The 60,967-nt window shown below is 41.1% G+C and overlaps 2 protein-coding genes and 1 pseudogene across 3 annotated transcripts; 2 read left to right on the top strand and 1 right to left on the bottom strand.

Moving 5' to 3' along the window:
- The first annotated feature begins 444 nt into the window (after positions 1-444).
- LOC146385699 (caspase-6-like) lies at positions 445-5,318 on the top strand (annotated as a pseudogene).
- A 2,038-nt stretch (positions 5,319-7,356) lies between these two features.
- LOC146385698 (caspase-6-like) lies at positions 7,357-13,566 on the top strand. Its single transcript, XM_084931544.1, has 8 exons — positions 7,357-7,445; positions 7,721-7,765; positions 9,335-9,377; positions 9,474-9,617; positions 10,231-10,307; positions 10,491-10,666; positions 10,756-10,897; positions 11,372-13,566. Exons 1-8 carry the CDS (start codon positions 7,367-7,369, stop codon positions 11,605-11,607), a joined length of 942 nt encoding a protein of 313 aa, XP_084787670.1. The 5' UTR covers positions 7,357-7,366; the 3' UTR covers positions 11,608-13,566.
- Positions 13,567-13,661: 95 nt separating this feature from the next.
- Positions 13,662-32,638, bottom strand: LOC146385697 (calcium uniporter protein, mitochondrial-like). 2 transcript variants are annotated; one of them, XM_084931543.1, is made up of 8 exons: positions 32,293-32,638; positions 18,860-18,929; positions 16,693-16,860; positions 15,631-15,735; positions 15,320-15,480; positions 14,969-15,172; positions 14,299-14,415; positions 13,662-14,072 (listed from the first exon to the last, which is right to left on the bottom strand). In XM_084931543.1, the coding sequence occupies exons 1-8, from the start codon at positions 32,398-32,400 to the stop codon at positions 13,995-13,997; spliced, it is 1,011 nt and encodes a 336-aa protein (XP_084787669.1). In that variant the 5' UTR covers positions 32,401-32,638; the 3' UTR covers positions 13,662-13,994. The 2 variants fall into 2 exon arrangements, with proteins under 2 accessions (XP_084787669.1, XP_084787667.1); XM_084931541.1 differs by having other exon boundaries at positions 16,693-16,863; positions 32,293-32,636.
- Between the last annotated feature and the right edge of the window lie 28,329 nt (positions 32,639-60,967).

Raw genomic sequence — 60,967 nt, 5'->3', positions numbered from 1 at the left:
CCGTTTTTCTCTCGAGCAGCTGAAACTGTGAACACTTCTCCGTTATTGTAGTTCACAGTCAGTAGCCTATGTTGATCAAACATAGGAAGAAAATAAATAAAAAATATTTCAGTAGTAGGAAATCGTAAGCACTGAGCTACTAAACTGCTTAACTGATTTTGCTCAGTATAAACTTATACTTTCACAATCATCTCTGTAGCAAAATTATCACCAAACACAGACATCTGTGGTAAAGTGATACCACTGCAACCTTTCATCATCTGCATACATGAATGAATGACCGTGGGTGGAGATTTCTGACAACTCAGATCCTTGACGGAAGGCAATACTTCAGATTCAACAAGACAGCTGGGGGCAGGGTTACAAAATGCCTCTTTAGGGTGATTTGACCAGATAAATGTGTTTTTCTCTCTGCGTCAGTCGAAGGCAAGGTGACCTGTGGCCATGTCTAACAGGGACGAAGACGAATGTGGAGGTAACAAATTACAATTTTTGTCTTTATTTAAAAAAAAGACACCTGACCTGTTTAAGTGCTGTCACACCTTTAATATGAATTTTTAATTTCCTTAAGCCAATCACTATGTTACTACAACAGGTGCCAGGTTCTCTATGACCTTCCCCATTAAGTTTTGCTACAGACACAGTAGAAACTGAGAATAAGGCAGGTGAGTATTTCAGACTGTGATTTATATAAACTGAAAACTTATTTTGAAATATGGAAGAGAGAATACTTGTTCATACCAAAGCACAAGTGAAACAAAGTGCAAAGTTACAAAATTTAAAAAGTTTTATTTTATTATGGCAAAGTCAACATTGAATTCAAATTAAATAGGGTGACATTGATCTAATTACCTGTGCTGGATTTTTAAGGTGGATCTCAACAAATGTTGATGTCCACAGTATTCTGTCCACCATCCTGTCATTTTGTACTAAAATATGTATGAGTGTGGAGTAAATATGAAACACACAGTTCAAAGTAGAGCCTATGACCATGATAATGTGCTGTCAGGGGCTGGGCCTGTGACCCAGCATGTTGAGTTCATTTTGTATTTTTGATTTCTTATATCATACTGAAAATATGTTAAGTCTTGTGTTGGTATTATCTGTTAGGATTTAGTTGAATGTTATTCTAGTTTAAGTTTTCATCTATGTCCCCTTGTGTGAGTCTGTTCTTGTCCTCTGTGTCAGTATGACTTGTATTTCGTGTCTGTGTTTCATGTTGTCAAGCCTGTGTTGTCATGTCTACGTCTCTCCGTGTTTCCTGATTTATTTATTTTTTATTCTTGTGTTTCTTTGTTCAGTGTGTTTAGTTTTACTCTTTCCCTGTGATGTTGTTATGTTCATTTGTGTCAGCTGTTTCCCCAGTTGTGTATTTAGTCTCTGTGTTTCATTCAGTCAATGTCATCTGTGTTCCTTCCCTTCACTTCACATCAGGTTAGACGTTTTTCATGTGTTTGCTCAGGTCATGTTCATGTTCTTGGTTTTTCATCATAGTTATTTGCATGTTCCTGCTCAGGATCATGTTCCTGTCAGTAGTTATCATAGTTTAATGATAGTAACCACAGTTTAGTTTGCCCAGTTTAGATTTTAGTTTAGTTTTTGCCCCTGTTCGCCTTTTGCCTTATTCTGTGTATTTATGTCATCAGCCACAATAAAAGGCTCGCTTTTTGTTTACAGCTCAGTTCCATCTCCTTCGGTGTCTGCATTTGGGTTCGTTTCCTTAAACACACCGGCTGCTCAGCCATGGCAGGAACTTTAGAAACAGAAACAAAAACTGAACCAAATGAAATTCCTTCTGTCAAATACACCCATGCCACCCAAAGTCTACCCTATACAGTATATTATCTGTAGAGTAAAGCTGTCCCTCTCTGTCTCTATTCTTTTAGCAGCCTTTGCCATCTTTCACCATGCATCACCCAGCTGTTAACAGCTGTCAGGACTCTGAATGGATGGAACAATAACTGCATGACCATATTTGACGACAGAAGTAGAATAATTTTTGTGCATTTTTGGCCATTTTTTTTGTTGATACTGTAATGAGAACTGTCACAACAAGCTCAATTATTTTAATGTGTGTGTGTGTTTGTGTGTAGGTGGTTGTTTGGTGATACACAAATATGTCCATACCGTCCTATGTTCTTTTCAATACAATGGTTATCATTGGTAATCATAAGCATCGATATTTAGATAAGTTGTAAAGCAGGACTTGGCTCTGTATTATTATTATTTTGTAATTATTGCGCTGGTTATTTATGAATATGAATTCGTTTTTCAATAGTATGCAAAGAGAAACAAACAGAGAACAACTCCTTCATCAGAAGGTAAATTCTTACTTCCACCTTTTTTGTCTATTAGCTGGAAATTATCGCTTTAATCTGGTACCAAACACTCAGACACACTGCATTCATTACTCTTTTTTTTCTAAAATCAGCTCCTCGGATCCTGCAGAGGAGTACAAGATGTGTAACAAACAACGAGGTCTTGCTCTCGTTTTTAATCAGGAGAAGTTCTTCGGGCGCCTGGGCTTGAATGACAGAGTTGGAACCAGTGTTGATCGTTACAACTTGAAGGAAAGGTACAATTTCCAGCTATCTACTGAAGAAAGGGAAACACTGTATTTGACACAGCTTTGTGATAAAGAACATGCCAGCACTTGTTTAGCAGATGTAGCTCCTTTCTGTGGTAAAACTGTGTGAGAATTTCCACAGATTTTTCCTGATAATGAAATGTTATTTTCTCTCCTCAAGCCCCTTGGTGCTGATTTCACCTTTGTGCTCCAGTTAGTGCCAAAACCAATATTTGATGTGCTATATTTTCACAAATTCCCACTGTAGAGAATAATGTTGGTCCTGTAGTGAAGAGGTGATTCTAAATAGACTGATGGATGACCTGTTAAACTAATTAACTCATTTTCACTTTCTGTTCAGACTGAAGGATCTAAACTTTGAAGTGAGGTGTTATGATAACTACAAGCAGGTGGATGTCCTAGATGAAATCGCTAAAGGTACCCACACAATCACTTGTAACTCTCAAATGGAATCCAGGATGTACATGAAGTTTGATTTCTCCCATAACTCTTTGCTCTGCTGCAAAGATATATGTGTCAAATCCAACAATTCGCTGCAAGTTTAATAAGTACTTGTTGTCCCACCAGCTGCGGAGGAAGATCACTCAGATGCTGATTGCTTTTTGCTTGCCTTCTTGAGTCACGGAGAGGATAACCATGTTTATTGCTACGATAGAAAAATTAGTATCCAGGACATGATGTCCATGTTCAAAGGAGACAACTGCCGGGACCTTGTTGGAAAGCCAAAGATCTTTATAATACAGGTGCAAAATACACAACCCAGTCAAGTCCATCAGATTATGTAAACCTGCTGTTATTGTCATCCCAAAAAATGATGATGCATGAGAATCACTAAGTAATGAGGTACTGGTGAAACAGCACTGCAAAAACAAGCAAAACTCAGTAACACAATGAAAAAAATACAATTTAAAGAGCAGTGAGTGTAAGAATGCAAGAAAGTGAAATGTGAGTACAAATATGAACATTAATGAACATAAGATAGAAACCATAATGTGTAATGTGGTGTGTGGGTACACACGTGAAAAGTCTCTGATGTGTGGCTGAATTTATACATCTGAACTGATGTTGATGTCTTCAGTTGATAAGAGAGAGGCTGCTGCTGAGTTTCTGCACACACTTGTAGAATCTTCCCATCAGCAGCAGAGCAGGTTCCACGACTCACAGGTGTGAGGATGCTCTCCACTGAACTGGACTGTGGAGAGCATCAGTAGTTACAAGTGGGGCTTCTTTATTAGCCTGCTGAAGTTGGTGTTCAGGTGAGGCCGTTGTTGATGTTTATACCCAGGTACTTGAAGCTGGAGATCGCCATAAGGGGCAAGAGAGCTCTCAGCAGCTTTTTTTAAAAGTTCATTAATGCCACTTTCATTTTCTTAACATTAATGGAGAGGCACTAATCCTCCAGATGTTCTTCCTGCAACCTGTACTTTGTCTCATAGTTGCTGGAAATGAGTTCCACCACAAACTTGACAACATGGGTGCTTGGGAATGTGACTGAGCAGTTACAAGGGAGTAGAGAGTACAGCAGGAGGCTCAAAACACATCCCCGAGGGGAGCCCGTGTTGAGGATAATGGGGGAGGATGTAACGGAGGAAGTGAGGTCGTCAGTCTGTCTTATGTTTATTATCAAGTCCAGCACCCAGTTAATGCCAATGTCCATCTTTAATCTCCAGGCATGTTGTGGAAAACTGTTTGATGAAGGTGTTACAGTGACCCCTGCTGATGCGGTGGATGGCAAAGTGGAGGTGTTTGCAGATGCCTGTGCCATACGCACCCTCCCCGCCGGGGCTGATTTTATAATATGCTCTTCTGTAGCTGAAGGTGAGTCTTCTGGGATTTGACTGAACCTTCAGCTTAGAGGAGAAGTGAAAAAATTGCTGGACAGATTTTTTTTAACCATATGAGTGACCCTTTATGAACCCTGTGTAAAGTATTTGATATTTCATAACCACACTAGACCACCTGCCATGTTTTGCTGTTTTTGTCATTTGATAGGTTACTACTCCTTCCGGGAGACTAAGAAAGGCTCCTGGTACATTCAGGCTCTGTGTGAGATGCTCCGAAAATATGGCAACTCCCTTGAATTCACAGAATTACTCACACTAGTCAACAGAAAAGTGTCGATGAGGAACGTTCCAAAATCCTGTGACCCACAGCTTGTTGGGAAAAAGCAAATGCCTTGTTTTGCTTCAATGCTCACTAAGAAACTTTACTTCCGAACAAAAAATTAACAATGTCTCACCTCAGAAAACAAAAGATCTTTTATAACGCTAATTATTATTTCTAGTGACAGAGTTCTTATAAAATCATGGGAACATCCTTTAGACTATGTACTATCTATGTATTATAGAGGTACATCTATGCTATTTTACTTAATGGTTACAACTATAGCTGTCTCCTGAGTAACTAAGCAGACACTTAAAGTACTGATTTTATACAGTTGTGTGTAATTCAGGTTTGGGCTCCTTTTTACCCTACTTGATTGCTTTGCTGTTAGTTACACAGTTTGGTGATATCAGCTGTTGAAATGTTTCACTACTTGAATTTAACAGAACTAAATGAAATGTAAAACCCAGTAGCAATGTCTTTTTCCAGAAATGATGTTCTAAATACTGAAACGGTTTAATTTTGGAACTGTTTTCTCTTTAACTGTTTGTAGAAGCAAGAATGTATCAACATGTGGCAGGATGGTGGGATGTTCAAGTTAAAGGTGTCCCAGCCAGCTGAGCTGTAGTGAAACTAACCGCATCTTTCTCTTGGTTGTCCGATTCAATTCCATAGAATTAAAATAGTTTTTAAATGTAATTCTTCATATTACTATTTAGGCATCACAAACTGGCATTTAGTTCCATTATGTCAAAGAGGAGGCACACATTTCTACAGATGGTGTCTGAGAAACTGATCAACTAGCATCAAAACAATGGAGATAAATGCCACAAGAGGAAAATGACATTCATGTGATTTGGGGGTGAACTGTTCCTTTAACTTTCTTAATCAAGCTGTTTGTTTTGTATGAAGGAAACAAGTTTGTCAAAATAGGCAACATTAAAACTTCTGTCATTTTTTAAATACTGTAAAGCTGTTGTTTTTGTCTATACGTACTTGAGTTACATTAAAGCAGAATACAGAATGATTATGGACCACAGTCTTTGCTGGCTACTTTGTAAAATTACTAAAATTACTCTAGCAGCACAGAATGATGCCTTACTACACAGAAATGCATTCACGTGGCCTTATTTTATATCAGGTTCAAAACACATAGTCAGCAGCCTTGCACAGAAAAGTTTTCACCGGAAAGTCAGGGAGTCTGGTTTGCTTGGTGTCAACAGCCAGTTGTTTCCCAACTTATCATGAGAGGCAGATGACGTGATAGCTTAGCAAACAGAAAATTGGATTTTGTACTCATCAGTTTCATTCTTACTTTTCTCACTCTAAGCCTCAGGGTGCCAGTAACACTTACAACTTGTCCAAGCACTTCACAATCAGAGTGTTTCCTCAAGCTTACTACTTGAGGAATGGAATTAATGACCTGTCAGCAGTTTATGGTACATGTACTAATGTGTATTTGCACCTCAGTGATCACACTAGCGTGAAAAGTAAGAGGCTGTGTTTTTTTAAAGTTCTACTCTAGTCAAAAACACTTGTAGTCATGATCCGTGTGAAGAAAAAGGAAATACACCAAATTACACACAGACTTTGATCATACTTTGTGAACCAATGAGATTTTAGTTGTGGCTTTGCCATCGTTAATTTTGTTTTAAATAAAAATCTCCATTGTTTTTGTGACAGAAAGTGTGTGCGCATCCTTTATTTGTCCAGAAACAGTTTGAAAACAAATTCATTCAAAATGCAACCAATTCAAACAGACTTGGGGAAACATTCATTTCATGCCATTAGTAATGCCTGTACTTGTCATAGTGTAGTAATTTGCCCATTGTTCCTCTTCCTTGTTTCCCCAGTGTTCGAGCTGAGTTTATATTTTTTTCAATTAATGTTTTAATTAATTGTAATTAGTAATATTAAAGGTGTTACTGAAACTTACATCACAGTAAATGATGCAATCTTCATATTATTACTGTACGAATAAAGATATAGAACTTTGCTGTAGTCTAAAGATAATATCGGAAATTGTAATGTGTGTTTGTGTATTGACGTGAAAGTGATTATGTGTTGTTATGCATACCGTTTCCAACAGAGGGAAACAGAGATTCATTTAACATATTTCCAATATAATTTCCCCATATCTCCTAAAACTGCCAAACAGGACATTATTACAAAACTGTGTAAAATAAGGCGGTCAGTATCCAGTTCCTTATACCATGAGAAAAACGGAACATATGATGAGTTGGCAGTGTTTGCACATCCCCCCTGCCCTTCCACTGAATGTAGCTGAATGCGATGGTAAAGCTGTGACTTGCAGAAGCATCTTTTTAATTTGTTACCTGTCATTCGTTTATAAATATGTGGACCTTTAAATGTCTCAAGAACAATGAAGTGTAGGCTTTATGTTTTTAGTCATGTATGAGATGAGGCTCGTAACATAAATCTGGATTAGGCTTTTAGCCCACTTAATCTTTTACTTTCTTCTCGTGCTCTTGTCGTTGTTCGTGATTTGGTAGTTGCCTGAACTTGTTCTATTACAATGTTGCAAACACGGAAATACTAGTCTTTAAATCTTTGAATGACAGATGCGAGAGCCAATAGGTGAAAATCTGAGCCAATGAGATTACGGTGGGCGGAACCACACCCTAAACTCTTTTTAGGGTGGGCTTTACGACGGGGATGTTTTCTTCTCACGGCGTTAGTCCGAAAAAAAGACGAACCGTGAACATGTCTGACAAGCAAAAAGACGACTGCGGAGGTAATAAATTTGCATTTTAAAAAAATATTAGAAACAGACAGGTGACCTGTTAATTTGAAAGCCGAACAATACGTGCAACGCTACTAAGTTTCGATCTACGCTGAGCTCAATGTATTTTAAACTGTTTGGTATGCTCTATTATAAATGCTGTCACACATTTACTATAAGCGTTTCTTTAAGTCAGTCACCACGTTAGTACAAAGTGTGTCAGGTTTTCTTAATGTAATAGCAATGAAGTCGGGACTTCACTGCTCCTCCTTCTCTGACTTTCCTAGGAAGTGTTGCCACAGACAGCAAACCAACAGGTGAAAGCAAGCAAGGTGAGTATTTCCTACCGTGAAGTATATAAAAAGTCTAAAATCTTTTTTAAAACATGAACGACAAAGTACTTGCTCATACTAAAAACAAAAAGTGAAACACTAAAAGCTGTAAAGTTGTACAGACAATGTAATAAAAGTAATGTTTTGTTGCTGGTGAAACAAACAGGGCATGTAAAACAGCGTGTAATTAATCATCAGCTCAAAGATTTTTACTATCGCTTTGATAGCTGTACCCCTCAGTCCAGGTCAGGAAACTGCTTTATGGCTGCTTTATACCCAACATTATTTCTCCTAATTATCAGTGTTGGACTTCCAGGTGTACTTCCAGAGTTTTTGTTGCTTGCTTGTTTTGTATTCAGCTGTGAGTTTATTTATATATGTGAGTAACTAATAACAAAAGCAAAACATCTAAAGTGATGGTAAAGATTGCCTCAGAGTCAGGTTATGGAAATAAAAATGAGCAAATTGCCCTCACGGATTCACTTTAACAAAGGTTTATTTATATAGAACCAACAACAGTCACCTCAAATAACCTTTTACCTTCAAATACACCCATTCTACCTCATTTGCACAAATACTCTGCCCTATGTATCTGTAGGGTGGAGAATAGAGCTGTTCCTCTTGGGCTTTGTTCTTTTAGCAGCTTTTGCTATGTTTCTCCACCCGTCACTCAGCCATTGACAGCTGTCAGGACTTTGAGCGGATGGAACAATGGCTGCTTGACCCCCACACTAGCAGCACTTGTAGCTGTACTCTTAAACAAAAACAAAAGTCTGAAAAGCTAAATCCTGCTATGGATAAGTCCTCTGCTGTGTTTTCTTTTTCCTTTTCCCGCATGGTTGGAGGATGAGGGTGGCTCCTCCCTGTGCCTGTTTCTGCTGGAGGTTTCTTTCTGTTACAAGGGAGTTCTTCCTTCCCACCACTCAAAAGTGCTTCCTCATAAAAGATAATTTGATTGTTGGTGCTTTCTCCTGAATACCGTAGGGTCTTCACAGTAAAAAAAACACATTAAGGCAACTGTTGTTGTTATTTAGCTCTGTATAAATAAATATATAAATGTATAAATATATTTATAAGTATTTATAATATTTATAAGTATTTATAAATATAAATTGACTTGAATTGAATTGATTTTCACTACACAAAAGGTTTCTCAATTACAATATTAAGAAACCTAATTTCCTGTATTGACAGGATATTAGAAATATGTTAATGGTCAAATTTATCTTAATTATTTTAAGACGTTTGCGTGTGGAGTTAGTGAGGACAGCCTGAAGAAAAGGAACAATTACACAACTATGATATTGTCAAGTGCATTATTGATGCAATACTGAGATTTTAAAATATCACGGTTGTCGTCTGTGCTCGGTTTATTCTAACACTCTTACTGGCGCATTAAGCAGGTAGTTACTGGCACAGTACAATCTAGGATATTGTCATACATGTGTTACTACTTTCTTTCCAATATCATGTTTATCATTAACACTGGCATGTTGCAAGCAAGACTTGCTACAGCATTATTATTTTGTAGTTATTGCACTGGTTATTTATGCATGTTCTTTTCAATAGTATGCACGGAAAACCAAACAGAGACCGACTCCTTCATCAGAAGGTAAATTCTTACTTCCACGTTTTGTGGCTGTTACTTGAAATTCTCACTTAGATTATTGCGCTGTATTCATGTGCCCAATTTTCACTCGATATTCAGCTACCTGGATCCTGCAGAGGAGTACAAGATGGGCAACAAACGACGAGGTCTTGCACTCATCTTTAATCAGGAGCGCTTCTTCTGGCGCCTGGGCTTGAATGACAGAAATGGAACCAATGCTGATCGTTACAATTTGGAGAAAAGGTACAACTTCTAGCTACCTGCTTAAGAAAAGGAAATTGCATTAGGCTGCGCTTTCATGGCAGGTTTAGATCTATTCTGTGGTAATATCGTGTAAGAATTTCAAATGTTTTTTTCCTGGTTATTAAATGTTATTCTTTTCTCTGTTGGATTGCCCTGAGGCTGAGTTCTTTCACCGCGGTGCACCAGCGAGTGCCAAGGACAATATGTGCGCTATATTTTTAAGTTCACAGAGAACTCTGTGATTGTTTCTCTCCTGAATAGTGATGACCCTGATCACAATCCCCACTACAGACTGTGATCGTGGCCCTATAGAGGTTGATTTCACAGTTGTCCAAGTTGTTCCTACTGCATCAACAACTGAAGAGATGCTTGTGGATTTTAGAAAGAATCCTATGACCGTCTCTCCTGTGGTGGTAATAGCTGATGCTGTAGAGTGTCTGCAGACGCAGAAATATTGAGGCATTGAAATTTATAGGACTCTGAAAAAGGTCCAATCAATCCTGATCCAAACAAACCCTTGTCTAAAGAATTTATATTGCTCATAAAGAACAATAAAAATATTTTTGGTCCTTGATCTGTTAAAATAATTGACTCATTTTCACTTTCTGTTCAGATTGAAGGACCTAAACTTTGAAGTGAGGTGTTATGATAACTACAAGCAGGAGGCAGTCCTAGATGAAATCGCCAAAGGTACCCACATAATCACTTGTAACTCTCAAATAACTAGCATGCATCCAAGATGGACATAAAAATCATCAAGAAAATCATCACCGTAGTTTGATTTCTCCCATAACTCTTTGCTCTCCTGCAAACATATCTGCGTCAAATCCAACATACAGCTGCAAGTATAACAAGTACTTTTTGTCCCACTAGCTGCGGAGGAAGATCACTCAGATGCTGATTGCTTTTTCCTCGCCTTCCTGAGCCACGGAGAGGATAACCATGTTTATTGCTACGATGGAAAAATCAGTATCCAGGAGATCACGTCCATGTTCAAAGGAGACAAGTGCCAGGACCTTGTTGGAAAGCCAAAGATCTTCGTAATACAGGTACACACTAGCCGAAATCAGTCAAGTCTATTAGAGCATGTTAACTTGCTGCATTACCTTAGTTTAATGCTCCATCCATCCATCTCCAGGCATGTCGAGGAGAAAAACATGACGATCCAGTTACCCCTGCTGATGCAGTGGATAGCAAAGTAGAGGTGTTTGTGGATGCCAGTGCCATACACACGCTCCCTGCTGGGGCTGATTTCATTATGTGCTATTCTGTGGCTGAAGGTGAGTCTTCTGGGATTTGACTCAACCTTTTGCTTTTTATTTGGGCTCAGAGGAAATATCAAAGACACTGAACTGAGTGTTTTTTTAATCATAGGGTAGATATGTGATGTTAGAATAATAGTATCCTCAAATATATCTAATAGTTTCTTCTGTTTAATATAATTAATAATAATATAAAGCTAAAATGTCTCCACTTGGCTACCAGTGACACATGATTACAGTGTCACAAACTGTCCAGCTAGTGTTATACACTGTTTGTGTATTTGTATTTATATGTCTAAGCTCATTTATCGGTGATCAAGAGCTGGACCAGTGCCTAAATAGGTTTATTTTTCTTGATAAAACAGTACAATTGAGCCACTATAAATCCTGGTGTAAAGCATTTAACATTTCATAGCTTTCTAAAAATCCATACTTCTTCCGTTTGCGTTTTCTTCACCTTCCATATTAACTTTTCTTTTCAATATTTTTTAGGTTATTACTCACACCGGGAGACTATCAATGGCTCCTGGTATATCCAAGATCTGTGTGAATTGCTCCAAAAGCATGGTGATACCCTGGAATTCACAGAGTTACTCACGCTGGTCAATAGAAAAGTGTCCATGAGGAGTGTTCTGAGAGCTCGTGACCTACACGCTATCGGGAAGAAGCAAGTACCTTGTTTTGCTTCAATGCTCACCAAGAAACTTTACTTCCGACCAAAAAAGTAACACTGTCACACCTCAGTCTTTCAATAAGCGGGTTTATGTGGGTTTTTTTTTTTTAACTAGATAGGGCTTCTAAACAGGAATTTACACTTGGCACTAGATTAGGACTAAATGTATATAATTTTCTGCATCACCATCTGAATATGAACACATGCAAAGTGACCATCTAATGCAGTTTATTGCTTCATTCAGCGCCTGTTAGGCTCTATGGGGGTCATATGTAAAACATGTTTCTTTGGCAAAGAATTAGTGTTGTTCTTATGGCAAAATTTAAATAACTAAACAGTGAAAACGTGGTTTCCAGAAGATTAAAACAAACAAACAAATGAACTCTTTAATCTTGGTCAGACTTTCCCAGTTATCTCTGAATGCAAACCAATAGTTGGGATTATAATGGAATCCAACCCAACAACCCCTACAGTAACTGATATTTGAACTGTTGTTGGAAATAGAGATGCTGTTTTACTTAGCGAGCACAACTGTGGCTGTCTTCTGACTAAATTGAATATCCATCCATCTATCCATCTTCTCCTGCTTATCCAATTCAGGGTTGTCAGGGCCAGCTGCCATAGGTCGAGAGGCAGGGTACACTAAGCTGCTTATGACACAAAATATAACAAGATCTAATGAGTTTATAGAGAACATTCAATTGAAAATCAGTTGTATTTACCTCAGGCCTGTAGTTGTCTCTATCCATCTTGACTGCATTAGTAATGAATTAATTACAGAGTTTGGTGATATCAGCTGTTGAAACGACCACTCTGCTTGAATTTAACACAACTAAATGGCACTTATCTCGTAAGACATAAGGACCCAGAAATATATTTGTAAAACTCAGTAGCAATGTCCACTTTCAGGAATTATTTCCTGAGTATTAAAAAGAGTTCATGTGGGAATGCCAGGATGTTCAAGTTAATGGCTGAGCTTCACGTTTCTTTTGATGATCAGATTTAGTTCCAAACAAGGAAAATAGTTCTTAAATGTGATTTGTTGTTTTAGTCCTTTAAGCATAATGAGACAACTGACATTTAATTTTATTATATAAAAGAGAAGGCAGACATGCCTGGAGCTGGAAATGAAGAAAAGGCACTACAGGCCAGAGGAAAACTAGCAGAGATGTTTTGTTCTGGGGGACAGGGGTGTGTCCCCAAAACAGGCAACCTTAAAACTACTGTCATCGTTTAAATACTGCCATTGATGGCGTAGCTGTGTTAAATTTGGCATTCCTGTTAGTTTTTCTATCCCCGTCGATGTGGATTACAACCCATCTGTATTTAAATTATGATGGTTATGAATCAGTCTTTTTTGGCTGCTTCGTAAAACTACTGAAATTACTTTAGTAGTACAGAACGATGCCTTACTGCATGGCAGTACGTTCAGGTTGCCTTCTTTTATAACAAGTTCAAAGCACATAGTTTACAGCGGCCTTGTACACAGAGCTGTTCACCGGCTCAGCGCTGTCTGTGGAAGCTGGAAAACTCAGGGAGTCTGTTTCACGGGTTTTTGAGGATTTTTTTTTTTTCAGCCAGACAAATATTTTCCAGTTCATCTTCAGAAATAGGCGACATGCAGTGCATTCCACTTAAAACAGGAATTTCTTAGTTCTTAGCTGGAATTTTCCGGTGGAATGCTCCTACTCATCAGTTTCATTATTATCTCACTATAAGCCTCAAGTAGCCAACACTTTAACAAACTGTCCAAGCACGACATAAACACTGTGTTTCCTTAAGCCTTACTGCTTTACAAAGGGATTTCATGTTCTTTATGTGTCAGTAATTTATAGTACATTTACTCCTGCATATTTGCACCTAGATGACAATACCAGTGTGAAAAGTACCTCAGGGAGGAGGGTGTGTTCTTTAAAGTTGTACTTTGGACCTAAAACTGTGTCACGTAGGTGTGGGTGTGGGTTTGTGTGGCGTGGGCGGGGTGAATATGCCAGAATACACAACAATGCTGTATTTGTGGTCATACTGTTGTGATCTTGTAGGCCAATAAGACTTTAGTTACTTTACTTGCCCTCAATAAAAAGGTGTTTTATAAAAATCTTCATTGCATTTGTGTTAGAAAGTGCGTTTGCATTCTTTATTTAATAATCCTGTAACGGCCGCGATGCAGATTTAATCAAAGTGCTTCACAATCACACAATCAGACCAGGAAGACACCAGATTCAAATGGGGTTTGGGAAACATTTCATTTCATTAGCAATCAATCTTTGTTCTATTTTTTTTTTCTTTTGATGATATAATTGGCATCATTATTAATACTTAAAGAAAACAATTTCATGGATTTGAGATAAAAAGATGCTATTATCAAAATAAAGCAGGAAAATTAGTTTTGTTTTTCCTCTGTTAAAGTTTGAGGGACCATCATTCATGGCTTGGCTTCATTTATGGCTTTGGCTGGATTTGTTCAATTGGTAGCTGGAGTTGGGTTGGAGATCTCAGACGCCTCAGGTCTTCCTCCACCTGAAACGCAGAAAACAGAAAATCAAAGACTGTAAAAGCAGTTGTTCATACCTTTTGCAGGTTTCTGAAATAAATTTATCAGAGCTTTTATTTTTGGCTGATATTTCCTTTAATTAAAAAAACAAAACAGTTCCTTGTAGATTTGTTTAAGAAAAAAACAAACACATTCAGTAACAGAGATTCTGACTATTTAGTCATTTATTGTAAAACAAAACAGTCAGCCAACCTGGGCCAGCTTGTCTTTGAGTTCATTGTATTTTTCCACGTTGAATCTCTTTTTCCTGGCCCCCTTATAAAAATAACGCAGGAACTGCCTGTCCTGGGCGTCTGGGTATACATAATCCTGTAGGAGAGAACAAAGTAGGTTAATTATTTAAAAATATATCTGCACACATGACAATTTTACACAAATGATCACTAGGTGTAACTATATTTTGTTTTTTAACATCTAAAGTGTAAGATCAGCCTTCTAAAGGAGGTTATTATCATTTCTTGGGTCTAGAGAGTTGGGGTAGATTTTATGGCTTTTTCCAGACTATTAACTGGGCAGAGAAAATAGATGTATTTCCCAAAAGAATATTTAAAAGGAAAAGCATTTTGAAAGTCAGTGAAAGTTCTGGTACGTGACTTGCTGAGTAATAGGTTCTAACTGCTAGTTGTCAGTTACCCTGATAAGAAGTCAAGTTGAGCCATATTACTTATTTACACTACAAACAGCCTTCACCCCTTCAGAGCAATACAAGACATCTTTATTGTAGCTTCCATGTTGTTTTCACAGTCCACAATATATCGCACGCCCAAGTCTGAAGGTGCAACTTGTGAAATGGCCTTAGGAGCACCTGTCATCTACACCTAGAGGAAAACGGTGAAGTCAGTCAGGTGTCTCTGAGTCTTACCTGTTTGGTGAGGATATAGTAGGCGAAAGCTGCCATGCTGGTCGAGTAGGTGATGAAATACGTGACGGGCTCCATGACGTCCCACGAATAGACCCACCAGGTGAGCCAGGCCAGAGCGCCGCCCTGCACGGACAGCAGTGCCAGGCCAACATACAGAGCCCTGGACGTCTGGAAGTCTGCTTTACCGGACAGGTCTGCCTTCATCTGTCACCAATAAAATGCAGAGAAAAATGGGTTACCAAGTCTTTAAGGCTGAAATGTCATCATTACCTTTAAATGAAGCTTTCAAGAAAGTATAACAAGGTACAAAGTAATTTCATGGGTGAGTGGTTGTTGCAACACATCGATTACCTTCTCCAGAGGAGAAAGCTCCTGTTTGAGGTTGTCCAGTTTCTCCAGGAGCTCCCTCTCCTTCAGCAGCTGGTGTTCGGGCTGGTGAAGCGCCGTGTGCAGCAAGTGCACGACATGTTTCATGTCCTCCAGCTCCATAGCGTGCTCAGCAGATGCACACACTGCAACGGAGGCGCAACAGGGCAGACAACGAGGAGAAAGTAAAAGTGAAATATGAGAAGAATAGAAGATAATAACCACATTTTATCACCAGGATCAAGTGTAATTGGAAAACTGCCAAATGGAGAATTTATGAATGGAGATAAATGTACCCCTTTCAGGAGCGCTGATATTATAAACTGCATTGTTGATGACAAGCTGAAAGTCCTTGTCCAGCAGGGCATCGATCAGCGTGCTGTTGGCAATGCGCTCCCCATCTGTCAAAGCAAGTGCTGAACTGAATTAACTTTATCTTTTATACCGTGAAAAAAAAGGTTTGCTGGCAGAGGGACAAAACAAATTCAATAAAACATGATAGCAACAAAAGGTTTATCAAATAAACCCCACGGTGATGGACAAAGTCAGTAATTTACAGCTTAAAGAATGTAGTTCAGCACTGCATAACTACAGTTCATGTATGGGAACGAGATCTGTGTGGGAAAAAGCTCATCTGCTAATCTCTGCTGCTCTGGTCTAACATGTCCCGTCTTCTAAAGTGATAAAAATCTTTGCCACAACCTGCCTCACCTGTCTCCTTCATGGAAAAATACACTTTTCACAAGTTACCCTTAAGGTAACTTAAGGAGGACTGCATCAGATACCCTTCCTAACCCCTCTGGTTCCCATACCAACTCAGATGTGAGTGGCTACAAAATGATTAGAAGTTTGAAAAGGAAGCGTGGAGTACTGTTACAGAAAATTGCCCTATTTTTTCCACTGTGTCAAAACATGGCACGCTCAAGGCAACACATAACTTTGGTGAGAGACACAGGTGTGTGAAGATCGTGTAGACCAGTGTAACCTTGTGCCACTCCCTCCTGCTCACTGAGGAGCCACAGAGGTTTGCAAGACTATCTGCATGTAAAATACGCTGCAGTATTCCCCAAAATTGCACGGTTTATGAATTTCTTTTAAAAGCAATGATCTGTGCTGCAAGATCATAAAACAGACACCGCCCTGTTTTAAAGGGCAGGGAACAGTGACCTATTGTACTACAAACAGCCACAGTTACTCGCAGTGGAAGGTGATTAACTGATAACTGCTCAGTGTAAATGTGAAAATGAGTAAATGATTATTGTGGAGGCATCTTGCTTGACTGGCTATCGTTCATCCTTTTTGTGCACAACCCGGCGAACCAGACCGACTGCACCTGTTGCATACTGAGCATGTCTTACCTTTAGAGAGAACTGAGGCGGTAGCTCCTGGGTCCTCTTTCTGCAGATCGCCGATCAAGTTGCCCACGCTCATCAACATGGGCCTTAAAAAAAACAGACACTTCTCATTCCTGGATGGCAAGGGGACTTCCAGAACCAAACGCCCATGTTTGTACTTCAAAGATGCATCTGCTGCACAGTGAAGGGGGTGGGGGTGGGGGGGGGGTATGGACAGTTTGAGTGTTAAGTTTTGCATTTATTATTCCAAATATGTGCACAGATAAGGCCAGTCTGACCACCCACAAGTAAAGTGATAAAAATCTTTGCCACAACCTACCTCACCTGTCTCCTTCATGGAAAAATACACTTTTCACAAGTTACCCTTAAGGTAACTTAAGGAGGACTGCATCAGATACCCTTCCTAACCCCTCTGGTTCCCATACCAACTCAGATGTGAGTGGCTACAAAATGATTAGAAGTTTGAAAAGGAAGTAAAACAAGACATAGTTTTAATAATTATAGACCAGTATCATTGCTATCACAGTTTTCTAAAGTGCTTGAAAAACTCTTTGCACAAAGATTTGATAGTTTCATTGAAAAACATCAACTGCTAAGCGAAAGTCAGTACGGATTTCGACGGAACAGATCAACAGCAATAGCATTAATGAATACTATTGAAGACATTTCATCAGCAACACATCATAATAAATATACTATAGGGGTATTCATTGATTTAAGAAAAGCTTTTGACACTCTGCAACACTCCATCTTGATTTCTAAGTTAAGAACTTATGGTGTGAGAGGAATAGTATTGAACTGGTTAAGCAGCTATTTAGATAATAGGTTTCAGTATGTGCAGTGTTTAGGCAATTCATCTGATAGAATGAAAATAGAATGTGGGGTCCCTCAAGGTTCTGTTTTAGGACCAAAACTTTTTAATTTATATATAAATGACATTTGTGATGTGTCAAAAATGTTGAATTTTGTTTTGTTTGCAGACGATACAAATTTTTATTGTTCCGGAGAGAACTTGAAAGAATTGGCTAAAATTATGGTTATTGAAATGGAAAAAATTAAAAAATGGTTTGATGTAAATGAGTTATCACTGAATTTGGAAAAAACAAAGTTTATGATATTCGGAAACCGTGTAAAGGAGGAAGAGATAGTATTATCTATAGAGGGAGTATTAATTGAAAGAGTGACAGAATTCCGTTTTCTGGGTGTAATAGTGGATGACAAGTTAACATGGAAATCACATATTGAACATGTTAAAAAAAAGTTGGCTAAAAGTATTTATATCCTGGGTAATGTTAGATATATATTAGATTACAAGACAATGAGAATATTATATTTTTCATTGTTTCTACCCTATCTGAGCTATTGTGTTGAAGTATGGGGGAATACATACGTGACTAATATGAAACCATTATATTTATTACAGAAGAGAGCGCTTCGAATTATGCATAATGTTAAATATAGAGAACACACCAATAATTTGTTTATAAAATCGAAATTGTTAAAACTAGAAGACATAGTGAAATTACAGACTTTAACTATTATGTTTAGGGCGAAAAATAAAACACTACCTCTTAAGTTACAAAGTTTATTTGTATTGTGTTCAGAAAATGGGGACGGCAGAAGGAAGTTTTATTTTAAGCACCGGTTTGCTCGAACCACACAAAGGCAAATGTGTCCAACAGTCATAGGCATAAGAAACTGGAATTCTCTCAGTGATCATCTTAAGTGTTGTATAAATGTTTCTCAATTTAAAATCTGCTATAAGAATAAAATGATAAACCAATATGAAGAAGTTGAAAAGAATAGAATTTAATTGTAGAAAAATGATCCTTTTAGTTTGATATTTAGTGGTATTGCTCATTGTTGAGTATATTGTTCTGTTTGCTTTGTTTTGTTTTGTTATGTGCAGAAAATTGTCATAGTGTAATTTTGGTTGCCTACTTGTATTATCACAGATAGGGGGCAGGTATCAATAAGAATTTATTCTTCTTCCTGCTCCTTTTCATGCATGGAAACAGTGTTACTTTAATTGAAAGGAAGGTTGTGTATGGGAATGCATTACTGCTGTACCATGTGTGAAACAAAAAAAAAAAAAAAAAAAGTCACAAACCAGGTGCAGACGTGTGACATAAAAGTTCAATATTATGTGGATGTAATAACATCATATTACCACTAGAGGGAGCATTTGTAGCGTAGAAAAGAGCTGGATAACTTCCAAGCGGAGGCCTTCTGTGCTGAACCTGTAAAGAAGGATATGAAGGGAGAATGAATGAAAGGAAAGAAATGACTCAGTTTTTTTCTTTGTGTTCTCACGTACACACAGACACACACACACAGACACACAAACCCCGCCCTCGGCAAACTGTCATGTCAGCAGATGTTGGAGACTAAACAGATCCACGGAATACTAAAAGGAAGCATCCGAACAACCAAAAAGAAGCACTTGGAAACCTTCTGCCACAAGCCAGTTCACAGTGGTGCTTAATTACACCGTGGCTTCCTAATATGCTTTTATGTCACAAGGAACAAACTGATGCATGACTTTAATTATTTTTGTGACAATGGTATTAAATGCTTAAATGAAAAACAAGTGCATTTGTAAATATGAGACGTACTGTCACACAGTGAGACCTCAGGTTTCTCCCAGACTCCTGAGTATGGAGAACACATCCACTGAGAAGTTCATTATTCTAATCAGCAGGAGTACTTCTTTGTCCTACTCTTGGCATTCACTGGGCGTAGTCCTTCTGCCGTCTTTTTAATGCACGCTTGTATGCCTACACAGTGCAGGTATTTAAGTTGCAAGCATAATTTAACACACTAAATACTAAAGCGCACTAAATCTGACCACAATCTGCACACTCAGAAAGTCAGAAGGGTTCCCGCTTGGATACATCTTCATCCCACTAATGCCCAGTGATGCTGCAGACACTCTCCCATCCCTTGGCCTTCAAGCTGGGAGTTTGGTCAATCAATATTACATTAAAGAAGAACAAGGGAGCTGTCCGTTTTCATGAGAGGAAGGGGGCAGGCAAGTCTCCTATCACAGGAACATAGACACGAAGAGACCAGTTGTGCCGTTTCTCACGCAGCTTTGGAGTGAGCGCTTTAAGAGGGAAAACGTTTTAAACGAGCAATAAGTAACACGCACTTTAAGCTGAAGCTTAACCTAAAACTTTTAGTACCGCAGTGGTTCAAGCAAACTGTGAAAGTGCTTTAAAAAGTTACTGACGGTTTCCGGTAATGGCGGCTGGCTGAAAGGACGTGCCCACTTCTGCTCCGCTATCTTTCTGTAAAATCCTGAATAATACTCGTTTGTTAGACATTGAACGACACCTAGGACAGCTGTGATGCCTCTCTCGCAAAGGAAACCCGGGAAAACCATTGGTAGACCGACTCAATCGAAATTATCTGACTTCACTTCTAAGTTGAACTCTGAGGCTAGCGGTGAAGCTAGCGTTAGCCGTGAAGATGGCGAGACTAATATCACCGCTAGCCAGGCGGTGGAGGAGGGAAATGATGAGCCGACTGAGAGGGAAGAGACGGCCGAAGGCTCAGACGTAATACTGGCGGCTATTGCAAGCTTGAAATCCGATTTTTCCTCCAAACTTGATGGTATTTTGTCAGCAATAGAGACCGTGAGGAAGGATGTTAATGAGTGTGCCACGCGGGTCAGCGAGGCGGAGGCCCGGATATCTGTAGCAGAAGATAGCATTACCACCTTGGAAGCAAAGGTACGGACTCTTGAAAATAACAACAAAAACCTCGAGGACAAAGTGCTGGATCTGGAGACCAGATCGCGACGATCTAACTTGAGACTTGTTAACCTGCCCGAGGACGCAGAAGGAGAAGACGCGTGCGCTTTCTTGGAAAACTGGCTACCGGAGGCTCTGAACTTGGCGCCGCTACGAACCGCTCTGACGCTGGAGAGAGCGCATCGGGTCGGACAGAAGAATATGTCAAATACCGCTGCACCAAGGACTATGATCATGAAGTTTCTAAATTACAAGGATAAAATGACCGTGATAAGAGCTGCCAGGGCAAAGGGACAGATTCTTTTCAAGAATCGCCCGGTGAGATTTTATGAGGACTTAGCGACCGGAGTGCACAAAAAACAGAAAGAGTTTGACGCCGTGAGACAACAGCTTCGCTCCATGGGTATCCGGTACGGCATGATTCCTCCTGCGCGACTGATAGTGACACACAACGGACAGTCCCGCATCTTTAACCTGCCAGGTGAAGCGGAGAACTTTGTGAAGGCTCTGAGGTCAGAAAGTGGACCGGGGTGAGATGATGTAATCATGGTCATACTACAGTGTGTTGGCATGGAGGGATGATTACTGAGCTTTAAGTTTAAAAAGAAGTGAGAGGGAGAGAGAGAAAGGCCAGTTTGTTATACTTATTTGTTTATTGGTCCAGAGGCTCACAGCCACTATTAGTACCCTGATTTTCTTATCGTATTCAATAACGAGTTTTTTGTTTGCATAGCGGGGTGGGGTAAGGGAAAAGTGTTCAGGCACAGTCGGTTGATCCTCACTTTTGGGTGGAACAACCTTTAGCTGTTAGACAGGTGCCAATATGTATAGGGGGAGGGAAATGGGTGCCCAAGTTCAAGTTAAAGGGGCATATTCAGTATTCATTGTTATGGATGTAGTTTTTGACATTCAGGTATTATTTGTTTCTCTGTCCTTTAATATTTCAAATGTGTTGGGAAGCTCATTCAGTGTTGTATGTTATGTCTGGTGGGATAAGAATTAAAATTTCTTCTTGGAACTGCAGAGGGCTACAAAAACTGGAGAAGGTAAAACAAGTAATGTCTAGGCTGAACTCTATGCACTCTGATATCATGCTGCTGCAGGAAACGCACCTGTTGTCTAGTCAAGAGGCGAAGATTAGGAGGAGGTGGCAAGGCAGTATATATTCTGCGCCCTTCACTTCTCAGGCAAGAGGTGTTATGATCTTGATCCACAAATCTATACCATTTCAGGTGACAAGGGTTATTAAAGACAAGGCTGCGAGATATGTTATTTTACAGGGCACACTTATTACGGAAAAAATAATCCTGATAAATATCTATGCTCCAAACATTGACGACCCAAAGTTTTTTCATAATCTTTTTCTTACAGTATCATGTCTGTCTGGTAGCCTTATTATAGCAGGGGATTTTAATTGTACGTTGAACCCAGAATTGGATAGGAGCTCAGGTATTGATCTCTCTCATCCTAAAAGTAGGCAAACTATTCAACATTTTATGAAAGAACTTGATCTGAGGGATATTTGGAGGGATATGAACCCTAAGGTCTTAAAATACTCCTGCTATTCACATACACATAAATCATACTCACGTATTGATTACTTTTTAGTTTCTGCCAATTTGAGTTATAAAATAAAGGACTGTCACTATGATAATATTTTAATATCTGACCATTCGCCAAACTCGTTAATATATGAAGATTTGAGACTGAAGAGAGATCCCCCTAGGTGGAGATTTAAACAAAAGTGGCTCCTAGACTCAGAATTTATATCTTTCATAGATAACCAAATAAACATTTTTTTTGATACTAATAGGGATGAAACATCACCCTGCTCAAGATGGGAAGCTTTTAAGGCCTACATAAGGGGTCAGATTATTAGCTTCACAAGTTATAGAGCAAAGCAAACTTATCAGAAAACAAAAAAGTTGGAGGCAGAGATTGAGATGCTTGAGGGAGAATATTTTCAAAGTTTTTGTCCAAGAGTCCATCAAAAGCTTCTGTTACTAAGAACACAGTATAATGAACTTTCTGCTTCTAAGGCAGCCTCACATCTCTTGCGTCTTAAGCAGACATTCTATGATCAAGGGGAAAAGCCCGGGAAATTAAAATGTTGGTGGTCCTCTGCAGTTTCCTAAATTAATCTCTTTTATACTTGATCTTTAATGCTGTGTGAATTGTACATTTGAGTTTGTGACTTTGAACCATGCACAATAGTGTAACCGAGTTGATGTTGAGCAACCCTTGGAAATAGAGAAGCTTATTATTATTATTATGTTTGTTTTTTTTTTTGGGGGGGGGGTTTGTGTTTTCCTTTGTTTGACTAAGTTATTATTTACAGGTCATATAGTTTGTACTTCCACTTAAATGTTGCTCTCTAACATCTTATAAGTGTCTGATTTGCAAGGGAGGGCGATTGACTGTTATACAATGATTTAGCTGCCCTGGATGTTTCCTTTGCTGTGGAAGTACTCCAATTTCTGTATGTAATTTTGAAACGCAATAAAGATATTGTTGGAAAAAAAAAGTTACTGACAATTACCTAAAACCTCAGGATACAAGGGCTTGTGTATCGGTTATGTATCACACAATGAAGAAAAATGTGGACAGCAAGAGTGAAGCAAATTGATCCCATGAGTCAAATTCGAGTTGCTGCAGATAGAGATAGAGAGCAATTAAGGGCTGCCCACACTTGCGGTGAAACCAATATGAAGGAGCCTTCTGTTTGATAGCACACACTGAAAAATGTCTAAAAGCTGCAGTGCACCGGGTAAGGAAACTCGAATAAGCTGTAGTGTCAAATTCTCAGCTTTCTTATCAGGACTGTAAAAGACGTCGAATTAGTAGAATGAACAGGAACATCGTCAGATCCTGACACTCCCTCACTATAATTTGCCCGTAACAAGTTAAATATCCATTTACAGCGCGCCTTCCCTCCATCCCTTATAGAGACCATCTACAACATATCCTCTACAACATATCCACTACCCCTCCTCTGCACACGTCCGAACCACCTCATCCTTGCCTCTCTTACTGTGTCTCCACCCTGCACAACCTGACTTTCATTCCTCCTCTCTCCAGCGTATACTTGCTCCCTACTCTCACTACAGATCATAATGTTGGCTGTGAAAATCTTAGTCCACGGAGACTCCTGCCTGACCTTACCTGTAAACCTGTCCTCCACCAATGCAGACAAGGAGTCCCACCCCTGCTGCACACCTCAGCGCTGTCTCACTGTCCTCATATATGTCACGCATGACCCTTTCTGCCACTCTTGACTTTCCTCAGACAATACCACACTTATTTAGCCTTTAAATGTTCAAATATACAACATTTGAGAGGCTAAAAACATACTTTTGCTTCCCTGCTAACAACTCGCCCAGAAAACACTGTGGGTAGACCCACACAGCATGCTGTAGGGCAGTCCACATTAAACCACAGGTAACCATTTGGGCCTGTATGGGTATGTCCACAATAAGACCATAACCTATAGTGAGGGACAGAGCTTCGTTTTAAGGGCTCACAAGCGAAAATAGATCAACAAGTGGCCCAACACACCCAGAGAGATTTAATATTGATAAGTGCTTTGTGTGCTGTTTTCAGGCGCTGCCAAATTTGACTTTTCTCCCAGTCACATTAATCCCAGAAAACATAACCACGCTATCCAAAGTGGCCAGAAATAATCTAGTTATTCTGTCACTACAGAGTTAACCTCTGACACCAAACACCTTCCCAGCATATTTAACAACAGACTAGGAAAACCTTTTACTTCCCACCTCTGCTCCAACAGTCATTGTGCTTCATTAAACTGAGAGTTGCAGGCATTCACTGCCAACACACACGATAGGTGCTTGAAATAAAATGCATTCAACACTAGACTCGCATTAGTAAACAGTTCAGGCCAGAAGTGGTTTAACGGCCGGTGTGAGCGCAGCGAAGGTTTTTGCACTCTTTGCGCATCGGTGATCTGCTAATGTGAAAACAGCAGAGCTGAAGTTAAGCATTAAGGATGAGGACTGACTGTTTGCTGAATGGGTGTGTGTGTGTGTGAGAGAGATCACTGACCGGAGACAATTCAACAGCTGAGTGCCTACAGGCATTTTATATTCTGTGTACACACGTTACCAATCCCATTTTTAAATCAACACAACGTGGCTACCATGGCAGATAATACAGCTTCAGGGCTATGTGATGAATAATAGTCCACTTCCAAAGCCATGCTCTCAGCCCTCTGTTATTATAGGCTCTAACACACTGCATGATGAATACTGACCTTCGTTTGTCTCTTACCTTCCTGTGGCAGCTACAAAGAAAAAAAACATTAAAGAACAATTTGGGAAAACCGAGCAACATTTACAGGGTGACAGATGACCTCCAAAGTAGATTGTAGGGTTTGAAACTGAAAACTGAGGCCCAAATCAAATGTTTTTATTTACATTTTCAATTTTCACGTTGAAATAGGCAGTGTTTGAACATGAATATCTCAAAAACTATTACAGTCAAAAGCCTGAAATAACACATGGCCTTTCTTACCATAAAGAAAATGGATCAGAGCTGTAATCTGGGACAGAATGCCTGTTAGTGTCATTCTAATTTAACCTGAGTTTTCCAGCTCTTCCAGGACATTGTGCATGCCTACAAAGATTGTCTGGGAAATGAAAAACGTGCACATATGTAATACAATTACTTCTTAATTATAATTACAGTTCTATCTGGAAACCTTTCTCTTTGGGTTAGACTATCTACTGATATTCTGTTTCTGTGGAACAACTTGACATATTTGCTCAATCCAGCATGAAAACTGAATGAAGATTTTCTTTATTTTTGTATATAAGAATTTAATTTAAATTTTTTTTCATTTTGCATTAGTGTTCAATTACAGGTCCTGGTTCATGTTTATGCTATCTTTAATAGTTTTTGAGACATTTATGTTCAAACATAACCTCAGATTATTATTAATTATATAGATCCAAATATCTCTGGACCGTAAAGTTGTTAAGTAAATTGTAAGCGGCTGAGCAGAAGGTCCCACGATGATTTGTAGCTGTCAGGGGGTCAGTGACTGGTCTCTATGGCTGTGTGACTGAGGCTTTAGCGATCAATTTCACAGTGGCTGCTCACAAATTCCGGCAAACACTCGCCAACCAATCAACAAATACACATTTCTCAGTTCCACTGACCCAAATTAATGGAGTTTAAAATTGGCAAACAGTTATCAGCTACAGCTGCCTGTGCTGGCATCCACCTCCACAGCATCCACAGCATGCTTATTTCTCCTGCACAGTTTGACATGTTAACATGGTGGCATATGAGGATTGAAACTCCCACTTTGGCTTCATTTTCACTGAGCTCAAGTTTTACTTGAGCTACTCTAGTGCAAACGGCCGGACCCGCCCATAGCTTATGCAGCACACATACATGACTGGTTATCCCATCCTGCAAGTTGAAGACTGTAGTGCCTGAACAAGCCCACACATGACAAACACATGAGTAACAGCTAACCGAATGCCTCTCATGGCACAAAACACGCCTGACTCGGAGAAACGATTGGGCTCTCTGCTTTGGCAGAAATTGCCATTGCCTAAATTTGTCTTCTTATCAAAACAAAACACACTTCCCTGATACGCAGCGCATCAATATTCAGAGCGCAGAGTGGTCGTTGTCTATCTATTGTCCTTCACACATTCCTGGAGCTGCAGGGAACATCACTGCACATCTGCCCCTCATCACCGAATCGTTTCATCCAACTGTTCTTTCACAGAACAATCAGCTGAAGGTGTATTTACGCCGTGAGCTAAGCATTTTTTATTTATGTCACGCAAACAGGGAAGGAGGAGAGAGAAGCCGGGCGGTGAAAACTTGGGAATGTGGTGACAATCTGCCAGCCTCTCTCCTTCCTCACGCAGAGGCTGTGGCTTGCTGCTCCAGTAATGATCGCCGTCTATCGCCAGCCTCATTTTCCCTGCAGTCTTCCATCAGTTCCCTCCATTATCAATCCTGTCACAACTGAGCTATGGCCTCCTAAAGGAATCGGCTCCCACTCTGGCCACAGATTTGATATTGCCAAGCAAAGGGGAAAGAGATTTTTGCCGTCGCATAAGGAATCATAAGAGAATAACTTACAGTGTCTACCCAGCATGACCCGAGGCATAAAGAAAAATGAGCGAGCGTGATAAACTACGGCTGCCAGGAGGAGAAATTGAATTACTCTGTGTTGCCATTATGATTGAGAACAGCCAGCACTCTGGCATGAAAACGATTTGCATTGAACCATTTATCTTCTCCTACTCAGTTAATGATCCGGATCGCTTAAGAGAACAAAGAGAAGGTGGGAAGCGGGAAGAAGATGACTGCGGGGTTGGTGTGCTGTACGAACATGAGGCTGAGGTTGTGTTTCATGCAAATACAATGAATGAAACGTTTTGTAACACTATTAAACAAATAGCAGCACACACACACAAAAACAATTTCTCCAAATCAAAAATGGCTTCTGGGAATACAAAGTGAGCTTTAAAAGGAAGGCGCAACAAGCAGAGCGTTCCCATCTGCGACCACTGTACAACTACACTAAAAAGGGCGGAGCACGCACTCACATTTAGCCCATTTAATCTTACAGTTAGTCATCTCTCAGTCCAAACGTCCACATTTATAACCAACTCATCATTCCCCAAGCTTATCTCAGCAAAGAGTGGTACAACTTTCAACCCTGAATGCCACAGAGAAGGAGCTGAATACTGAAAAACATGGAGGAGGAGGAAAAAACAGGAGGGCAGAAATTAAGGAATTCATGTGGTCCTCGCAAAGGTCCAGAACAGACGGATCTAAAAAAGTTGATTAAAAAGGAGCAGAAAAACAAACGCAAAGCCGATACAAAAAACCCTCTGCGTGATTCACATTACCACTTTAGTGACACATGGCTTAGCAATGCTTCATCACAAGGTCACAACAGGACAAGAACAGCCCATATAGATGAGTATCTTGTTGGATTAAAAGCTATACTGAGTTTACTTATTAAACCCTCAGTGAGAAAAATGCCCTCATTTACACGAGGATTGAAGAGGAGTTTACTTGTGACTATAAACACCAGAGCAACTTTCACTACGTATCACACACAGTGCAGTGCTCTGATGGGCTGTTATCACAAGACAATAACAATGCAGGGTCAACACCGTCACACCCACTGTGCACATGCTTCTGTAAAGACAGCGGCACCATTACCATGGTATTAAGCGAGCTACTGGAATGTTCCTTTGACTGGATGTGCTTTAAATCTGTTCTAAGTTTATCAGCAACTGTTGTGGCACAGATTAGGAATAATATGTTTTTTTAGCTTTATGTGTATTAATGCTACTGTAAAAATATTGATTGAACTGAGAACTATTATTATCTAATTTTAGATACGCCTGTAGATGTGGTCAAGCTGAGCTGCTGAAGTTCAAACCCAGAATCAGAACAGAGAAGAAAGGTGGTTTAAATGACTTTGAACGTGGCATTGTTGTTGGTGCCAGGTGGGCTGGTCTGAGTAGTTCTGAAAATGCTGATGAGCCATCTCTAATGTTTACAGAGAATGGTCTGAAAGAGTAAATATACAGTGAGCTGCAGTTCTCTGAGAGAAAAAGCCCTGCTGATGCCAGAGGTCAGAGGAGAATGGCCAGAGTGCCGATTGCTGACAGGAAGGCAACATTAACTCAAATAACCACTCGTTACAACGAAGGTATGCAGAAGAGCATCTCTGAATTAATACAACGTGGAACCTTGAAGCAGATGAGCTGCTGCAGCAGAAGACCATGCCGAGTGCAACTCATGCCGGCTAAGAACAGGAAACTGGCTGCAGATTGGAATAACGTTGCCTGCTGCAGCATTTGGATGGTAGGGTCAGAATATGGCATAAAGATGGTAAATGTTTGTATAGCGCTTTACTAGTCCCTAAGGACCCCAAAGCGCTTTACATATCCAGTCATCCACCCATCCACACACACATTCACACACAGGTGATGGCAAGCTACATTATAGCCACAGCCACCCTGGGGCGCATTGACAGAGGCGAGGCTGCCGGACACTGGCGCCACCGGGCCCTCTGACCACCACCAGTAGGCAACAGGTGAAGTGTCTTGCCCAAGGACACAACGACCGAGACTGTCCAAGTTGGGGCTCGAACCGGCAACCTTCCGAATACAAGGCGAACTCCCAACTCTTGAGCCACGATCGCCCCCGATAAAGATGATGAAAGCATGGATCCATCCTGCCCTCTTTCAATGGTTCAGGATGATGGAGGTGGTGGTGTTATGGTGTGGTGACATTTTCTTTACACACTTTGAGGCTATGGCCTTCCTGTGTACTGTTGCTGACCATGTGCACACCTTTATGACTGCAGTCAATTTGATTTATTTAAAACATTTGATTATATGTAAAGTCAATGTGTTTACTATATAAACATAAAAAACTATGTAGGTCTACAGACAACAAAAAGTACAAAATGTTACAAAGAATTCCCCCAACCAACCATAGAGCCTGCATCGATGCCAGTGGCCCATCTACTTAATAAATTCTATGTTGTTCTATGTGCAATCCACCAGCTGCTGATGGCCGAGCCAACATAACACAGAGGGAGGGCATTAGTGTAATGGCAAATGTGTTATTTTTGTACATTTGTGATATTTTTATTTTTTTTTTTTTACTTAACAGCAAAGTGTCAAAGTGACACTGACAACGACTCTCTCTTTTCATGTTTGACGTAACACAGTTTAGGAAGCTCTTATGGTAACAACATGTTTACTGTTTCACTCCACACACGAATTACGCAAAGAGAGGCGTGTCCGTAAAGACAAATTACATGAAAATTACACGTTTTTTTTTTTTTTTTTGCTTCATTTATCTAGGGCCTGTTGTCATTCATTATCTGATCATTTTCCAATTCAAACTTTTCTATTAGCTCAACTTCTTTACTTCTCTCAGGTCACCCTGCCCCACCTTTTCAAGCTGAAGAAGTGATGTTGCATAACCTCTGATGACACCTTGCATAAACATGTAATTTTTCCCCCCTTAAGAAGTAAACTTAAGAAACTTGCTGTCTGACATCACATCATGAAAACGAGTTCTAAAACTCGCTGCACTCTCACCAAACCACAGTACTGTTCTTTCTACACGTTATTGTATTGAGCAACGGCTTCCTCTTTAAGCAACGCTGGACCACAGATGACGAGATCAGTTCTTGATATCTGCTGAGCCTTCTTACAATTAACAGTCACTTTATTTGTTGCCCTAATGAATACAAGTATCTGCACCTGGCATGGCCACACTTGGTTGTCAGGCTTCTTCAAATTAGATTTTACAGTGTTTGCCTGCCCAGTGCCAAGACAATAAAAAAATGAGCAAATAGTTATGCCTAATTTATCCTACCCCGGTTGTGTCCTTTACTAAATTCCCAACTGCATGATGCTCAGCGTGGATGACACTGTGCATCCGCCAAAGGCTGATTGGTCAACTAGTCGGCCAGAGCAGCGGCGGACTTCACCGGGAACGGAAGAACATTTTTTAGAAGTAGGCTGCAAACAAACTCACTTGCAGATGACTTTATCATGTGTCCTGCCATTGCGCCTCAAGGGCTGTTCAAACAGACCCGTATTATAAATGCTCCCAAAAGTCTGACGTCTCATTTTAGCATTCCACACATATTCAATACACTAAACTAATGCTTTTGCGTTTTTTCATCCTGCTTAGCCCCATTGATTCAGCACTTTTGTGGACGCACAGAAACAACGCTGATATCGATTCTCTCATCTGAATGTGTGAAACTGCAAACAACTAACAGCGAGCAGCACAGGCCAGTCGGGTTTCTCTCAGCCCTTTGACAGAAGCCAAAAGCCTCCTGAGAATTAAAACATCCTTGTGTTATATGTTTACCTGTATAGCATTACAGCAGTGACAGAGAAGCCCTAACTCCCTGTCACATCTCTGGTGAAACTTTTGCAAAAAGGTGATATTGAATGTTTTGTCTCTAGTGGAATCTCACCAGGGAAAGGCTTGTGTTACAAATTCATAAAAGACGTGGCCTGAATATGAATATCGCCCTATAGATACCCAAAAGAGATCATATCTGAATTCTGAGCAACTTAGGCCACAGGCTGCTCACAGTGCTTAGTAGCTGTACGTACTCTTACACGGTGGTTTTGAACTGAGGATTTATGTGAACCTAGCTTTCTGCTGTCTCATGTACAATCTTCAGAGTGACCTCTGCCTCCTTCACTCAATCAAGTCCTCTGATACACTGCATTGGAAAGAATCTGATTAAAAATTGGCAACTCGCTGTGTGGATTCTAAAAACCAGATCTGTACATTTGCATGCAGCCATGCTCTCTGCTTTTCTAAGTGCATTACATTCCTATTAAAAACATTCTGTGGCCCAGCTGCTTCTTTACAAAAGACACTTTCACTCTGAATGCCCCGGTTTTGGGAGGTAATGTAATTTAGATTCTCCTCTGAGGTTGATACGTTTCTGGCTGGGGAAAGAAAATTACAAAGAGCAGAGAAACGGCCCATTTTATAGTCTAACTGAAATCTATCTATCGCTCAATATAGGCCGGTCTACAGAATGAAGAGGTTAAAGACCACAAAACCTTTGTGGCAGAGCATTCCCAGTCTTTATTGTTTCACTTCCTGTCTTCTAAACTGCCAAATAAAGTGGAAAGAAATTCTGAAAACGACTTTACAAAACACACTAACTCTGTTCTTTTTGCAGCCGATATGAATTGTATTCTTTTTGCTGAAACATGGGTTGCTGTAAGGATTTCGCTTACTGAAGCTCCACTTTTATATACGGTCCAGTCTAAAAATAAAACTCATCTTAGTCATTCTGGCTTGTAGGAGTGAGTCACTGCATCCTGCCCCTCTGACAGCTTCCTTTTTTTCCCAATCCAACAAACTCTATCTCAGCATCCATCTATGAAGGCTCTGATTGCACCGAGCAAAACAGAAAAAAACAAAACAGTGTGCACTGTTCTCCCTGCACACTCACAGATTTGAGGCACCTTAATTGAGATCTGCCTGCCTGCTGCTGAGCTGACCAAAGCAATTTCATGCAGCGGGCGATAAAAGATGTGGGCTGAACTGGTGCCTTAATAAAACTGTGAGTAAAAGCTTCACTACAAAAAATAAATAAATGAATAAAATCTCAAGATGATGCTCTGATGGAGCGTGGGTTTTCACTTTCTGCAGCATTTCCCTGCTGCACTATTTCCTGACTGTGGGCTGGACATGTTTGTTGATGGGTGATGTATAGCTGCATGGTAGTGCTGTGGGATATTGCAGGTCCAATACCAAGTAAATACAGGGCCAGTATTGCCAATAGCGATACCAATACCAATACTTTTACTCTATCATGGCAGGTTTTGTATGGGTGAGCAGTGTCTCATGACTTATGGGACGAATCATTGTCCATTGAACACATTTTAATGATCACTAAATCAATGTGATTTTTACTTTCCACAATAAATACCAAAACACCTTTCAGCTTTTCATATATTTTGAAACAGTTTTTAATAGCCTGAAATTTTAATCTACCTCTCCTTAAAGCACTTAATAAATCAATAAATCTGAAGCTAGTAGCACAGTATAGATCCTATCACTAGTATCGATCAGACACTTTTGGTATCGATAGCCTCGATATTTGGATCGATCCTCCCAGATCTTCTGTACAGGCTCCGCAGGCATAGAGACGACAGGAAAATGAAAAAAAGTTTTTGAGAAGCGCTCAAAATAGAGACAAAAACAGCGTCTTGTGCTTCAGCAGGAAGCCACGGCACACTTTACACTGTGACGCCCACGAGGGACTCAGAGTACAGCGTTTATTTACCTGGTGTAGAAATGTAACCGGGCGAGCGGGTCTGAGACCGCAGCGTAGGGTCTGAACACTTCCCGCGAGTCCCGTCGCAACTTTGCACACCGCCCGCACCGTAGCCATCGTCAGCCGGTAACCGTTTTTAGCCGCCTCGCTGGGGCATGCCGGGAGGAGAGAGGTCCAGGACGAGTACCTCAGAGCTCCGCGTTTCACTTTAAAACGGGCTGCTGTCTGTGCGTATAGCAACAGACAGAAGGATCGCTACGGGACCTGGAGGAGGAGGAGGAAGAGAGCAGGCTGAGCTGCATACCATTTCCTCCTGACTACACCCGCGCGCTCTCTGCCAGACTCCGCTTCCTTTGTCCCCCACCCCTCCTCTTTCTTTCTGTTGGGTCTGTTTTGCATGAAACAGCAAGTGGGAAGCATATGCGCCTGCCAGGCTCACGGGACGGTAAGCCGACATCCCAAACATCACCCCCTCTCCTCTCACGAATCATCACTAGTTGGTCTGATCACTAAAATAACAAATTTATATGAGGCTTATTAGGGCTGGAGCCGTTGTAACGTTACACTTTGAAGTCTTCATAACTTCAAAGGGTGAACTTGGCCAAGAGCTCCACTTTAAGCATGTCACCCACAAATCGATTTCCTCTGATCCCACGTTAAAATAGGCCCTTAGAGATAAAGCGAACTTTCTAATCACGGTGTTACATATGAGCAAGGACTGCATTTCAGCTGTCAGCCAACAGGGGGAGCACTTACACACAAATATGTGTCACTGACATAAAGGTCAATGATGCGCAATTCTTTGTTCTTTCAAATGCAAAAATGGATAATGTCAGAAGTTTCAATCTATGAGGTCAGCATTTGTGTGCAAAATCCATGTAAGCCAAAGATTCAGGCCTCAGTCTGCTGAAGCATTTAAAGACAGCTCTTTAAATGTTTGGCTCTGTATGCGAGCTTCTTTCTGCCACTGTGGGGGGAAAAGCTATCTGTAAGTCAAAGTGTATGCTTATTATTTTATTAATTTACATGTAATAAGTCCAAAATGTTTACTTGTACAGAAATTAGAATCAACTAGTCAAAATGTTGCAACAATAACTTTAAATCGATTGCTCTGGGCAAACAATTTGAGTCTGTGTCTGTGAGTGTAGATATCCCTGATATGGACAGGGTTTGATATGGAACTATTAGGTAGGATGTGATATGAACTTATACAAAGAAGCTCCAGTAAAGTTAATAAATCAATAAAAATAATTGAGTGTTGTGCAGAGAGGTATCCTGCTGTCCAGTGAGGTTGGGCTCATAGACCATAATCTACTGCAGTGCAGACAGTAGGAAGCTGTGCACACGATGAAAAATGTTCACACTGCGTTCTGTGTTTCATCCCCAGAGCGAAGTATGTGCTACGGCTGGTGTATTGTGTCACAGAAAATGTGAGCATAACCGAGACAAATGGGTCAGATAAATCTGTTATGAACACTCCCATCCGGTGATTTATAATACTCCAGTCAGCCACAACATTAAAAGCACTGACAGGTGAAGCGGCAATGTAAAAAAAATTTGAGAAACCTTGGGCCCTGGCATTCGTGGTGGATAATTCTGCAGCATTCCACCACAATGCGCGACTGTTTAGAGAACAGGTTCAGAGACCCTGAGGCGAAACACAATGGATGAAACAGCCTTCGAGCTCTCGGATCTGGAACAGGCCCCACCAACAGACACCTCACACTGCAGCCCACAGGAACTGGCAACATCCCAGTGCTACGCACTTCAGCACAGCCCTGTAGGTCTCGCTTTCCATGCCTTGAAGAATCTGAACTTTTTTTCGGGGGTGGAATACACTAAGTTAGGGAAAAGCTGTAATAAATGCTGAAGGTAATGGAACAATGGAACATTACTGTCATTAATCACCACTGAGTTTAAAATATTTACCTCCACTGTGTATGCATTTAATTTTTCTAAAGTACCCCACACACTGGACCAAATGCCAGTCTGGAAAAATGCACTTATTAGCCTGTTCATTAATATTTAAGTATACTATAGTTAAGGCAAACACTTGATCAGCACAGTGTGAGCTGTCTTTTTAACCTGCTGGCCTTGAACCGTGACAACAGTGACTTTCTTTGAGCGCACACTTGAAAATTATGTTCTGCACATTGTCGCGTCTTCTTCTCTACTAGATTCATGTAGCATTTTATCAAACAGTAACACAATGGACCCTCTTCTATACCAAGAGGGGGGGGGGGTGATTCCTAAAAGCCACTCTTCATTTGTCAGAGATTCTTTCTTCATGCAATCTTCTTTAGTCCACAGTGGTGAGTCTTTAAAGACTGGTGAGAGGCATCAATACTCCCAGAGAGAAGATGCATAACGGAAAGGCTAGATGAAATCGATATGCTCATGTGGCCACTGAGGCTGTTTTACTGACAGATTACTTTGATTTAAATGTGCATTTGTCCAAGATTTTGCAGACAAACTGCAAAGAATTGTTGCCTTATTAGCACACACAGTGAAATTGAATGCTGTTTACGGTGAAGTTTTCTCCTTAGTTGTTGTTGTTCTTCTGGTCATCTGTTACCTGTCACCTGCTGCTAGATTTATGCTCTCGTTTTGGCCACACGCTGGTGGATTAAGACTGCAGCAGGGCTCTCTCACTGAATGAAGTTATTCAGGGGAAATGAGCCAGGTTTCATTTTCTAATGAGTTGGCAAATGTGCTTCGGGCCGTTGAAAGAAGCTTCACTTTAATAACAAAATCTGCTTGCACAGAGAATTATGTAGTAGTTAATTATTTAATAGCGAGGTGATGCATGGAGTGATTCTATATCTGTGATGACAAAACGTTGAAAGTCCAAGTGATCGCCGAGCGGGAATTAACACATGTAATTTATGACTTTCATTTTATCTTCATTTAATGTTTGAATGCCCTTCTAAACTACGAGCTGTTGTCTCGTTAAAGCATTTTTCCACTATGAAGAATGATGAAAGAAGCAAGGCTATAAACTGGAGAGATTATATCTCTCGGCTGGCCTGGGAACACCTTGGTGTTCCCCCAGACAAGCTGGAGGAGGTGGCTGGGGAGAGGGAGGTCTGGGCTTCTCTGCTTGGGCTGGTGCCCCCGCAACACGGCCCTGGATAGGTGGAATATCAGGACTGGTGTACTCCTCAGAAGGTTTGTATCTTATGGATACTTGGCACCATCTTGTGGACGCTAAAAGGAACATAATTTCTGCAAAATGAGACTGTCTTTGTGACTGTAAGATAGTCTGTTGACATCACTTTCACACATTGTGTGCATTCTAAACTTGTGACAGATTCAGAGTTTAAACAATGACTCCAAAATGAGTCCAAAATAAACAGTTGTGTCAGTTTAAGTATTTTAATATCTGTAAAAAATGTACAGGATGTGGATGGGGAAGTTTTTGTATACCTCTCTTTTACACTTGAGCTGAAGTGTGTGCATCACTCGTGTAATTCCTGCAACATTTGACATTTATGAAACGTGTGACTTCCCATAAACAGTGTGGCGGTGGTCTGATGATTTAGGAGCAAAGTGTGTGACAGTCAGTGCTCCTTTGTGTTTCTCGCTCTTGAAGTTTTTTTGCAGCTTTGCTGAGATCAAGTTTCCACCGAGGATTTTAAAGTGCTGTGCACTGCCCCCTTAACCTTTAGCGAAGCTGCAATTTAACACCAAGGAAATCGTTCTTAGCTTAGAGTAACTCCTATATTATATAACATACTATAAGAATAGTATGTTTCCCATCCTCACAGTCAGCACTGATATGGTGGGAAGCTTGTTTCTAAAAGATGAAGTGAATGTTTGCAAGCTGTTTTCTGAAAATGTTATTATCATTATTATCATCATTATTATTATTATTATTAGTACACTTAATTATGTTATTATTATTATTATTATCAAGGTAGTCGTGTGAATATGACTATTTTTATCAGCTACCTAAAACATCTGTTCTGATGATCATTAAAAATAATGACTCAAAAGTAATATATCAACAACATATTCAACAATCTATTGTACCAGATTATCAAAATAAGCTACAGTTGTCCTTTGACAACCGTTTCAAACATTAGCCCTCCAGTTACTAGAGCCTAAACTAGTATCTGGCAGTTTGTAGTCACATTATGTGACATTATGTGTTGTGCCTTTAAAACCTAAAATAAAAAGTTTGGTTTCCTGAATAAAAATAGTGGGGTCCTCTCTGAGCCTCCACTATTTTTTGGAAAGAGTCCTATGAATAAAGGGAAAAAGGACTGAGCCATTTGTTAAACACAGCAGCTGAGTGGAGTTTTCAGCTCCAGCTGCTGTTAAAACTGAAGAACTACAGATGAAGCATCAGACAACGCACCATGTTCCCGGGTCTATGTGCTTTGGTCCGTTTGCTTTAACAACAACAAACGTGGATGTGGAAGTTCTTTGTGTGATTTACTAACAGTGAGCTAATCTATACAGATACTACACTATATACACTATATAGTGCTCTCTCTCTCTCCAAGAGACCAAGTTGAATACGTCAGTTTTTTTCATCTGTAGGCCGACTGTTTTGCCTGAATCTGTGCTGCATGCAGAATTCCAACACAGTTGAATTCTGCATCCATAAGTTTAAAAATCATAATGACAGCTGAATTTAATTCAGTTGCATCAGTTTGTGGGTGCATCAAATCAATGTGCCAGCTGCTATTTCACAGCGTAAAGAAAATGCAAAGCCCCTGACGCCCTGTGACGAATACAGAAGAAGAAATTCATAATCACTTGTTACCGCTGTATTGGCAGGAAAAACATTTTAATACAAAATCACAAAACAACACGAAAAGACGAACCCAGAACTCCAATAGACAACAAAGAAAACAGAAAAAAAAATACAGATTTTTGTTGGAAATGTGTATGGAAGAACTGGTTAAGCAAGTCATCAGTCAGGAAGAAGTTGTAGCCATTTACACGAGGCTTACCAACAAGATCTGGGCTGAAATCGATGATCAATTTGATGAAATTCTTTTAATGACGGCTATTAAGCATCAACGACCGTGTCGGACTGATTCCGTGGACCAGAACCATTGGTGTTCAGTTGCCGAAAAGTGGCGTGTGTTTGAGCAAGAATACGACATATTCATAGCCGCTGCCCATTCCGATAAAGATGCCCGAACTAGAGCGTTCATCCTGCTAAACCTGGCCGGCTCTGAAGATATCGAGCGGGAGCGTGCCTTCGTGTACGCGGGGGAAGGAGAACACAGACGATTAATGACTGGAGCAAAATTGAGAGAAGACCTGGAATGTCTCAAATGCAAATTCCGCGAACTGTGTAATCCTCAAACAAACATAACTATGGGAAGGCACAAGTTTAACACCAGAAACCAGCGACCAGATGAAAGAATAGAGTCTTACATGAGTGACTTGAAAAATAAGGCAGGCAGTTGCAGATTTGGCCAGCTTAAAGACGAGCTCATCAGAGACAGACTCGTTTGTCCCATAATGCATTGAGTTTTTCCTTTTCAGTCACCTTTTTCACTCACTATGTGTTAATAGACCTCTCTGCATAGAATCGTACTTGTTATTAATCTCTATCTTCCACAGCATGTCTTCTATCCTGTCTTCCTTCTCTCACCCCGCAGCAGATGGCCGCCCCACCCTGGGCCTGGTTCTGCCGGAGGTTTCTTCCTGTTAAAAGGGAGTTTTTAATAATAATAATGGATTGCATTTATATAGCACTTTTTGAGACCCTCAAAGCGCTTTACAATTCATTCACTCTCACATTCACACACTGGTGGAGGCAAGCCACAGCTGCCCTGGGGCAGACTGACAGAAGCGAGGCTGCCATATCGCGCCATCGACCCCTCTGGCCAACACCAGTAGGCAGTAGGTGAAGTGTCTTGCCCAAGGACACAACGACCAAGACAGACAGAGCTGGGGATTGAACCGGCAACCTTCCGGTTACAAGTTTTTCCTTCCCACTGTCGCCAAAGTGCTTGCTCATAGGGGATCATTTGATTGTTGGGTTTTTGTAGGGTCTACCTTACAATGTAAAGCACCTTGAGGCGACTGTTGTTGTGATTTGGCGCTATATAAATAAAATTGAATTGAAAGTTTGTGGCATAACTAGTGACAGCATGAGAAAGCAACTGCTGTGTGACAGTGACCAAACTTTGAGCAAAGCAATTGAAATGTGCCAGATATTTGAGTAGACAGATCAACATAGAAAAGCTCTAGCAGCTCCAAAACAAATGGCAGCAAAGGTGGATACCTTGCATCACACAATAAAGAAAAAACATCTACAGAAATTCAAGACAAAGACAGGCAACGAGCGGCGTGCAACACAATCAGAACAGAATCTCGCTCACACAATAACTAACTGCAACAACTGTGGGGGCAACCACGAGGCAAAAAGAGATAAATGCCCAGCATATGGCCAGCAATGTCATAAATGCAAAAAATGGAATCACTTCCAGAAATGCTGCAAGTCATCACAAACAAGGGGATTTAAAAAGAGATCCGTAAACCACATTGAAATGCAAGCGCCCAGCAGCGATGAGGAAATGTTCTTTGTGAATGGGATCGATATAGACACTGTGAATCCCTGTTTTCCGTACAAGAATTACATATTCACCACTGTGCATATCAATGGAAAACCAATAGAGCTCAAAGTGGATACCGGCGCCAAATGTAATGTCATGCCAGCCGACCTTTTTGCACAACTGAAACAAGATGAAAAACTCCTGCCATCACATAAAACCATACTATAAAATCCTACATACATACTAAAAAAATATAGGAACAACATAAACGCCTTTTAAGGACATAAAAGTCAAAAAGGCAGATAGTAGTAAGTAATAAGGCAATAAACCATTCTGAAAGCTTCTGTTAAAGGTGTCAGTGGATTACGATACATGATAAGAAACCAGGATTCAGCCTGGAGATTCTTTGTCACCACTGAGACAAAATTATTATATTATTTGTTATTATATTACATAAGAGTCAATAGAGATGATTTTATAGACAAAATTGATACTGCATAATTTAGAGATTACTTTCTGATTTTAAATTAGATCTTACAGTAAAGTACATCTAATGAAAAATCAGGCAGACACTAACAGCAAAATAAATCTGTTTGCTAATGAAAGTTTGTGTTGAAGATGTCAATGGAGGAGACACCGAGATCTTTGCTCTCAAAGGTTAATCAGTGGATCTGCCCTGCCCAGATCAAAATGTGACACCAAGGAGGAAATGGTTCATTGTACACTTGAATGGCTAAAAGTTTATTACAAATTAACTGTGTGCTGATAAAGAACAACACACAACAGAAACCACATTAACAAGTTTGCAGATGACACCACGGTGGTGGGACTCATCAGGGACGATGATGATGAGCCATACAGAGAGGAGGTGCAACGGCTGGCACTTTGGTGCAAGGACACAGAGGACCTGTGATGTGAACCAATCCTTTATTTTTTTTCTTTTTTTTTTTGCCTGTCCCATTTGGTTCTTTAGGCGTCAGAATTGTTGTCTGAAGACCAACAAGGAGACCCAATGGATTTACTTTGCCAAATGGATCATCATGGCCTTGCTCTATTGGTCCATTTGATCGACCTTTGTTGTTATTATTTATTTTATTTTATTTTCAGTTGTTACAGACGGGGCAGACATGACTGAGGGATAGGAAAGGGAGAAAGAAAGATGAAGGAAAAGAAAAACAGAAGGGAAGAGGGACAGTGAGAAAGGGCACTTAAAAAGAGAAAGAAGAGGAAAAAAAATCTCCTGGATCACCTGTTGAGAGAAAAAGAAGAGAAAACAAGCAAAAAAAACAGAGCAACACACTAAACACAACACCATCACATTAATCTAGCTAAGTGTAAACAGCAGTAAATACTAAATGTTGAATGTTGTTGTGTAGCAAGCAGGACCGACAGCGCACAATGTGCTGGGAAATAGCAGCCAATAAAGGTGTAGTTTATGTCTATGAACAGTGGACACCTGTGTGCACACCTGTGTGCACACCTGTGTGCACACCTGTGTGCACACCTGTGTGCACACCTGTGTGGATCAGCGCGCTTGTATTCAAAAGATTTCCCCATGTAATGGTCTGCTAGAGGATGTAGAAAGCCATAGCCCTGTCCTCCAGGGCATGAAGCAAGCATGGAGGAGATCCAGGCCCCAGACATCCAGAGGCCCCAGAGTGCGAGAGCCCAAGGAGGACCACCGGAGGGGCATCCGTGCCACCCTTCTGGGAAGATCTGAGGAGAGCCCCAGATGACGGGTCACCCAGTAGCCACGGAGCAGAAGCCAGAGGGGGCTGCACTGGCGTGCCCGCCGGCTCTGCCGGCAGCCAGCTGTGCCAGAGTGAACCGAGCCGCAGGCCCAGAGGCCGGAGGCCCGAGGGCCCCCTTTGCCCTGGAAGAGGCCTGACCGAGCAACAGGCACCAGGCCCCGCCAAGTAGTCACCGGGAGTGAGCTGGTACATACCTGAGCGCCCAGCCCTGGACACCAAGAACCACCAACGCACCGACTCCTGAGGGCATCAGTTACCGGCAGGGAGTGTGGTGAGGGGAGATAGGCCTTTGGAGGGCCTGGGAGTACCCAGAGAGGTGGAGTGTAAGACCCGACCTGACATATAAACACAGACAAACAGGCACACACAGACACAAACATGCATTCCCACCCTGATGTGAACCAATCCTTAACACCTTCTACAGAGGCACCACAGAGAGTGTCCTAACCAGCTGTATCACAGTCTGGTACGGAAACTGCTACGCGTCCGACCACAGAGTCCTCCAAAGCCCACCAACTGTTTACTCCTCTTTCATCCGGAAGAACACTCTGCAGCATCAGGAGCAAGTCGGTGAGATTGTGCAACAGTTTTTTCCCCCCAAGTAGTCCAGCTCCTCCACACTGGACACAGGATAATCCAATGCTGTTTGTCTTCATCAGCTCAGTCCTGGTCCTGTGTATGAAAACATTGCATCACAACCAAAGGAGGAGGATGAAGCCCACTACAGCAGAGTCCACTTCAGAAAAAGGCATGTGGTTCCTCTTTATTCCACCGTACAGTCAAATCATCCTAGAAAACAGGAGTATTCTCATTATGCTGCTGTCAGCTTCAGCTCTGACGGAGCATCTGGTGTCACTCCAGAAGATACAGACTTACAGACTCACTCTACTGTGAAAGTTTGAGAGAGAGTGTGTTCAACAACTGCTTATCCAGTTCAGAGTTGTTATGACAGGGTACAACCTGAAGAGGTCACCAGAAACTCAGCCAACCTAATCAGAAGAAAAATGGTCAGTTGTTGACAGCTGTTAGAATGAATGATGTGTACATGTGCTTCACTGAGCCTTACTGTGTCTCTCTCTCTGCCACATTATTCGCTATTTCTCTAGTCTACATTTATTAGGAGACTAGAAGTAAATTACATTTATTACTATTATCTCTCTTCCAGTGTTGGGACTAACGCGTTATTAAGTAACGCGTTACAATAACTACGTTATTATTGTGGTAACGAGCACGGTAACTAGTTATTATGCCAAAATCAGGAACGCGTTACTCGTTACTGGGATTTAGATAGGCTCGTTATTCGTTACTTCGTGTGGTGGCTATGGCGGAGCTTCCACAGATTCAGTAACATTAGCAAGTGGTGGAGGCCAGCAGGTGGATGAGGGAAAGGGGACGCAGGAGGAGGAGAGACCCGAGGCGGCCGCCGGTCCGAGTGTCAGGTGAACTGAACTTCAGGTAAGAAGTTATGACCTGCAGTCTATCTGGGTCAGATATAAACCAAGTTTAGTTGGAGTTTATTTTCGTTGTGCTGACTTTTTCGTACTGCGTGCCAGCTAGCATGACGGGGTTTCTATACAGCTGGGTGGGTGCTATGATGTTAATGATGTTGAACTTTATTTTGTTCATACGGTTAATTATTAGAGTTGCCAACCGTTCCCTAAAAAACGGAATCGTCTCGTATTCAGAGAAATTATTACGCGTTTCGTATTGAGGTGAAAAGGAACAGTTTGTCCCGGACTTCAGCTACAATGAAAAAGACACAAAGCTGGATTTATTCTGTGTTTACGCTGCACAGCTGCCTCTTCTTCTCTCATTCTCTCCCCTCCCTCTCCTGTTGCTACTTTAATCATGAAACTGATCAATGATCAGCTGATCGGCTTTTCCCTCTTGTTTATTTATCGTCCACTTTGCGCCAGAAACCGGATGTCGCGTTAAACAACAGCAGCACGTTTGATCAGCTGTTGTTAGAATTTATTTAATATTAACTTCTAGTATCAGCTGATGTTTGTTGGAGCCACAGCTGTAAAGCTGCTGGTCATGATATCGGTTTGTATATCTGGTGAGTGGGAAACCAGATGAAACCAGGAGATGTTCTTACTGAATCATCAGAGCTGAACAGGTGATGGAGAAACAGGTTTACCTTTTAGGTGACATGAATGAGTTGAAGGGAAGTTATGAACTGTTTCTGAGAGATAAATAACACCAGGATCCTTTTCTATGTAGCTGACAGCTGGTAACTGTGCAGGGGCGGGTCTAGCAAAGTGTTGCCAGGGGGCCAGGTAGGGCATTAACAGGGAAAGGGGGGCACAAAGAAATACTTTCTTATTCTCATTTAAAATGTCTAGCTTTTAATAAATAATTATCTGAGTCTTACAACAAACAATTGATAGATTGATACCATCAAGACAGTGTACATCACTGTCACGACAGTGTTTGTTTTCATTCAAAGGCTTTATGATATTTGCTATAATGGCGGGCCGGTCTCTAGTCAAAATGCCCGGGCTGATTTTTTGTCCCAAACCAGCCCTGTATGCAGCTCATCTGCAGTCTGGTGTTACCTACATCTTCCTATTCGGAAGGCAGAATTTCTGAGTTCTGAGTACAATCAAAAGCACCACGACTGCAGTTTTTGTGTTGGATGTAAAAAGCGCACATGACGCTGTGACGTAGGCTAGAATCATGGCGGCGGTCAACGACGGTCCAGGCGTGGGATTTCTCTCGTGGTAATATGCACATTATTTTTTCCTTTGGTAGGTGGCACAGTGCACTTGTGGCAAGTAAGCAAGCTAGAAGACTGGCACTCTTGCTGGGTATCCAGTTAGCAACACATTAACAAGAGAAGTCTGAGTAAAACCAAAGTTACTTTCCCTAGTAACTAGTTACTTTGAAAGTAACGAGTAACTTGAAGTAACTGAGTTACTTTTGATGGAAGTAACTAGTAATGTAACTAAGTTACTAATTTAAAGTAACTTACCCAACACTGCTCTCTTCTGGCAGTGAGTGTAACTACAAAAACACATTTGAATGTTCTTTTTCTACCACAAGACACACCTTCTGTGTCCTTTTTTAACAACATACAAAAAACCCACAATAAATATATCTATCACTGACTCAATTATGTGATGTTAAGTCATATTGACTATTTGTTGTTCAAAATGCTTTTCATTGTATGCAAATTATCCAAATAGTTGTCTCATAAGCAATGACTGTGGTGGGGCTTGCAAATTTCTTGTTTTTGATTTATGTATGTTTTGTTTTGTTTTGCTTTACTTTTGTTTCATATGTTGTTTGTTTAATTTAAGACAAAAAAAAAAAAAATTAAATGAATGAGAGGTAAAACTTGAGGGGGTAGGGACAAATAAGTAAATACTTCTGCCTACTCCTTTTCAAACAAATAATGGAATGATATTTTGTAATGATTGTGAAGGCACATGTTTGAAATGTTTGAAATAAAATGAACTGAACTGAACTGAACTTCAGTGTTATTGCTGTATAAGTTACTAACAGGAAATGCTCTGTTAGTAAAATATATTTTCAATTGTTTTGCTATGATAAGATTTTTAAACTTCATTAAAGTACAAAATTATGATTATCTCATTAGAAAAGAAGATTGAAATAGTATAGATCTGTTAAATGTTTGGTAATGAAATGTTCTTCTGAAGAGTTCAGTGGTAATAAACCAAGATGCACATTTAAAACTAACAAGTGTAATTTCACATTAACAATAAAATAACAGAGTTATGAACATTTTTACTGTTTTAGTGAAGCTGCAAATGAGACAACTGCCACCAAAGCAGAATTCAACTCAGTGTTGCAGATACAGCAGATTCCACAAATTCATGCTCTATAGGAGCCACTATTTGGAAAAACTGAAGATAATTTATTGAGAAATTAATTAAGCTATTTGGCAATTAGTCTCCTATGATCCATCACGGCAGAACAAAAAGACAGTGGTGACAGGATTTAAGGTAGGACCCAGAGTCTAGATGCTGGTGATGATGAAGATGAGGCTTAGATGGAACTCTAGGTGACATGGGTGAGGTGGAGATGAAGAAGAAGTGGGTTGCATGAAAGAGAGTCTGCAAGGGAGAATGAGATTTAAAGTGTGAAGTTTTAGCACTGTCTACCTTTCACATTGCTGCTGGAACACCTGAATTTCATAATTGCAGCGTAAATGTGTAGTTAAACTTCTTTACACTGACTGAATGGGTTTTGCTGGTCCGAACCACTTAAGAATAAAGTCCTCCTACTGCAATAAGTGAAAGGAAAAGAAAAAAAAATGTCAGCACTTTTGGTTCAAATTGTAAGAAATATTTAAAATTACAGAAAAAAATATTTTTATTGTTATTGTAATTATTAGCGCAGAGTAATATTACACAAATTTTTCTTAGTAAATGTGTTTCCCCACTGAACAGGAGGATTAAAGTGTGTTGTAAATAATCCTTCAAAAACTATGTTTCATGTGCAAGCCAGAGCAGATTTTTCATAAGATAAGATTTTTTTTGACCAATGTTCCTCTTTCAGAGCTGAGAGTGAAGATGAGTCCTGCAGTGGTGACAGAGTGTCAGAGAGTCACACTGAATTGTAGTACCAGCTGTCCTCTGACTGACAACACAAACTACATTTGGTACTTGAACAGTCCACCTCTGACCCTGAGAGAGAACCAGAACAAACATCTGATCCTAGACCGAGTTATCAGGGAGAATTCGGGAAGCTACTCCTGTGCTGTGAAAACCAACAAAGATATCAGCTCTGCTCCAAAGACTCTCACTGTCCAAAGTATCACAGGGACATGGACGCCAGCAGCTGCAGGAGGTTCTGCAGCTCTGCTGGTTTTAATACTTCTCACTGTCTTCTGCTGGATCAGGTGAGCAACAATCTACTCTGATACAGACCAGTCATTTTCAAACTCTCATTTGAAATCTCTTCTTCACTCACATATTAATTTATTTTTAGCACATAGAATAAGGAGGACTTCCAGTCAGTCTCTAAGAAGAGAAATGTCTGACAACCAACTGCAGGTACAAAACAGGATTCAAATAAAAGAATGAAGGGGGCGACCGTGGCTCAGGGGATTGGGAAGCGCATCTGTAACCGGAAGGTCGCCGGTTCGATTCCTGGGCTCTCTGTCCTGGTCGTTGTGTCCTTGGGCAAGACACTTTACCCTACCGCCTACTGGTGTTGGCCAGAGGGGCCGATGGCGCGATATGGCAGCCTCGCTTCTGTCAGTCTGCCCCAGGGCAGCTGTGGCTACAACTGTAGCTGCCTCCACCAGTGTGTGAATGAATAGTGGTATTGTAAAGTGCTTTGGGTGCCTTGAAAAGCGCTATATAAATCCAATCCATTATTATTAATAATAATAATCATTCATTCTCTATCACGACATTTACACCCAGTATCTGGCTAATTCAACTGCTGCCACAAAGACTGAGACAGGACATGCACAACACAATGACTGCATGCAACACATCTGTCTGACAGAGAATCCTCTTATCTCTTATGTCAACCCTGCACTGCCACAACACTTAACACACACTAACAAAATATTGTTGTATGGCGCCATCTATTACACTTGCAAATAAATATTAATGTATTCATCTGAATAAAGTAAATCAAAAAATAACCCTTACTTTTTAAATAACCCAGTGCTTATATTATTTATCTGCTCTCTTCAGATTAACTCAGATCTGATATATGAAAACATCTCAGCTCGCCACAGCAGAATGCAGGTTAATATAAACCAGTCAGTCATTCAAGATGATCTTTGCTCCAATAAAACTGATCTCCATTGCAATTTAGCTGATTTCTACTGTAACACAGTACTGTGTTTAAAAACAAACAAACAAAACCAAAACAGTGGGTAACTTCCTTGTCATATTCATTTGAAGGGAGTGTTCCCCGATATGGCAGCACTGTTAATGAGAGGGATGTAGTTTTTACCTTAACTGGTTTTAACAACTGGAAAGCAGCACTTGATCAAGACAGGGGGCTATGGCTGAATACATGAGCAGGGCACAGGAAGGAATTGGAAGGAATACCAAAGGCGCAAAACACCAGCTACTGGTCTGGATGTGTCCTGCTTGTTTAATTTCAGTGTACAAGTTGTCTAGAGGTATGGATGTAAATCTCAAACGCAGACTTAAACCTTGGCAGTTGAGCTGAAGCTTAAAGAGTATCTTTAATGAATAATGGCTGAAACAGTCCAAATAACAAGTCCTAAACGGTAACAAAATCCAGGGAAGACAGGAGAACGGAAACAGGAAACACTCCGGGACGGGTAAAGACATGCACTGGCCGGTTGGTTTTAAATACACACACTCACACACGTCGAGGGAGAATGCAAATGAGACACAGCTGGAGAACTAAACACACCTGAGGTAGGCGAAACAAGAGAAGTACAATTAAATACAAAGCACAAGAGACCAAAGTCTACCAAAATAAAAGAGGAAACCCAAAATATGAAAACTCCAAACACAGAGACGGAGACTTAACAATGAGAAAAAAGGAAAACAGTGGAGGCTGGAAACTATAACCAGGAACAGAACTCAGATAACTAAACTAAAGTAAAAAGGCCTGAGAATGTAGACATAAGCAAACCAACCAGGAAAACTAAAGTGTATAAACAATAACAAACTATGAGTCAAAGAAAAATGACATAATAATAGAAACTGAAATTCTAAACCCAAACCTCTGGGACAAAGACCCACAACCACGACTAATAAAACTGGCAGAAAAATGAAATCACACGTCAGTATACATTTCCATCTCCAATGTAAATAGGAAACACAGCCAGAACTACTAATTCTTGTTATATAACTTCAACAGCTGCAAATAAATCATCTTCATACGCAGACCACACACATACTGCATTTTTTTTAGGTCTATATTTGCTCAAATTTGCCTGTTTCACGTATTTCTATTGTAAAATTTGGTATTGTCTGTGTCACAGTTTGCCGGGTCAAGCCGTGTGGTGTGTGGAAATTAGGACCCAAGGTGCAGGCACGGCTGAGGTGCAAGTGAGCTTTATTTGAGGTTGGTGAAACAAACAGCAACGGAGATGGCGAGGATGGGAACTAAGAAAAAACCTAAACTGGGAAAACTAACAGCACAGAACTGAAACTGGAATACACAGGAAGACAGGAAGGAAGCACAGGGTGACGTAGGGAGGTAACACAGATGGACTGACGACGAGCACAGGTAAGCACATACTATATATACACGTGGAGGGGAAACGAGGAATGCAAAACAGGAGGGAGGCACAGCTGATTCTAACTGACATGACAATTCAAGGGACACCAACCTTCAAAGTAAAACAGGAAACATGGAACAACGGGGAGCCACATAACAAAACCTAGAACTAGAACTCAAGAAATACTAAAAGGCAAAGGAACTAGACACAGAGAGAAAGAAACCAAAAACCAAAAGTACAAAACTCAAAAACACTGGGTCACCGACCCAGGACCATGACAGTCTGGTTTTGACACATCAGTTTTTCCATTTTATAATTAAAAACTGCTATGGGAGACAAGAAAGTAACCTTCACATTAGCGTACAGTTTCGGGTTTGCATGAACAGTCTAGGAACTACAGAGATTTTTATGCACAGTCCCTCATTTTCAGTGGCTTCAGTGGACAATTGACTGATGGGTTCGTGTCCAGGTGAGGCCTGTTCTCTAATTATTCCTTGACAAATTAAGCAGATAAAAGATCTTGAGTTGACTCAAAGTGTTGAACTTGGTAGTTTTTCACTGGAACTCTCAATATCAGGTCCAAAGATATGTCAGTGCAAATGAAGGATGCCATAATGAGGCTGGAAACTCCCAATAAACCTATCAGAGAGAAATTAGGAGCTTAATAGTCTGGTACCTTTTTAAGCTCTGCAACAACAAAAGGCCTCAAAGACCACTGAAGACAACTAATTGAAAAATTCTTTCCTTGGTTTCGAAAAACCACTTTAAAACATCTAACCAAGTCAAGAACACTTTTGAGCAGACAGGCATATCATTGTCAAAGTCTACAATCAAGAATCATGAATAGAAATATAGAGGGTTTAAAACATGGTGCAAAGTTACACTCAAGGGCAGGAAAGTCAGCTTAGACTTTGCCAGAAAGCATCTAAAAGAGGACGATCAGTTGCAAGAAATAATCTTTGGTCAGATAAAAACAAGATTAACTTGTACCAGAACATTGGGAAGAGAAAAGTATGGTGAAAGAAAGGAATGTTAACCACATCAAACACAGTGGGATCATTAGTGTTTATTGACGATATGACTGCTCCTAAAAGCAGCTGGGTGAATTCTGTAGCTATACTGTTCAGATTCAGCACAATGCTGCAAACCTGATTGGACAGCGCTTCACAGTAAAATGAATAATGACTCAGAGCATCCTGCAAAAGTGTCCCAAGAGTTTCTCAAGGCAAAGAAATTGTTCAGTGGCTAAATCAGTCATTTGATCTCAGCCCAACAGAGGATGCTTTTCAGTTTCTGAAGACAGAGAGAGACCTACAAACAGCAGTAATGCAGCAGTCTGCTCTAACCCAAGGGAAGAAACACAGAATTTGGTGATGTCCGTGGATTCTAGACCTCATTTAGCATCTAAAAATGTCTGCAATTCCAAAACAGCTAATGCAATACTATTTTTAAACCCCTATGAATTACAGCTGGAAGTCTACTGTGGGGTTGTACGGAGGAAAATTACAAACAAAAAAACCTAACCTATTATCCAAAAATGTATGGACCAAACTCCTAGTCAGAGTCCTTATAGTGTTGGGAATTAATTGTTGTCATACAGGGTAAAGTCCAAGTGCACCTCATTAACTGTAAATGTTTAACTGTACTTGTTAAAAGAAAGTGTCCGAAAACAAAATCAGAATATAGTCGGGTTAGGTGTGTTTAATGTTCATCTTACTCACTCACTGATCTAAAAAGTTGAGCTATAGCTTTTCATGCATTTTTGTGGCCATGTTACAGCTTATAACTAATACTCAACTTTGTGATGCATTTCGGGACTCTGTGTGTGTGTATCTGCATGTGTGTGTGTGTGTGTGTTGGCTGAACAGAGGCGGTAGAAAGTGGTTGGCTGTCAGAGTCAGAGGGACGGGCTGTTGTTTGAAGTGCCGGGGAGCATGAAAGTGAGGTAATTGCGTCTGACGGGCGGCGATAATGATGAGGCGCAGATCAGATCAGCTGCAGATCCCCTGCTTCCAACCACCCGCTGCCTGCCTTCACTTTTCCCTTCTCCCCTAATTGACCGGGCTGCGTCTCCCCCGGGCCCTTTTGTTATTATTTATTAATAATTCATCGCTAAATAATTCACACCCTTGGAGCCGCAGTGTTAATTGAGCGGGGTGGGGTGGCAGTGCTGGCGGGTGTGTAAATGTCTGCGTGGTGACGGTGGAGGGAGGCAATGGGAAGCGGGTTTTCCTGAAGTTGTAGGGCAACAAAAAAGGGAAAAGGTTTGTTTTTTGTTGTCAGAAGGGATGGCTGCAAATGTTCTCAACTTTTGCATACTTTGCAAATAATAGGAAGGAAATAAACATTTTTAGGCATGTATTACTCTTTGTTGTAAACTGAGGAATTTGTTAGCTAAACAGCCCTCAGAATTTGTGAGAAGCAGATTCTAAGTGCTTTTACTGACAGACTTGGATTGATATATTGCTTTGAAACAAGTAATGTAGAACTGCAGATAGATGATCTACCAGGGAGTAGCACATGTATTCTACTTAAAATAAAAAATGCTGGGAATTTTTGGTATACCACAAACAGCATAAAGTCTAACTGTAATATTGTGCATGAAGACTTTAAATTGTCAAACGAAGTTTAAAGTTTTAAATAAATAGTTCAGTATATGTACACATAAATCATATGAGGCAGAAGCTTTGGCTTCAAACTTATCTAAATGCACTGCTGCAGAAACGTCAACAACAGCAGGTATCCTTAATATGCATCATCTCTTGTTTCAGACGATGCCCGTATAAGATAAACAGGGATTATTTTGTACAGTGAATCCTGTAAGTCAGTTCTAGGAAATTTAAAAAATTAAAATACATAACTAAAAATGGGCACAATAGATACCCTTTCAGTCTTAAATACTGTCATAGGGGTTTGAAAGTAAAGGAGATGGTAGATGTGCATGGAGATTGCATGCAAAATGTTATTGTTAAAAACATAGTTAATCAGTAGACTAAAAGAAAAACACGAAGCAAAAGTGATTACAATGAGTTTATAGCTGACCTGCTCAGAAAATAAACACACTATCAAGTCGGAAAACCTTAGTCTCACATATATTGAAACATATGAAACATAATCTGCAAAATCATTTAAGTTACCAGTCTTTCAAACCAGCAGTCATTTATTACTTATTGTTTTATATATATATATAGTCTCACCAAGAAAAAGTCACCACCTAAGCAAATACGTAAGAGTGCTTAACTAGATCATTATTGCAGTGATTACTATGTTTGGGCTGACAACAGGTCATTTAAGACTAACTGATGCAGTGAGGACATGTTCAGGGTGTAGTCTGCCTCTGATCCTGTTGGCTCTAGCTCGCTCTAGCTATCCCAGCTTGGATAAGAGGAAGAACATGGCTGGATTGCTGGATGGATACAACCAGCAACAACAACTATACTAGAAGATGTATGCCGTGGTTGCAGAAAATAGATTACTCCATTTTAGAAGGGTCATTAATAGTAAATTTAAATACCTTTCCACATGTATAGTACAAAAGGAACATCTGCGTAGCCTTAAAAAGAGCGCTTTCATGGAGGCTAAATGGAATAAAGGGCTTTGGTTTACTAAGGAGTCTAAAGATTAGACTCTGGAGCAGGTCATAGGGGTTTGATCAGTCCATCATGCCTACAGTGGCTACTGCTGTGATCTGGGTTTTCGTCAGTTGGTTCAACAAAATTATATGGCCAAAAAAAATGAGGTCAGCTGACTACCTGAAAACACTGAATAATAACGTTTTTCCATCAGTGGATTTTTCTCCTTTAGCATGGATGTAAGATGACTATGCCAGAGATCAGTGGTTCGGGAACAATGAGACATTATAGATTGGCCACCACAGAACCCAGACCTTAAACCCATTGAGAATCTTTGGGAAGTGCTGCAAAAGATTTTACACACAGGTTGTGACGTTGCATAACTTATCAAAACAATGCTTGCAATCGAAGGCGGTCAATCGAAATTTTACAGTGTGTGACTTTTCTTCAGCGTCCATTATTCCAGTCTTCATCACATTACTTTTGAGTCTGTCTGAATAATCTTGCATTCATCAGGAAAAACGACCAGTAGAGGTCAGCCTCTGATCACCATAGCATTACCACATGCAGCTTTGCTGCTTCTCCTGTTTGCAGAGCTGCAGTTAATTTGAGATCACATGCTTTGTTTATGTTAAATTATTCATGCAAGCTTTCATTAACACCCTAAGCAAATACAAATTGCACAGCATACAGTAGAGGGAATCATAGCAGTCACACTGTGCCAAGGAATGTTTTCTTAAGAAAGTGTCTGCTTGCTGATTTGTAAACCAGCTTACTGTGTATTATTACTGCGAATCACACACTCTGGCCAAAACCCCAACAGCCGGTTCTTTTTGCTTTCTGCTTACTAACTAGTTTGCGAGTGATTAGAATATATAAAATATGAAAAGGTTAGAATTTGGACTGTTTGGCGCCTCTGGCTGACTATCTCATCACACTGAATCCAATGTTTAAATTAGCAGATGGTATCTAAAATTGAAGATGCTGACTGTTTCATAACAGGTTACAAAATCATTCTCTCTCGTTCTTCCTCTGACTCAAACACTGGTGCTGTGTCAAGTTGCTTGCTCGTCTTCTGAGCATTGCCTAGTTGCTAAATCTCTTTTAAGCTGAGCAATACATCAAAAATCAAAGCAACTGTGAACCCAGGCTTTTAAAAGTTTTTTTTTTGTTGTTGTTGGGGGAAATTTCTGGGTTGGGGGAAGAAAAAAAATCTCCCCAGTTTGCATTTCTTGGGGGAATGGTTCATCTGAAGCTGTCGACAAGGTCCATACAAGTCTCCCGCTACCACTGAGCATACAGACTGTCTTTCATGCTGTGGTGGTTTGGGACCAAAGAGGAAGGGCCAGCAGAGAGGAATCTGTCTAGCTGAGCACAGTGTATACACTGCATGTATTTCTGTAGACATTGCTGTAGACTTCGCTTAATCTAAGAGTACATCAAAGCATCCTCTGCTCCTCTTCTTCAGCTAAATCCTTCTTTGGTCCTTATTACCAAAGTGCTCATAAATGCCTTTGGGGAGTTGAAAAGAGGGGGGAAAAAAGAAAACACAAACAAAAAAACAAACATGTTTGCTTTTATCTCTCAAATAACTATTTATGCTGGTACAAATGAGCATTCTGAGATCTCATTGTATCACAGCGAGTGAAGATGTAAAGATTCCTGCTGATTGAAGGGAACAAAAGGAAGCATGCAGCACAGCAAATTGTCTCGGCAATGACTGCCAGGATGTCATCATCATCATCATCATCGCCACCATCGCCATCGTCTCTCTGAGATTAAAAGTGGGCTGCCACTCTTTAAAATGAAGCTTTTTGATTCAGCAAGTGGTTTCAGAAAGCACCAACGAACATCGCATTAACAAATGGCTTGCGCCACTCCGTTTTTGATTTATTTTTGATGGCTCTGATGTGAGCTTGGTAGAGAAGGGACCGGGTTGTATACTCCAGCGGCACGCAGTGGTGCTGGGGGCCGGAGAGTAAACAGCCTCTCAGCGGCACAGGAGTCTTTCCATCAGGATAGAGAGTGTAACCCCATGGAGATCCTAGAGAGTTCTGAAGCCAGAGATGGTGAATAATAGAACAAAGTGAGGATGAGTCTTCTGAGGTTCCACTTCTCTTCCTCATCCCTCCATCGCCAGGGTGTAGGGATGTGTTTGCGTGCGAGGGAGAAGCGCGGATAGTCGAAACTTCTCCATCCGTCCTCACTAAAGTGTAAAAAAACTCCTATCCTATCTGACATGACTCTCTTTTTTTAAGTACATCACCAAAACTTTGTTCTGTAATTGTAAACTGGCACAGAGACATTTACATGACAGCATCCAGCATCTGATCTCATGGGACTGTGGGCCCCCTTCTCCATTTTTTTTCTCTCTTTGCTTATGAAAAATTCACCACAGCCACCCCCCACTCCTCATGTCTCTTCTGTGTGTCTCCAGCACCGAGAACTGACACACGGTAAACGGACGAGTATTCAAAGGCAGGACAAGGCTGGCTGTCTCCCAAAGGGGTCTTCTTTTTTTCACCCCCCTTACCACTGCTGAGAAATCAAAACTCTTTGGATGTCACACGGGCCCATTGAAGTTCGGAGCCTGCTCTTGAGTGGTCCCTTGCCCGTCGATGGCAGGCTTCATTAGAGCTGTCAGTCATGCCCCAGCGACAGGGCAGCGCCATAGGGCACCCTCAGGGCCCAATCAGTGTTGGGTTCCCCGAGAAAGGGCCATCAAACAACCCTACAAGACGGTGCACCGTAACCCTGCATCATCAAGATTGGCGCTCATCCCCCACTGATCACATGATTAATAGCTCAGCTCCACACTTTTTCAACTCTGTGTTTTTGAACTCGACGCAAAAGCTGCGGTCTTGTATTTTTAATCACCGACTTCCCATTGGCTCGGGTATGGAAATGAGCACCCTGGAAGTCTATATAGGAACGGTCTTATTGAAACTCTAATGATGAAGGAGAATGAAACTTCTCTCACAAACAGCTTCTCAGTAGTGGCAGTGGGAAACTGGAGCCAGTTGTTATTTTTTGCATCATTCCTGCCTGCTTTTTCTTTTTTTTCTTCTTCTTCTTCTTCTTCCCAGTGTCTTGCAATTACAATGAGTCACATCATGCAATAAAAATAAATGAGCCAGTGGGCCCTTCTCTGTCCAACAATCTCAAATCCTGAAACAATGAGATATCCACGAAATCGCCGTACACAATTCAAGTACAGGAGCAAACAAAACCCAAACAAAACAAAGCAAACGTCTTTGAAGAGCGAAAAACTCCAAATGCCCGAGTTCCTTTCAACAATATACAGAGTGCAATATTCTCAGCACCAGTATGTTATTCAGAGCGTTCCTCCAAATATTTGGAGAGAAGGAGGAGAGATGAAACGGGGATAGAACAATGGGACTTTGGCTGTGTTATGGCGTTCGTGCACCTCGCCCCGCCAGCCCTTTGTAGTGTGTGTGTGTTGTGTAGTGTCCGCGTCCCCAGTTGGTCCCCCGCTTGTTCTGAGTCCAGGTGGAGTCTCAGTACCCCCCTCGACCCCACCCCAACCATAGTCTCCCTCCCCCCTATCTGCCTATCTCGCACACACCTGCTCCATCATCCAAACACACAAATACACACACACCTTTTTGTTTTTCATGCATGCAAATAGAGATTGACTGGTTTTTTTTTTTACTCATTATTTTGCATTTTAAGCTCTTTTTTTCCTAATTAAATATCATTCTCTGATGAGGAGTGTGCTTGTAATCCAAATCTGACTTTACCCAAAAAATAATTTATCCCTCTATAATGTTAAAACACTGAAATATTCCCTTTGATCTGTTTCGTCCAATTTAGTAGAAGTTATTTTGAGAATATAGATTTTTTTGATTTTTTTGATTTTTATTTTTTTTACAAAGAACATGATTAAAATCCTGATTATAAAAAGCTGAGCTAATATAATATACACAAATTATGTATATACATATTGATTAGATCCATATATTATTGATCATAAACAAGATTGATGATCTCATGAAGTGCTGTAGTCGGGCAGAGAAAGATAAAGCTGATACTAATTTACTCAGGTTCTCTTCTAACGGAAGTGGGCAAAATATTCTCTCTTGACTGGAACAATGAGCAACTGCAAAAGTTGTGCAGAAAGTCCCCCCCTCCCCCACCCCCCTCATTTTAAATGCCTTTCATATTTAAAAAGTTGATCGTTTTAAAAAAAGATTGCCCCCAAAACAACATTTTAAAGTGTTATGATATCAGCTTCATTTTATCTCATGCTCACATCAAATCCATGCGATAAACCGCTTCACTCCACCACCCCTGCCCCCCCAGCATGCAGTACCCAAATGAACCACCTGATGTTGCTGAGATGTACGGTGCAAAAAAATGAAGTTGTTGAGTCTGGAACAAAGAAAATAAAAGTAATGAATCCTCTGTCAGATATTTGGCTTTGGGTACTAAGCGCTCCTCGTGTTTTTAGTAAAAGCAGATCATTAGCAAGTAACGGGACTGCAGACACCTTTTTTTTTTTTAAATCACCAATCAAAGGCAAATAACAGCAGAAAATGAGGCCTGACCTATATTCACTCTACAGCAGAATCCCACAGGAATGACAGGTACCGGGGCATCGTGCACCCTCCTAGCAGATATATTAACTCCACGCAGGATGTGAGACTCAAATAAATATAACGTTCACCAGATCTCACTCTCTCTTTGTTACAAATACCACCATGTGATCAATAAATTAAGCCGTTCGCCACTGAAGCTTATTCTGGCTCCCTGACTCTTACCCTCTCCCCGTGGGGGGCAGTTGTGGGGGCATCTATGGTCAGCGTGTAGAAGGCTGCGTCTGGTGGAGGTAATCCTCAGTGATCTGCCCTAATCTGTCACAGATATGCAGCTGAAGTGCAAAGAAGCTGCAAGAGAAGAGAAGGAATGGGGGGTGGATGAGAGTGAGAAGTGGGGGGGAAACTGGATTATGGCAGTATGTCTGCATTAACTCACTGGCCTTATCTCTTAAATGCTCGGCAAAAACAGATTTGGGATGTGCACGGGGAACGGTGCGGCACGCAAGCTCGGATGTATACGCGTGAGCTTATTTCATGCCAGCAGTGCAAGGCCTGTAAAAGTGAGTGTCCCTATAGAGAGAGACCCTGTGCCATCGAAAGGCTGGCAGCTATTCCCAGATGACACAGTTTCCGATTCTTCCTCTTTGGTCCGTGCTCAGTGGCAAATCTGCTTCTTGGAATATGGTTTCTGGATTGCTGGGCACTGATATCAGATCTCTCCCTTTTTTTGTGTGTCCCCATATCTGAGAATTACATGCTTTTGGACATAATTTTCCTGTTGAAATCACATGCAATTATGTTCTACATGGTTTTGTTGATGAAACTGTCTCGCGTGGTTTGGAGTCTGATTCGCCCAGGAGCGCACACGTAGGCAGAAACGCTCTTAGAATCTGCTCACAAACAACCGTTATGAATCTGATATGTTGATTGATACAGTGGCTGCATCTCCCCCTAAAACAAACAGTCCGGCAGACAGAAGCACGCACAGCCCTGCGCTCGTGCAGTCCCTCATCTCCAGTCATGGGAGGGTCACCCCTTTTGGCCCTGAGAGAGAGACTGTGTGGATGCTCTCATGTTTATGTTTGGGAGATTAGCAATGATGAAAGAATGCCTTTTCAAGTCTGGACTAGAGGGGCCTCTGTTCAATGCCCCACCCTTACACCATATGCACGCACACACATACTCCCTCGCAGACATACGCACTCATGCGTGCGCCTATGTGTGTACGTTTATACACACTTATAACTTTGTCGTCGATCCTTTCGTTTTAGTCCACGGCCACATTACATGGTGCAGCCACATCCAAAGATATGCAACACAACCTGTACAAATGTATGTCTGACTGTGATTCAGTCATCTCGCCACAATTTGAGCCCGTGGAAGCTACGTTGACACTTCACCCTCATCTGTCCTCTTCCCTCTCATCTTCCCTTCGTCATTAAGGCAGAGTGAAAGAGCCTCATTGTTCTGCTCTGCCTGTTTGTAGTCTCTCAGTCTTTTCTCTAAGATTTTCCTCCTCCAGTCCCCTCGCTTCTCTCTTACAGCCATATGCCTGGCCCTGTTTAGTGCTTCTTCATCTTCGTGTCCTTGTGGTTTCGTGGATTATTATGTCACTTCTTCATTATTTTGGTGGTGGTGGTGGTGGTGGTGGGGGGGAGGTTCCCATGCCCACGTCAGGAGAAGACGGGCCCAGTAACCCTCGATCTTGCTTGTCATTATCTCTCTCTGCCAAACCAAACAGAAAAGGTTATGCGCTCTAAGGGTTTTTGAGTAGGGAATACCAGAGTTTTAGGGAACTATATGTTCAAGCAATTTGTTTCCTATTAGTTGTAATATAAACCAGCCTTTCTCCAAATAAAGTGAATCACTCGCTGCCTGCAGCCCTGTCCATCTATAGACTGCTCGGTCAGAGTCCCATGTTTCTCATGGTTCTCTCTTGAACTATTCCATTGTCTCGAGAGCATCAGTCACAGGATTGTTTGACCAGGTATTACAGGCTCCATTGTGTAACTTTTCTCTTTATGCAAAGCTGATTCTGTTTTCATTGGCTCCCTTTCAAGTCCCTACATGGCAGTTTCACTAACTGCAGAGATTCGTGCTCGTCTTTAAACTGACTAAAGACTTTGATATTCCCCGGTTTTATTACCCAGCGTGGTGACTGTATCCAGCGCTCCCTCCTTTGTTGTCTTGGCAAGTAAACCGTTCATTTGTCAAATGGCTCGAGCCACAGATGTAATTGAAGTTTTTAGAACGATCTCTGATTGTGGGGGGCCCTGGCTGTTAAGACGCAAACTCCCTCGGGTCTTACCTACCAAACAGTGGAAAACACCTTTTCAGGTGAAGTCATTAGACAGTTGCTTTTTTTTTTGTGGTAGCAAGATGAGGGTAGGAGAAATAGGAGGCTTCTGTTAGAACACACTGGAAAGTGCTTAATTAAACATAGATCCAGATGATAGTCATTATCTCCTGATTGGCTTGATAATGTGTTAGCACCGGGAGTGAGCGTCCTGTTCATGACACAAAGGAATGCTAGAGTGAATAGAAGGAAAAGACACACAAACGCACACAAAAAAAGATGAAAAGCTGTTATAAAAGGCACCTTAAAGAGTAGTAGACCTGGAGGCAGTGGCTTGGCTGCCTGCATGCAACCCGATATGGTCTCCGTGACAGCTGCTGATGCTGCTTGATGTGTAGACAGAGGTTGTGGAACCAGTCGGGAGCTATGGCTGGCAGCGTGCTCGGTTTTTGTGTGGGGTCGCGGTTGGCATGCTTCTCCCAGAATGCCACAAGGCAAATGATACACCATCCTCCATTTTTAGGATTGTTGCTTGCAGATTAAATTGCACCCAAACGAGACGTCTCAGCGTGCCGCGCCCGCTGTCAGTGACTGTCATGGCACTTGTTGTTAGTGACACAGGAATGGGAGCTGACCCATATCAGCATACCGTTAACACAGATCATTAACACTGCATGCGCCAGGCTGCTGCCGGGGGCCTCCCAGCCTTCTGCTTTTTGAGTGAGGCATAAAATGATGGAAGCAACATGCCGTCTCAATCAGTGTCCTCGTGAAACTTGTATTACTCAGTACAGGCCTCAATATAAAGCCTATTTAGTGACCGAGGCTATACTCTGAGGAGTCAGGCCATATCGTGGGGTGGGGTCCGTGTCTGGACAGTACAGCAGTGTGCAGATGTCGATGTGTAGTATTTGCTGTACACGAGGAGCAGATGGCACTACTGTTGACCCCTTCGTGTGTCTTCCTGTCCCCTAGCTGAACCACAGCGTGAGGGGGCCCTTATCTGGTCAAACTGGGCGGTGGGGAGGGGAAGGCTTTGAAGGCACGCTTGTGTGGCGATGTAATCAGGCAGACTGCTGTAGGGCCGCAAACACCACCCCCACCGCCGCTGTCCAAAACCCCTCTTCACCCCTCTGCTTTTCGAACCTTACAGAGAGATGCTCACAGCAAGCTCTGAGGCTCCTTGTTTGAGCAGTCGAGGCTCAGGAGAAGCCTTGGGAATTATGCGGAAGGCATCACATAGAGTTTTTACCGCTTCCCAATCATCAGTACCATCTCCTGGAGAATCTCTCAGTGATAAAACACTTACAGAAACCTGAGGGATTTGTAGCAAATTTTCCACCCTGGACAGAAAAATAAATAGAGATTATCTGTAGAGACAGTGTGATCCCAGTGGTCTTCCTTATGCTGCCATCTGCATGAGGACACAGATAAAGCCTCTCAGATATAGACTGGGAATAAAAATAAGAAAAGGCTTCTGATATGGGAAACATGTACAGTAAAGCTGTCACATTTACATTATAGGTCCTCAACAAAGCTTTGAAATGTTGCATAAATGTTTCTGCCAGCCGTCAAAAACAGCGTGGGTGTGTCTCCAAGTCAAGTGATTTCCACTGATGCTGTTTGACATGCTGTTGATTTATTTTGATGGACGCAGTGGGAAAACAGTCTTCTTATAGCTGTCAGTCAGGTTAAATGACTCCCGGGACAAAGAAAAATACTACTTCTACTTCCCCATATAAGAACATTTGCATGTTAGCAAGAAAAAAAAAGTATGCCAGCTCTCCCAGATTTTTCCAATTATTTCTCATGATATAAAAGACATAATTTTATCTAGCTAACCACTTCGATGCTTTCATCTTCCGCTAATATGTTCCACACTAGCATTGTAACAACACTCCACCACTCACAGATATTGATTTGGATTAGGCTCTGTCACGTTCGGGGATTGCGTAAATGAGGCTTCTTCTTCTTCTTCTTCTTTTTTTTCTTTTTTCTCCCCTCACTCATTTTCGTTCCCCCTCTCCCTGTCACATCTCCATGCTGCCTCCTCACAGGCCCTTTGATGTGCCTGCTTTAATTTGGAGCTTAATGGAATCTGTGGCACTGCTGTGCCTATCGGTGGCAGGATCACAGATCCCAGGGTTCATTGCGGCATGCCTCCATACTGGTGAGTGGGTGTCAAGATAGCCGTGAAACAATGGAGGAGGGCCTCTGGCCCTAGGAGACGAGCTGCATTTCCAATGCAGATCTCAGAGTATCGGAAGTGCCAGTCGGGATATTGCCAGCGCGCTTAACTGGAGGAAGTGTGCAGCTCTCTGTTACAAACTGTTGACTTAATAAAGCATAAAGCATGGAGCCATTGTATTTACGCTGCCATATTATATTTGTGAACAAGGTGGGGGAAAGTGCAACGACAGTCAGGCGTAAACATGAAAGCAGTGATTCGGTAGACTTTAAGGTAATTTGTCATGCAGGTTGTGGGAATTGGTTGCATGTCACTGGTCCCAATCTTCCCCATGTTACTGTCGATCATGCATATTGCATTTAACTCTTGCCAGGTGTCTCTGCTGTAGATTATTTTTCCATATTCAAGTCCATACTCAAGTATAACCTCTAATTTAGACCATCAGGTCTGCACTGCTCAGAGTCCAGCAGTGTGACTGAACCTAGAAGAGATGTCAGGGATTTCACACACTTCACTCCAGACTACAACTTTCAATCCATGGGGGTTATAAATCAAAGCAGGTGGTTTCCTCCCCAAAAACCTCTCCACAGGATAGAGTGCTCGGGGCA

Source organism: Perissodus microlepis, chromosome 6 (genome assembly GCF_051167445.1).
Source record: "Perissodus microlepis isolate ML-2025 ecotype Zambia chromosome 6, ASM5116744v1, whole genome shotgun sequence".
NCBI classification, from domain to species: Eukaryota; Metazoa; Chordata; class Actinopteri; order Cichliformes; family Cichlidae; genus Perissodus; species Perissodus microlepis.
Note: the sequence above shows the minus strand (reverse complement) of the source record. Positions and strands in the feature narration are given on the sequence as shown.

What these genes read in the sequence shown, in the direction of transcription:
- LOC146385698 (XM_084931544.1), top strand. Translation starts at nt 7,367, where the DNA reads ATGTTTTCTTCTCACGGCGTTAGTCCGAAAAAAAGACGAACCGTGAAC. An exon ending in AACAGGTGAAAGCAAGCAAG is followed by an intron (nt 7,766 to 9,334) that starts GTGAGTATTTCC and finishes TCTTTTCAATAG; the next exon opens with TATGCACGGAAAACCAAACA. An exon ending in ACCGACTCCTTCATCAGAAG is followed by an intron (nt 9,378 to 9,473) that starts GTAAATTCTTAC and finishes CTCGATATTCAG; the next exon opens with CTACCTGGATCCTGCAGAGG.
- LOC146385697 (XM_084931541.1), bottom strand. Translation starts at nt 32,400, where the DNA reads ATGGCTACGGTGCGGGCGGTGTGCAAAGTTGCGACGGGACTCGCGGGA. An exon ending in CGCCTCAGTTCTCTCTAAAG is followed by an intron (nt 15,736 to 16,692) that starts GTAAGACATGCT and finishes TTGCTTTGACAG; the next exon opens with ATGGGGAGCGCATTGCCAAC. An exon ending in TCAAAGACAAGCTGGCCCAG is followed by an intron (nt 14,073 to 14,298) that starts GTTGGCTGACTG and finishes TCTGCGTTTCAG; the next exon opens with GTGGAGGAAGACCTGAGGCG.